Genomic DNA, 72,089 nt, shown 5'->3' on the forward strand with positions numbered 1-72,089 from the left:
TACTGCCTTGCCAAAATCACACTGGTTATAAGAACATATCTCAGAGCAAAAGATGTCAAGGGGAAAAATAGATGCCAGAACCATTAAGGCCCATGCTCTGAATCTGATCAAGAATGGTGGATGGGGCAGTGTAGAGGGGTTTAGTCTGAAAAGTGGAGAGAACTACGAAAGCTCTAGATAATTAAATGCATTATTTGTGGTTTGTGCAAAGAACAAGTTTGGAGGCTGCAAGTCTTTTCTTGTTTCATGCTTTCTTGTATCCAAAAAGGGAAGAAAAACAATTTATGCTCACCATACACATATTAATTTGAACTGTTTTGGTTGTAGCTGGAATATAGTTGGTTTACCATTTCTGGTTTGAAGGCATACAGTTTCGGTCCTTTCCTTTGTTTCACAGTTTGTCACATTACACCTTTGGCTTTTAATAGATATGAAAAAATGTCATAAATACTGGCATTAACACAATGCCATGAACTGCACCAAAAGTTATGACAAGAAACATGATTTTGAAAAATGTCCTGAATATGTAACTTGCTGCAAAGGCCAACACAACAATACCCGATAGAGTTGAAAGAGCCCCCTGCAAAATAGGATATCCAAGAGCGTACACTGCATCAATACTTCGTTCATTGGGATTTTCTTGGGCACTGGAAACAAATGCATATGAAATATGAGCAGTAAAATCCACTGAAAAACCAATACAAATGACCAGATTAATCATAGATATAGAATCTAAGTTGACATCCCAGAAAGCCATAAAACCAGTCACACCCACTAAAACTGATGCAATAGCAAATGTTACCCACAGACAACAGATTGGATTTGGTATTAAGAATAAGGAAACAATTAGCATAGCAAAAGCAGCCACAGCTACATTCTGTATTGTATTGGATATAATAACAAGATATTGATCAAAATAGATGAATGCTGGATGATACACTAGCAAAGGGATTTTACATTCCTTTGCCAGCTTTCTTAATTCAATCAGCATGTTTTTCTCAGCAACTGAAGTATTGATATCAACAGTCTGAATGAAAAAACGTGAAGCTTTAATGTTCTGGTTATTTTCTGAAAATACAATATCTTGTTTAAATAAAGGGATAAATTGAAACAATGTAGATAAATTTCCTATGAATGTAATTTTCTCTTTTATATCTATCCGCATCTGTTTGGAAATGCCAATGTAAGCACGAAGCCAGGATTCTGACAGGTCACTATCTACATATGAGAGATTTTCAAATCTATCCATGCAGGTTTCAATTTCATCCTGAACGGTGGAATCCCAATATTTCACAGATTCAGTGACAGAAATCATGACTCGTGGTCCATACTTTGAGAAAAAATCACTTTGATCGTCATAGAATTTAATAACATATGAATCATCAAAAGCCAGATTTCTGAGATCGATCCCTTCTTTGAGGATTATACAACCATAAATACTACTGGCTAAATATCCTATATACAGGGCCACCACAACTCCCTTAGTCCATCGATTTATAAGGAATGGACCATAATAATTCTTGATAAAGCCAGGAACTGGATGTTCTGGTTCTTTACCAGTTTCTTCATCGTACGCTCCACCTACACAACATATTGCATAGCATTTAGATTCTCCTGGTTTATGATCTACTTCAACCTTTCTGAATGTCAGCCAATGCCTGTTACTGGCTTCTCTTCTCCCATTCAATGCGAGAACAGCTCCAAAAAATGTAATGTTGTAAATGAAGCAGAACAGAACAGTTGTGCCTGTGTAAACACAAAATGACTGCACGGATGGAAAAGATGTCATGATGCCAATATAAAAGGCTAAAACATCAGTCAAAGTGGTGATTGTGACAGATGTGGCTGCTTCAGCATATGCGATCCCCATACGATCTTCAATATCATCATCAACACTGGTTTTCTGCCAGCTTGAGAGCATAATGAACATATCGTCTACACCAATACCTGCAGATTAAAATAATGAGCTACATTAAATCAGTGTTTATCGTATCAGAGCTTAACAACCTTAATTGCAAGCTTTACATAATTTAATTAAATATCTTCCAAACACACACTAACTGATGTTGTTCAGAGAAAATAAATCTTTCTTCTCCAACTTTTTGATGCCACTATCTGTACCCTTCTGTTTTTCTCTGTATATGGTTCGAATATACTTTTCTTATGTTAGTATTTCCTGTATGCAAGTTTTTTTCTGACTGTCCCTCTATCTTTATTACTGTAACTCTCTGCTCTGACTGTATCCCAATCTTTCCATATGGCTTTTTCTCCCAGACACAATCAATTTTATTTTGTAATCTTTGTAAAGCGAAAAGTACACATCAATTTGCCAGCCAACACATACAGGATTGCAGGTGGGTGTCAGATTCAGGAAGAGAGAAGTTGTCTGAGAACTTTTCCATATGTGGGTGAAAGATAAGCTAGCAGGTTAGGGCTGAAACTCTGGCCAGAAGTAAGCAGAGCCTGGAATAGCAACAGGAAGGCAGAGGGAATAGGCAGAAGCTGGCAAAAAAAAAAAAATTGGATCTGCAGGTGGGTTTGATACTGAAATATGTATTCAGGGGATTCAAAGTGCTTCATAGATAGGACAGCTTTATGAAGCTAATACAATGACCCGTTGTGAGTTTGTAGATTACTTTAGAACATCGCTGATAGGAAAGAAATTGCTGTTCCTGAACTCATGTACATTATTCACCCTCTTGATAGAAGTATCAATAAACCCCATTATCTATCTTTGCAAACTGAGATAAGCATCATGGAAATATATCACACATTAATTAAAAAGCAATCTTAACTTTAAAGGATAACGCGGACAATCAGCAACATAAAAGATGAAACAACTTTTTGCAAAAACTCAAGTGGATTTAAGGGCAGTCACTGATGCACTATACGCTGGTATCTCTCTATTCAACAAAATTTCTCATCCACCCACAATACCACCTCATTACTTTACATTAAATTTGGGTGCATCTAGCACGATGAGGGCCTTATTAACGATATATTTCTGATCTACTGTGAAAATCTACTATTCAAGAACACAATGGGCCAAATGGCTTCCTCTGTGCCAAAAATCCTTCATATTTATATGTAACAGGACAGTGTTCCAATTTGCAAGATATTCTAACCAACAGTTCTCCCTCAATAAAAAAAAATAGCTGCCACATTTGTCTACATAGCAGTGATTACATTTCAGAAACTAAATAATTTCCTGTGAGGTACTTGGACCTCTAGGAAGTATTCTCTCTCTGTACATCTCACTCAGACAACTGGTATGACTTGAAATGCCATCTAGCTTGTACTTGCCATGACAATCAACATGTCAGAGGAAAACTAATACTGTCTCTTAGTCAAGCTATTTTGTATCTGTAGTGAAATTATAAGCATCATAGTGCTATATGAACAGCACTATGACAGAGTTGTAATCCATGCGAAAAAATGTCTACTGCAATAACAGTTACATTTCTACACTATTTGCATGAGACTTACAGAAAGACATATGTTATATATAAATAAAGAAATAGTAATACAGACAATATGATAGACACTCATATACATGAAGAGGCATATGGTGCTCAAGCAGCATTCAGTTGTGACACACAGCAGGTAGGCAACAAATAAGAGCATCAGAAAAGACCATCTTGGTCCCTCTGGTCTGCTCCAGAGTTAAAAAAAAAAATACACAGTACTCTCTATAGCTCTTAATTACTTTTCTTATCAATCTAACTCCCTCTTAAAATGACTGACTGTTTTTAGGATTGATTGCTTCCTGGGGAAGCAATGGAATGCTTCCATTCCAAACATTCGACACCTTCTGTGTGAAGTAATTAGATCTGATTTGTCCACTGATCCTGTCTATTCTGAATTTCATACCATGCCCTGTCTTTATCATCGTTGAGGGTCACAGTTTCTCAATGAACAGCAAACTCTAGTTGCCAATGGTATAACAGTGGAAAAACTTGTACCATATCAGTAATAATTTGGACTGACATGTGGAAAAACACATTATTGTTGGAGTATCATCATTGGCTATTGTGGCATATCTATTGTTCAATTATTTATCTGCTTGCTTGTTTTCTTCTCAAACACACTTTAACAGATTGGAAAGCACAATATTTTTGACATGCTTTCTTCACAATCTTCATCCTCAGCACCACTTCATTTCTTCATCATCACTGGATCAAAATGCTGGAACTCCCTACCTAACAGCACTGCGGGAGTACCTACACCACAAGGACTGCAGCGGTTCAAGAATGTGGCTGATCATCACTTTCTCAAGGGTAATAAATGGTGGGATGCCCTCGAAGAGAGTTCAGGTAGGTTGGGGAAGTTGGGGGCCTGGCAGCCAGGCTCCAGCAATTGGGGGGCGGGGGGTTGCGGGTGCAGGTTGTGAAGCACCGGTGGTACCGTTGCTGCGAGGGCGGTCAATGTCACTGGGGGTCCCCTCCATGTGCCCCTAAAGGAAGGTTCCCCCCCAGAGCCCACTGGGAGGCTGCCAGGTTTCACTGGATGGTCTCCCCACGTGGCGAACGGACCTCCTGATGCGGGCAAAATGCCTGTGAAGGTGGGATGTGACCCTTAGCTGACCATTTAACTGGCTCAATTGGTCACCTGGTGGACGGCTGAGCTGCTAACTATGCTGCCGCTGGCAATATGACATGGAGGCGGGAAGACATTGGGCTCCCCACCCGATATCTTCCCCCCGCCATTTTGCCAGCCCTCCTGCCTCCCAGCCCATCGCCAATGGGCCAGGAAAATTCCAGCCTAACTTTGCACATAGAGTGTTATCCATAGAGTAATACATGGTGGGTTACATGAAATAATGCTCACATCAAGTAAAACAGCACATCCTGCAACCTACCGTAAGCAATGAAGATAATTATGGATGAGGAAGGCCATTTGACAGTTTAATTTTTTCCTAAAGTGTCTGCCTGGTAGCATCCAGTTGTTTAAATTCACTAAGAAATTGTCCTTCATTTAAATACTAATGAAGCCAAAATTCAACAAATAAATACAAAGCTGTATTTTTACATTAATTCTGACCTAGGTCTCAACCTGATTTGAAAAATACTAAAATAATACTGACCTAGAATCAGAAAAGGTGCATTAGCAGTATTGATGGCAAATGATATCCCACAATACAGTAGCAATCCAAAGCCTGTTAGAACAGCTAATCCAGCTGAGAGGACTCCGAAACTAGCGACCCAGACCTTATTCCTCACACAGTCAAGCCTGAAAATAAATGACATACCTTCTGTAACCTATTTCAGAGATTTTGTGTTAGTTACACAAACAAAATATGTTGATACATGCAAGTGAAAAACTGACTTTACCTCATGCAGGATACAATAGAAAAGGTTATTGTTAGGAAGTAAGTAACTGAAAAAAGTGGAGCTATTTTTTTGCCATTTTCGTCAAACACTTCCTGTCTTGACATGGAAGTGAAATGTGAAACCTGTAATTCAGGAAGAAGTTGAGAATTTCATCACAAAGCCAAACAGTCAACACTAACAAAGAAAAAAAGCTGTACCTCTAACGTTCTTATGTCTATGTTATACTTGTACTAGTACTTTATTGCACTACAAAATAATTATACGAAAATACTAAAACTAACACCACATCTTCATGTGCTTTCAATTATCTAGAACCCATACTCTGGAAATCCCCCTTGAAACCCTGAGACTCTCCGCCTTTAAGGCCCTCCTTAAAACCCACCTCTTTGACCAAACATTGGTCATGCCTCTTAATAACTCATTTTTGTCTCAGCATCTATATTTGCGTAATTATGCCTCTGTGACCGGAATTTTATGTCCCCCAAAAGTGCAGATTGGTGGCGGGAGTGGGAGGCTGGGGAGGTCCTTCCTGACCTGCTCCCGCCTCTGCTGCCAACTTACGCGACGTGGCAGCGATGAGATTGGCCCGCCCGTCCCAGCCAATCATGACCCTTAAGTGACCAATTAACTGCCGCTTAAGGGCCTTTGCCCGCCGCCATGGGGATTTTATGGGTGGCGGGTGGCTGAGGCCTCAGAAAACCCAGGGCGGCACAGTGGTTAGCACTGCAGCCTCGCAGCTGCAGCAACCCAGGTTCAATTCTGGGTACTGCCTGGGCGGAGTTTGCAAGTTCTCCCTGTGACCGCGTGGGTTTCCGCCGGGTGCTCCGGTTTCCTCCCACAGCCAAAGACTTGCAGGTTGATAGGTAAATTGGCCATTATAAATTGCCCCTAGTGTAGGTAGGTGGTAAGCGAATTGAGGGGATGTGGTAGGAATATGGGATTAATGTAGGATTAGTATAAATGGGTGGTTGATGGTCAGCACAGACTCGGTGGGCCGAAGGGCCTGTTTCAGTGCTGTATCTCTGAATGAATAAAAAACCTGCCTGATAAAATTAGGCGGCCTTCTGGCGGGGGCCCTCCTGATCAGACACCCTGTGCCCCACAGAGGGCCACCCCAATGCACAATACACTCACCCCTTCTTGCCTCGCTGGGGCCCGACCTGTCCCTGGCAAGGCCCTAAAAATGTACCTTTTTTCTGGGGCCATCTGTCATCTTCCTCCTGCAGCTAGGTGTAGTTTCAGCTGTGGCCACCACTCTGAGCAGCTCCGTTCGGCAGAACTTCCTGCCTCAATGAGGTAGAAGTCACGCCCAAGAGCAATTAAGGGCCTGGGGACCGTAAAATCCGGTCTGGATTCCTAGGCCCAGCGGAGGCGGACTTTCCACCAACTTTTCGGCCGGTGAACGGGTCTATTAATGAACGTTGTGTTGTTGCAGCAGTTGTAACAATACTGGTGTAGAATACAGTAATTGGGTATTGTCCCATTTTAGGCACTTTCCTTCAACTGCAGCAACTTACCTCAGCAGTGTGCTTTCCTCCGTACCTACTTTAAAGCATCCTTAATGGCTTCCACAGATATAATAGTATTGCATACCTATTTCACATAGGTCTTGATACTTTCTCATACAGGTGTTTCATCAAGTTGATTGCCACCAGTACTCAGATAGGAGGAGCAGGTCTGCTGGGACATGCTCCAACTGAACTGAATTGGGACAAAAGTCCTTGTGGAAAGGATAAATAGGGCTGTGGATAAGATTTTAAACTAGTAAGATGAATGGAGGATTCTTGTGGAAATAACATTAGCCTGAAAATAAAAGAATTAGGAGATGAGAGTAAAGGTCATCCACAAAAAGCAGGACAAATCCAATCCGGCCAATTACTGCCCTGTCAGTCTGCTCTCAGACTGCAAAGTGATGGAAGGTGTCGTCGACAGTGCTATCAAGAAGCACCTACTCAGCAACAACCTGCTCGCCGATGCAGAGTTTGGGATCCTTCAGGGCCTCTCAACTCCGGATCTCATTACAGCCATGGTCCAAGCATGAACAGAAGATCTACATTCCAGAGGTGAGGTGAGAGTGACTGCCCTTAACATCAAGCAGCCCTCGCAAAATTGAAGTCAATGGGAATCAGAGGGAAAACTCTCCACTATTTGGAGTCATACTCTAACACAAAGAAAGATGGTTGCAGTTGTTGGAGTCCAATAATGGTCCCAGGATATTGCTGTAGGAATTCCTCAGGGTAGTAACCTACAAACATAGAACCGTAAAAAAGTTACGGCACAGAAGGAAGCCATTCAGCCCTTCATGTCTGCATTGGCTGAAAAAACTAGTCGCCCAATCTAATTTCACTTTCCAGCACCTGGTCCATAGCCTTGCAGGTTACAGCACATCAGGTACATGTCCAGGTGCTTTTTAAATGAGTTGAGGGTTTCTGCCTCCACCACCACTCCGGGCAGTGAATTCCAGATACCCACCACCCACTGGGTGAAAAGGTTTTGCCTCATGTCCCCTCTAATCCTTCTACCAATCACCTTAAATCTGTGCTCCCTGGTATTGACCTCACTGCTAGAGGAAACAGGTCATAGAAACAGGCCATTTGGCCCACCGCGTCCATGCTGATCATAATGCCCATCTGTACTAATCCCAGCTGCCTGCATTAATTCCATATCCTTCTAGGCCTTGCTCATTCAAGTACCTGTCCAGATGCCTCTTAAATGTCGCGACTGTTTCTGCCTCCACCACCTCCTCAGGCAGCGCATTCCAGATACACACTATTCTTTGTGAGAAAAATTTACCCCTTTGATCTGTTTAAACCTCCTCCCTCTCACCTTAAAACTATGCCCTCTAGTATTAGTCAGCCCTACTATGGGAAACAGACTCTGGCTATCTACCCTATCTATGCCTCTCATAATTTTATATACCTCTATCATGTCCCCTCTCAGCCTCCTTCGCTCTAGGGAAAACAGACTCAGCCTATCCAATCTCTCTTTATAACTCAAGCCCTCCAAACCAGGCAACATCCTTGTGAATCTTTTCTGCACCCTCTCTAGATTAATCACATCTTTCCTGTAGTGCGGCGACCAGAACTGCACACAGTACTCCAAATGCGGCTTAACCGTTATGTATAACTGTAACATGACGTCCCGACTCTTGTACTCAATGCCTCGGCCGATGAAGGCAAGCATGCCTTACGCCTTCTTCACCACCCTGTCTACCTGTGTTGCCACTTTCAGGGAACTATGTACTTGCACCCCAAGGTCTCTCTGCTCAAGAACACTCCCCAGGGCCCTGTCAATCACTGTATATGTCCGGCCCTGGTTTAACTTCCCAAAATGCATCACTTCACACTTATCTGCGTTAATTTCCATTTGTCACTCCCTTGCCCACTTTCCCAGTTGATCTATATCCTGTTGTAACCTTAGACAACTTTCTTCACTTTCCACTATACCACCAATTTTGGTGTCAACTGCAAACTTACTAATCATGCCCCCTACATTCACATCCAAGTCATTAATATATAGGACAAACAGAGGGCCCAGCACTGATACCTGCAGCACGCCACTGGTCACTGGGGTAGGCAGTGGCGTAGTGACATTATCACTGGACCCAGGGTATTTCTCTGGGGACATCGGTTCGAATTCCACCACAGCAGAAGGTGGAATTTGAATTGAATTAATAAATCTGGAATTAAAAGCTATTCTAATGATGGCCATGAAACCATTGTCGATTTTTGTAAAAACCCATCTGGTTCACTAATGTCCTTTAGGGAAGGAAATCTGCTGTCCTTACCTGGTCTGGCCTATATGTGACTCCAGACCCACAGCAATGTGGTTAACTCTTACATGCCCTCTGAAATGGCCTGGCAAGCCACTCAGTTGTACCTAACGGCTACGAAGTTAATAAAAAGGAATGAAACCGGACGAACCACCCAACATCGACCTAAGCACCGGAAACGACAATGGCAAACCCAGCCCTGTCGACCCTGCAAAGTCCCCCTTACTAACATCTGGGGGCTTGTGCCAAAGCCTGACATAGTCATACTCACGGACTCATACCTTACAGACAATGTTCCAGACACTGCAATCACTATCCCTGGGTATGTCCTGTTCCACCGGCAGGACAGACCCAGCAGAGGTGGTGGCACAGTGGTATACAGTAGGGAGGAAGTTGCCCTGGGAGTCCTCAACATCGTCTCCGGACCCCATGAAGTCTCATGGCATCAGGTCAAACATGGGCAAGGTAACCTCCTACAGATTATCACCTACTGCCCTCCCTCAGCTGATGAGTCAGTACTCCACCATGTTGAACATCACTTGGAGGAAGCACTGAGGGTAGCAAGGGCATAAAATGTACTCTGGGTGGGGGACTTCAATGTCCATCACCAAGAGTGGCTCGGTAGCACCACTACAGACTGAGCTGGCCGAGTCCTAAAGGACATAGCTGCTAGACTGGGTCTGCGGCAGATGGTGGGGGAACCAACACGAGGGAAAAACATACTTGACCTCGTCCTCACCAATCTGCTTGCTGCAGATGCTTCTGTCCATGACTGTATTGGTAGGAGTGACCACCGCACAGTCCTTGTGGAGACTAAGTCCCACCTTCACATTGAGGATACCGTCCATTGTGTTGTGTGGCCCTATCACTGTGCTAAATGGGATAGATTTCGAACAGATCTAGCAATGCAAAACTGGGCATCCATGAGGCACTGTGGGCCATCAGCAGCAGCAGAATTGTACTCAACCACAATCTGTAATCTCATGGCCCGGCATATGTCGCACTCTCTATCAAGCCAGGAGACCAAGTGTGGTTCAATGAAGAGTGCAGGAAGGCATGCCAGGAACAGCACCAGGCATGCCTCAAAATGAGGTGTCAATCTGGTGAAGCTACAACACAGGACTATCTGCATGCCAAACTGCGTAAGCAGCATGCGATAGACAGAGCTAAGCGATCCCATAACCAACGGATCAGATCAAAGCTCTGCAGTCCTGCCACATCCAGCCGTGAACGGTGGTGGACAATTAAACAACCAACTGGAGGACGTGGCTCCACAAATATCCCTATCCTCAATGATGGGGGAGCCCAGCACATCAGTGCGAAAGATAAGGCTGAAGCATTTGCAACAATCAGCCAGAAGTGCCGAGCTAATGATCCATCTCGGCTTCCTCCTGGTGCCCCCAGCATCACAGATGCCAGACCTCAGCCAATTCGATTCACTCCGCGTAATATCAAGAAACGACTGAAGGCACCGGATACTGCAAAAGCTATGGGCCCTGACAATATTCCGGCAAAAGTACTGAAGACCTGTGCTCCAGAACTTGCCGTGCCCCTAGCCAAGCTATTCCAGTACAGCTACAACAGTGGCATCTACCCTGCAAATCTACCCTGACCTCATTACAGCCTTGGTTCAAACATGGACAAAAGGGCTGAACTCAAGAGGTGAGGTGAGAGTGACTGCCCTTGACGTCAAGGCAGCATTTGACCGAGCATGGCATCAAGGAGCCCTAGCAAAACTGAGGTCAATGGGAATCAGGGGGAAAACCCTCCGCTGGCTGGAGTCATACCTAGCGCAAAGGAAGATGGTTGTGGTTGTTGGAGGTCAATCATCTGAGCTCCAGGACATCACTGCAGGAGTTCCTCAGGGTAGTGTCCTAGGCCCAACCATCTTCAACTGCTTCATCAATGACCTTCCTTCAATCATAAGGTCAGAAGTGGGGATGGTTGCGGATGATTGCACAATGTTCAGCACTATTCGTGACTCCTCAGATACTGAAGCAGTCCGTGTAGAAATGCAGCAAGACCTGGACAATATCCAGGCTTGGGCTGATAAGTGGCAAGTAACATTCATGCCACACAAGTGCCAGGCAAAGACCATCTCCAACAGGAGAGAATCTAACCATCTCCCCTTGACATTCAATGGCATTACCATCGCTGAATCCTCCACTATCAACATCCTAGGGGCTACCATTGACCAGATACTGAACTAGAGTAGCCATATAAATACCGTGGCTACAAGAGCAGGTCAGAGGCTAGGAATCCTGAGGCGAGTAACTCACCTCCTGTCTTGCAAAAACTTGTCCACCATCTACAAGGCACAAGTCAGGAGTGTGATGAAATACTCTCCACTTGCCTGGATGGGTGCAGCTCCAACAACACTCAAAAAGCTCGACACCATCCAGGACAAAGCAAACCGCTTGATTGGCACCCCATCGACAAACAAACATTCACTCCCTCCCCCACCAATGCCCAGTGGCAGCAGTCTGTACCATCTACAAGATGCACTGCAGCAATGCACCAAGGCTCCTTAGACAGCACCTTCCAAACCCGCGACCTCCACCACCTGGAAGGGCAAGGGCAACAGATGCATGGGAACACCACTACCTGCAAGTTCCCCTCCAAGTCACACACCATCCTGACTTGCAACTATATCGCCGCTCCTTCACTGTCGCTGGGTCAAAATCCTGGAACTCGCTTCCTAACAGCACTGTGGGTATACCTACCCCAAATGGACTGCAGCGGTTCAAGAAGGCAGCTCACCACCACCTTCTCAAGGGCAATTAGGGATGGGCAATAAATGCTGGCCTGGCCAGCGTCGCCCACATCCCATGAAAGAATTAAAAAAAACTGGCCGCCAATCTGAAAAACAACCCTCCACTACCACCCTCTGCCTGCTATCACCAAGCCAATTTTGTATCCAATTGGCTAGCTCACCCTGGATCCCATGTGTCCGAACCTTCTGGACCAGCCTACCATGCGGGATCTTGCCAAAGGCCTTGCTAGTCCATGTAGACAACGTCCATCGTCCTGCCCTCGTCAATCCTCTAGGTCACCTCCTCGAAAAACTCAATCAAATTTGAGAGACATGATTTCCCACGCACAAAGCCATGCCGACTATCCCTAATCAGACCATGCCTTTCCAAATGCATATAAATTCTGTCTCTCAGAATCCCTTCCAATAACATTCCCACCACTGATGTAAGGCTTACCGGCCTGTGGTTCCCTGGCTTATCCCTGCTGCCCTTTTTAACTAAAGTCACAACATTAGTTATCCTCCAGTCTTCCGGTACCTCACCCGTGGCTAACGATGATACAAAAATCTCTGCCATGGCTCCAGCAATCTCCTCCCTTGCTTCCCATAGCACCCTAGGATATACCTGGTCAGGCCCTGGGGATTTATCCACCTTAATGCGCTTCAAAACCTCCAACACCTCCTCCTTTGTAATGTTGATATGCTCCAGGATATCGGTGTTCCCTCCCTTGAACTGACTAGCTTCCATGACCTTCTCCACTTTAAATACGGACGAGAAATATTCATTTAAGACCGCGCCCATTTCCTGTGGCTCCACACATAGATTGCCAAACTGATCCTTAACGGGACCTACCCCTCGCTACCCTTTTACTCTTAATATACTTATGGAATCTTTTAGGATTCTCCTTTATCTTATCTGCCAGGGAAATCTCATGGCCCCTTTTTGCCCTCCTAATTTCCTTCTTAAGTGTACTCCTACATCCACTATACTCCTCGAGGGACTCGCTTGATCCCAGCTGCCTATACCCGACATATGCCTCCTTCTTTGTCCTGACCTGACCCTCAATATCCCTCGTCAACCAAGGTTCCCTAAACTTGCCAGCCTTGCCCTTCCATCTAACAGGAAATTGCCTGCCCTGAACTCTTCCTATCTCACTTTTAAAAGCCTCCAACTTGCCAGACGTCCCTTTACCTGAAAACAGCCTCTCCCATTCAACTTTTGAGAGTTCCTGTCTGATGCCATCGAAATTAGCCTTCCCCCAATTTAGGACTTCAACCCGAGGACCAGTCCTATCCTTTTCCATAACTATCTTGAAGCTAATAGAGTTTTGGTCACTGGTCCCAAAGTGCTCCCCCACTGACACATCAACCACCTGCCCATTCTCATTTCCCAAGAGGAGGTCGAGTGTAGCCCCTTCTCTATCCTGGAGCATATCCACATACTGCTTCAGAACACTATCCTGGACACACTTAACAAATTCTTCCCCATCTGATCCCTTAGCACTAAGGCAGTCCCAGTCAATATTAGGGAAGTTAAAATCACATACTATTACAACACTACAATTCCTACACCTATCTGTGATTTCCCTACATAGATGCTCCTCCACTTCACTGACTATTGGGGGGCCTATAGTATAATCCCATCAAAGTGATCACTCCTTTCTTATTTCTAAGTTCTACCCATATGGCCTTTCTGGACATTCCCGCCGGGATGTCCTCTCCAAGTACTTCCGTGATGTCCTCCCTAATCAATAGTCCTTCCTATATACTCTATCTAAGCCCCATAGACTTTTGTACACCTCAATTAAGTCACCCCTCAGCCTCTTCTGTTCTAAGGAAAACAACCCTAATCGATCCAATCTTTCCTCATAGCTGCAACGTTCAAGCCCTGGCAACATTCTTGTAAATCTCCTCTGTGCTCTCTCCAGAGCAATTATGTTCTTCCTGTAATGTGGTGACCAGAACTGTATGCAATACTCCAACTGTGGCCTAACCAGTGTTTTATACAGTTCCAGCATTACATGCCTGCTTTTGTATTCAATACCTCGGCCAATAAAGGAAAGCATTCCATATGTCTTCTTCACCAATTTATCTACCTGTCCTGCCACCTTCAGGGACATGTGGACATGCACTTCTTCTACCCCTCTACTCGTTTATTGTGTATTCCCTTGCTTTGTTTGCCCTCCTTACACTTCTCTGGATTGAATTCCATTTGCCACCTTTCTGCCCACTCAACCAAACCATTGATATCATTCTGGAGTCTACAGCTATCCTCTTCACTATCAACTACACGGCCAATATAAGCCCAACCATCTTCAGCTGATTCATCAATGGCCTTTCTTCCATCGTAAGGTCAGAAGTGGGGATGTTCACTGATGATTGCCCTGTGTTCAGTACCATTCGCAACTTCTCAGATACTGAAGCAGTACAGCAAGACATGGACAACATTTCGGGTTGGGTTGATAAGTGGCAAGTAACATATGAGCCACACAAGTGTCAGGCAATGACCATTTCAATCAAGAAAGAATCTAACTATCTCCCCTTGACATTCAATGGCATTACCATCCCTGAATCCCCCAGTATCAACATCCAGGGGTTATCATTGACCAGAAACTGAACTGGACTAACTGTACAAATACTGCGGCTTGAAGAGCAAGTCAGGGGCTGGGAATTCTGTAGCGCGTAACTCACCTTCTGGCTCCCTAAAGCCTGTCCACCATCTACAAGGCAGAAATTAGGAGTGTGATGGAATACTCTCCACTTTCATGGATGTGTGCAGCCCAACAACACTCAAGAAGTAAAAGCAAAATACTGCAGATGCTGGAAACCTGAAATAAAAACAAAGTTTTGGAAAAACTTAGCAGGTCTGGCAGCATCTGTGGAGAGAGAAGCAGAGCTAACGTTTCAGGTCAAGAAGTGCTTGACACTATCCAGAACAAAGCAGCCCACCTGGCTGGCACCCCATTATTAAAAGCTAGCATGCATGCGCAGCAAGCACATTGGAAGGCATATGGTATGTTGGCCTTCATCTCAAAGGGATTTAAGTACAGAAGTAAAAAAAGTCTTGCTGCAATTGTATAGAGTCTTGGTGAGACCACACCTGGAGTATTGTATACAGTTTTGGTGTACTTATCTAAGGAAGGATATACTTGCCATAGAGGGAGTGCAACAGAGGTCCACCAGACTAATCCTTGGGATGGTGGGATTGTCTTATGAGGAGAGATTGAGGAAACTGGGCCTGTATTCTCTAAGTTTCAAAGAATGAGAGGTGATCTCATTGAAACTTACAAACTTCTTACAGTGCATAAAATGGTGGATGTATATAGGATGTTTCCCCTGGCTGGTGAGTCTAGAACCAGGGAACATAATCTCAGAATAAGGAGTAGGCCATTTAACACTGAGATGAGAAAGAATTTCTTCACTGAGAGGGTGATATATCTTTGGAACTCTCCACCCGAGGGCTGTGGAAGCTCAATCACTGAGTATGTTCAAGACAGAAATCACTAGATTTCTGGAGAGATATGACATCAAGGGATATGGGAACAGTGCGGGAAAGTGGCTCCGAGGTAGATCAGCCATGGTCTAGTTGAATGCCGGAGCAAGCTAGAGGGACTGAATGGCCTACTCCTGTTCCTATGTTCCTATTTACTTCCTTGTTATGAATTATTTCCAGATGCTGTGCATATTAAAGTATAAGTAATTTAATTCATTTTTATTATTGTTCATTTTAAGTCGTTTATACTCGTGTTCTATAATTGTAGCTGTTCCCTGACCATTTGTTATCCTTAGTCCTTAACTTGATGTGATTGTTTTTAAAAAATTCATTCTTGGGATGTGAGCATTGCTGGCAAGGTCAGCTTTTATTGCCCATCCCCACTGAGAAGGTGGTAGTGAGCCACCTTCTTGAACCACTGCAGTCCATGTGGTGTAGGCACACCCACAGTGCTGTTATGGAGGGAATTCCAGGATTTTGATCCAGCGACAGTGAAGGAACAACAATAAAGTTCCAAGTCAAGGTAGTGAGTGACTTGGAGGGGAACTTGCAGGCAGTAGTGTTGCTATGTGGCTGTTGCCCTTCGAGGTGGTAGAGGTCACAAGTTTGGAAGGTGCCGTCAAAGGAGGCTTAATGAGTTGCTGCAGTGCATCTTGTACATGGTACACCCTGATGGAGGGAGTGAATATTTAAGCTGGTAGATTCACGAATGAGGACACCCAGGTCCCTATGGACAGCAACACTTCCCAACCTCTCACCATTTAAGAAATGTTCTGTATATCTGTTTTTTCTAGCAAAGTGGATAACTTCACACTGATTCACATTATATTCCATCTGCCATGCTCTTGCCCATTCATTTAGCCAGTCCGAGTCTGCTTATATCCTCCTCACAACTTACATTCCCACCTAGTTTTGTGTCATCAGCAAATTTGGAAATATTACAATTGGCCCCACATTCAAATCATTTGAATAGATTGTGAATAGCTGTGGCCCCAGCACTGATCCTTGCGGTACCCGACTAGTAACAGCCCGCCATCCTGAGAATGACCTGTTTATTCCTACTCTCTGTTTTTTGTCTGTTAACCAATTCTCAATCTATACCAATATATTACCACCAATCCCATATGCTCTAATTTTGTTTACTAACCTCCTGTGTGGGACCTTAATAAAAGCTTTCTGAAAATCCAAATACACCCCATCCACTGGTTCTCCTTTATCTATGCTACAAGTAACATCCTCAAAAAACTCCAACAGGTTTGTCAAACATGATTTCCCTTTCATAAATCCATATTGACTCTGCCCAATTTTGCCATTATTTTCTACGTGTTTAGTTATCACATCCTTTACAATAGATTTTAACATTTTCCCTACTACTGATGTCAAACTAACAGGTCTGTAGTTCTCCATTCTCCCTGTCTTCTTAAATAGTGGGGTTACATTTGCTACATTCCAGTCTACAGGAACCTTTCCAGAATTTATAGAATTTTGAAAGATAACCACCAATGTATCCGCTATTTCTATAGCCTCCTCCTTCAATATACTGGGATGTAGCTCATCTGGTCCAGGGGATTTATCAACCTTCAATCCTGTTATCTTTTCAACTACTACCTCTTTACTAATACTAATTTCTTACAGTTCCTCAGTTTCACAAGTCCCTTGGTTGCATAGTATTTCTGGGAGATTTTCTGCATCTTCCTCCATGAAGACTAACTAATTGTTTCGTTTCTCTGCCACTTCCCTGTTCTCCACTTATAATGGGTCCACATTCGTCCTAACTAATCTTTTCCTTTTCACACACCTAAAGATGCTTTTACAGTCCACCTTTATGTGTCTCGCTAGCTTGCATTTATATTCTCGTTTCCCTTTCTTTATCAGTTTCTTGGTCACTCTTGGCTGGGTTCTAAATTTCTCCCAATCCTCAGGCTTATCACTTTTTCTGCCATCCTTATAAGCCACTTCCTTTGATTTAATGCAATCTTTAACTTCTTTTGTTAGCCACTGTTGATTCACCTTTCCTATTAGGTGCTTGTGTTTAGAGGAATATATATCTGTTGTTGACCATGTAGTACTTCTTTAACTACTAGCTATTGGCTGTCTACTATCAAATCTTTTAGTACATTTTCCCAATCCACCATAGCCAACTTGCCCTCCGACCTTCATAGTTTCCCTTGTTCAGATTTAAGACTCTAGTTTCAGAATGAACTATATCACATTCAAACTTAATGTGAAATTCTGTAATATTATGGCCACAATTTCCCAAAGGCTCCTTTACAGCAAGTTTATTAATTATCCCTTTCTCACTACATTATACTAAATCTAAAATACCCGAATCCCTAGTTTTTCAACATAATGCTCCAGAAACCCATCTTGTACACACTCCAGGAATTCCTCCTCTATAGCATTAGTGCTGATTAGGTTTACCCAGTCTATATATAAATTGAATTCGCCCCTTATTACTGTATTACCCACATTACATGCATCTCTAATTTCTTGATTTATACCGTGCCCAACATTACCACCCGAAAGGTGGCCTATAAACAACTCCCAATATTTGCTGCTCCTTGCTGTTTCTTAGCTCCACCCGAACTGATTCCACATCTTGATCATTCGATCTAAGATCCTCTCTCACTAATGTACTGATCTCATTCCTTATTAAGAGTGCTATCCCACCTCCTTTTCTTTTTTGCCTATCCTTCCTAAATGACAAATATCTTTGGATATTCAGTTCCTAATCTAGGTCACCTTGCAGCCACATCTCCGTAATGGAAATTAAATCAATCCCATGTACCTCAGTTTGTGCCTTCAAATCATTAACCTTGTTACGAATACTGCATGCATTCAGATACAGTGCCTTTAATTCTGCCTTTTTAACATTATTCTGCATTCTAATCTTATTTGATGCTTGCCTTTGCTTTGTTTGTCTTCTAATTTTACTTGCTACTTTTCTATTTCCTGTTCCAGTTTTGCTTCCCTCCAATCTGAGCTCCCTCTCAGGTTCCCATTGCTCTGTCAATCTAATTTAAACCCTCCCCAACAGCAGTAGCAAATCTCCCTGTGAGAATTAGTCCCAGTCCTGCTAAGATGCAAGCCGTCCAACTTGTACTGGTCCCACATGCCCCAGAACCGGTCCTAATGCCTCAGAAATCTAACGCCCTCCTTCCTACACCAGTTCTCCAGCCACGTGTTCAATCGCTCTATTCCTATGCTCACTAGCACGTGGGACTGGGAGTAACCATAAGATTGCTGCTTTGGAGTTCCTGCTTTTTAATCTCCTTCCTAGCTCCTTAAAATCTGATTTCAGGGCCAAATACACCTTCCTACCCACGTCATTGGTACCAACGTGGAACACTACCTCTGGCTGTTCACCCTTCCCCAGAAGAATGTTCTGTAGCCGCTCCGTGACATCTTTGAGTTTGGCATCAGGGAAGCAACATACCATCCTGAAGTCATGTCTACAGCCACAGAAATGCCTTTCTGTTCCCCTAAGTAACAAATCCCCTATCACTACGGCTCTTCCACTCTTTTTCCTCCCCTCCTGTGCAGCTGAGCCACCTGTGGTGCCCTGGACCTGGCTCTTGCTGCACTCCTCTGAGGCACCATCACCCTCACCAGTATCCAAAACGGAAAACCGATTAGTGAGCAAGATCGTCTCCGGGGACTCCTGCACTGCCTCCCTGGTTGTCTTCGACTGCCTGGTTGTCACTCATTCGCTGTCTGCTTGCATGCTCCTAACCTGTGGTGTGACCACTTCCCTAAACATGCTATCCATGTAGTTCTCTGCCTTGTGGATGCACCATGGTGACTGCAGCCACCGCTCGAGTTCCGAAACCTGGAGCTGAAGCTTGTGCAGCTGGTGACACTTTCTGCAGATGTGTTGGTCTAGGACACATGGTGCTTCCACAACTTCCCACATGCCACAGGCTGTACATTCCACTTGGCTGAGCTTCTCTGCCACTCCTTAACTTTACAGACCATATGTAAGTAAATAGCTTACCAGTTACTCACCAACCAGCTCCTTCTGCTACACCAAAGTAAGAACCAAATACTGTACGGTGAAAAAAGTAGAAAAAAGGAGCACCTCCTTCCTCCTTCACCCAACTCCCCAGACTCGTAGCTGCACACTCTGCTTACAATTTTTCCATTTGCAAGCTGCACCTAGATCTCTGTATTTATACTATATCTGAAGCTGAAATTGTAGCAATCAGATTGGACTGGTCAGTTAATTATCTAATCAGCTACTCTGTGCGGGTAACTGAAACATGGCTGTTAAATATTCAAGTTAAAACATATCTGGAAAAGATAGGGAAGGAATAAGGATGGCTCTATTAATTGGAGGTAACACAATGACAGTAGAAAAAAATGGCATTCTAACTTTAAGATAAAAACAAAATCCACATGGATTGACATAAGTAGAAGAAATGAATGATCCCGCTGAAAGGCATATTCTACATATCACCTAAAAGTTGAAGGGAAGTGCAGGAAATAATATGTAAGCCATTCTATGAAATGAGAAAAAGACAAACACCATGGGAGATTTCAACAACACCAGACAAATCATCAAGAATCAGTAGGGAAAGGGAATGGGAATTTTACAATGGGCTGGATTTTACACAACCCCCTGATTTCGGGTTTTGTGGCAGGGGGGCCGGAAAATGCCCCGGGAGAGGTTCGTTACTCACCCCGACACGGGGAGGGCCTGGCCTGATATTGCTGGTGGTGGCGAGGCCTCGTGTGCCTCCCCCACCCCCCGCTGCTCGGCAACGGGACCCCGTTAGTTTGCATATTTAAATAAAGTATAATTAATACATTAATTTTAACTACGCCCCACCCGATTTCCTGCCCCAATCTTCGGCCCGGTGGCCGGCACTCCTGCGTCTTCGGATCCCCGTCTGGGGAAACAAGGTGGAACACTTGTGGGGAGGAGGTAAGTTTCTCAGTGTTCCTGGGGGTGGGGGGGTGGGGGGTGGCGGGGGGAGGTGGAAAACCGGGTCAAAGTAACATCATTGGTGTAGTGGATGGTGGGAAAGGTTTGAGATTAAACTTTATGCATTTGGCAGGGGGGCGGTCAGGTGGACAAGGCAAGTGTTTGGGGGAGGGAAAGGGCAAGTAATTAATTTAAATTGTTATTGGGGGGGGGTGGGAGAGGGGCAGAAGAAATGTCTTCATTTTTATTTCCTTGCGCTTTAAGTATTTAAATTTAACAGTAGGGCTCAAAGCCCTTTAAAAGTGGCATCAGCGCCTACACACAGGCAGCTGCGCCATTGCCGGGACGGACAGCCTGCCCCCTCCAAGTGATTGGAGGGGAGGGGGGGGGGGCGGGTGCGCGGCTTTCCCTGGCTACTTAAATGAGCTGCCGTGCTTAGGATTGGATTTTAGGGGTGGGCTTATAAAATTCAGCTCAATGTGTCAGGACTCCTTTCTACATAGTACATAATAAGTCCAAGAGAGGAATCAATGCTGTATTTAGTAATGGCAAATTAACCAGAGCAGATAAGAGAAGATCAGCATGGTGAACATGTCCCTCTCAAAGAGCAGGTCAAAAGCTGGGTATTCTGCAACAAGTAAATAACCTCCTGACTCCTCAAAACCTTTCCACAATCTACAAGGCTCAAGTCAGGTGTGTGATGAAATACTCTCCACTTGCCTGAATAAGTGCAGCTTCAGCAACAGTCAAAATGCTCAATACCATCCAGGACAAAATAACTTGCTTAATTGTCACCTCATCCACCATCTTAAACATTCAAGATGCACTGCAACAACTTGCCAAGGCTTCTCGGACAGCACCTCCCGCTTAGAAAAACAAAGACAGCAAGCATATGGGAACACCACCACCTGCGAATTCCTCTCCAAGTGACCAACCACCCTGTCTTGGAAATGTAATCATTATTCCATTGTCGCTGGTTCAAAATTCTGGAATTCCCTACTTAACAGCAGTGTGGGACTGCAGAGGTGCAAGAATGCGGCTCACCACTACCTTCTCAAGGGCAATAAATTTTGGCCTCACCATGAACAAATAAGAAAGAGGTAAGGGCAAAAGTGAAACTAAAGAAAAAGTATATAGACAATAACTAAGATGACTAGAGATGAAGTGGCTAGGAAAGATGGGTGGGAGGATGCTCATGTGGAGCATAAACACCAGCACAGACTATTTAGCTACTTTTCCCTTTGTCATGGTCCTGTAGTTTTTTTTCCCCCGGGAATATGCGGTTTGCCTTTAAGGTTTGCAGAGGATTAGTATTTATTTAAGAACCGGCAAGCCTCAGGAGTTATAGAAAGGTGCATTTTCGGTGGCCGTTAGAAACAGCCATTTGGAGCCCCCAATAAATATGTTACGACCGACCGCTCCTGTCAAAGCCCCCAATCAAAATATACGATTCTGATTGCGGTGGGACCAACGCACTGTTAATTCAATCCCTTGCTCCACAGATCGCCTAACATATCATTTAAAACTTTCCAAATTAAAGACCCAGCCAAATTGTACCATCTATTAACCCCCGAATGAGACTAACTAAACCAGGTGTCTTTAAATCAACTAATTAACTCTTTAATTAGAAGAACTAAATTCTTAAACACTATGAAGAAAGAAACAACATTTAAATCAGAAAAAATTAGAGTCCTTGCAAATATACAGTCCAATGTTGCTTGAAGTCCTCACAGAATGTTGCTTTGCTTCTCCAGCAAATTTCAACAATTAATGACTTGCAAACACTTTCAACAGAATCAATCTGACTTTAGGGTTTTTGAAGGATAAAAGATTGCCACAGTCTGACTTCCCTCCCTTTAGTTTAAATTACCAGAGATCTCTATTTTGGCTTGATATTTTAGAATTTTGAGATAATAATTAAACATACTAAAATTTCACTTCCTTCAGTTTAAATGGTTGAGAGCTCTTTCTTCAGGTGCCAACACCAGCTGTGTCTGTATGCCTCTGTGTCAGCATGTTAGAACAAACGGTCTTCAACTAAAAGCCAGTTCAAAATTGAATTGTAACAAATGTATCGCTTGCTACTCACCCCCAGTGGCTGTAGCTATGGTAACGAGAATGCACCCTTTGAATCGCAGTTTCCAAATGGCTGTTTCTAATGGCAACCAAAAATGCACCTTGCTATAACTTCTAACTACCTTGCTGATTCTTAAAGCAACACTGATATTCTGCAAAACTTAAAAGGCAAACCACACATACCAGAAAAAAAAAACTACAGGACCATGACACCTTATGAGATGTAATGGTCTGCCTCAACTACCCTAATGTTCCAATAGCTCTCTACACAAAGAATTTCTTCCAACCTGTATTCTCAGTCTCAATGTTAATTATCAATTAATGGTTCTTCACTAACACTGCAAGCATAGATAATAGATTTTTCCTATTCACCCGATCAAAAGCTTCATAATTTAAAATACTTCCATTAAATCTCCTCTTGAGCTTTCTTGCGCATTCTAGTTTCTCAAGTCTCTCTTTAAAACTATAGTTCAGCATCCCTGAAATCCCAGTGAATCCATGCTGTACACTCACAATAGCTTTAACATTCTTTCCTACTGGGTAACAATATGACTAATCATTGCTTTATACAGGTTGCCATGAAAACCCCACCTGCCAAGAATGAGGCATATTAATTTTGTCATATGAAACATTAATTTTCAACTGTTGTTGAACTGAAAAGATGACTTGTTTAAAGAGATCACAGCAGTGGCTGGAAAAATTGCATTCTAAGAGACAGTTGCCTGGAGAAGATAATGGAACTGCTCCCTGATCCAATTAACCCAAATGGATTTTGATCACCAGACAGTGACTGTGTAAAAGGCCAGCATTCCATCACCCCCCCTCCCCACCCCGCACCACTGAATGCGTCTGCTAAGATGGAGAATCCATAAAAACGCGACTGCCAGCATCAGTTTTCGTGCTCAAGTCTGAGTGGGACTTAAATCCACAACCTTCTGACTCAGAGGCAAAAATGCTACCAACTGAGCTACAACTGACTCATTGTTAAATGTTTTAATGCCGTCCGTAAATAAATATAAAAACCTTATATACCGAGTAAATTCAAAAACTTAAGATCAGATTAATTATGAAAATGCAGGAAATTAATTCATGAATTTTAGGGAGTAATTCAGTTTTATTGAAAAAAGAATTTTTGTTTTGTTCAATTTGCATATCCTGTGAAATACAGTGCAAGCACTGCTGGAAAATAATACGATTGTTTAAAAAGAGTCCTGGAAATTCACGCCTGTTCCAGCATTCTCAACAATGCTCATTGGTAACACTCTCTCTTTGGAGTCAGTTTTTGTGAGTTTAAGCCTCACTCCAGAGACTTGGGCACATAATTTAGGCTGACATTTCAGTGCAATAGTGAGGGACTGTTGGAGGTTCCATCTTTCAGATGAGACTTTAAACTAAGGCTCCGTTGCCCTCTCAGATGGAGGTAAAAGATCTCCTGTCACTATTTGAAGAAGAGCAGGTGTGTTCTCCTGGAGTCCTGGCTAAAATTATTGCTCAACCAATAAAACCAAAAACAGATTCTCTGGGCATGTATTTAAATCACTGTTTGATGCACCATATGGTATACAAATTGGCTGCCATGTTATCTTCCATGACAACAATTACTTCACTCCCCAAGTGCTTGATTGGCATCCCATCCACTACCTTAAACATTCACTCCTTCCACCTCCAGCACACAGTAGCAGTATTCTGTACCATATACAAGATGCACGGCAGCAATGCGCCAAGGCCCCTTCAACAGCACCTTCCAACCCCATGACCTCCACCAGCTAGAAGGACAAAAGCATCAGGGGCGTAAGAACACCATCACCTACAAGTTCCCCTCAGAGTCACACACTGTCCTGACTTGGAAATATATCACCGTTCCTTCAGTGTCACTGGGTCAAAATCATGGAACTCCCTCTCTAAACACACTGTAGGTATACTACACAACAAGGACTGCAGCGGTTCAAGAAGGCGGCTCACCACCACCTTTTTAAAAAAAATTTGTTCACGAGATGTGGCTGTAGCTGGTTAGGCTAGCATTTATTGTCCATCCCTAATTGCCCTTAAGGTGGTGGTGATGATCTGCTTTCTTGAACCGCTGCAGTCCTTGGGGTGTAGGTACACCATCAGTGATGTTAGGAAGGGAGTTCCAGGATTTTGACCCAGCGACCGTGAAGAAACGGCGATATAATTCCAAGTCAGGATGGTGTGTGGCTTGTAGGGTAACTTGGAAGCAGTGGTGTTCCTATGCATCTGCTGCCTTTATCCTTCGAGGTAGTAGAGGTCACAGGTTTAGAAGGTGCTGTTAAAGGAGCCTCGGTGACTTGCTGCAGTGCATCTTGCAGATGGTACACACTGCTGCCACTGTGCATTGATGGTGTAGAGAGTATATGATGAGGTGGTGGATGGGGATGCCAATCAAGGGCAATTAGGGATGGGCAATATATGCTGGTCTTGCCAGTAATGCCCATGTTCCATGAGCAAATAAGAAAGCTTCATTGGCTGGGAAGCACTTCATGACATGCTGAGGTCATGACAGGCACTGTACAAATGCAAATTCTTTCTTTCTCGGTTTTTCTTCTTTCCCACCGTGAGGCCAACAGAACAGCCAGGAACAAGGCCTGGACCCAGGCATGCACTGGAGTTTCCTCACTAGCCCATTAAATGCAGAACCTCTGCCTGTCAACACTGCTGTTATTGTAAAGGGGCAGGGCCAGAGGCAGACACTCCCAAGGCTGAAACTCTTGGAGTCCTGATCTTCTGGTACAAGTGTGGCGGAATGAAGTCACTGAGAAAGATACTGCCCAGTTGCCAATTATGACGAGTCACCTTTGTCCTTAACGTGCGAGCAGCTCCTTGGCAGGTATTTCTAAACAACATTAGTTTCTTGAATTCACTTCATTCAGCTGTACTAAACACTGTAAGACAGAACTCTGATCATATAGGTATGTGGTTATTCTTCTTCTTTGGCCTACTTGTCTCGAAAGACAATAGGTAAGCACCTGGAGGTGGTCAGTGGTTTGTGAAGCAGCGCCTGGAGTGGCTATAAAGGCCAATTCTAGAGTGACAGACTCTTCCACAGGTGCTACAGATAAAATTGGTTGTCAGGGCTGTTACGCAGTTGGCTTTCTCCTTGCGCTTCTGACTTTTTTCCTGCCAACTGCTAAGTCTCTCCAACTCGCCACGCTTTAGCCCCGCCTTTATGGTTGCCCGCCAGCTCTAGCGATCGCTGGCAACTGACTCCCACGACTTGTGATTAATGTCACAGGACTTCATGTCGCGTTTGCAGACGTCTTTAAAGCGGAGACAAGAACAGCTGGTGGGTCTGATACCAGTGACGAGCTCGCTGTACAATGTGTCCTTGGGGATCCTGCCATCTTCCATGCAGCTCACATGGCCAAGCCATCTCAGGCGCCGCTAGCTTAGTAGGGTGTATATGCTGGGGATGTTGGCCGCCTCGAGGACTTCTGTGTTGGAGATACGGTCCTGCCACCTGATGCCAAGGATTCTCCGGAGGCAGCGAAGGTGGAATGAATTGAGACGTTGCTCTTGGCTGACGTACGTTGTCCAGGCCTCGCTGCTGTAGAGCAAGGTACTGAGGACACAGGCTTTATACACTTGGACTTTTGTGTTCTGTGTGCCATTTTCCCACACTCTCTTGGCCAGTCTGTGCTTATTAGGACAGTATTAAACAGACTGCGCTGAAGTTTGCTAATATACTGCTATCGATTTCCCTTTGTAATGTAGTGTTAGTAACCTATAAACCTTGCTGTTACCACTGGCCTATTGATCCAGGGCTGACCTTAAAGCAATGGTCAGTTTAGTCACTTCAGTAAACTGAATCAAAAAAGACATGCAAGTACATTTTTTTTTCTTTCATGGGATGTGGGCATCATTGGCAAGGCCAGCATTTGTTGCCCATCACGGATTGCCCTTGACAACTGAGCGTCTTGCCAGGCCATTTCAGTTAAGAGTCAACCACATTGATGTGGGTCTGGAGTCACACGTAGGTCAGATCAAGTAAGGACGGCAGATTTCCTTCCCTAAAGCACATTAGTGAACCAGAATGGTTTTTAGGACAATCGATAATAGTTTCATGGCACCATTGCTGAGACTAGCTTTCAATTCTAGATTTTTAAAATTAATTAATTGAAGAACTGTCTCTATCTGCTTGTGTGTTTATCGCGTATGCATGCTAGTAGTTTTAACCAAGTTAGCGTTTTAACGTTAATAAATTTACACCTTTCTTGTTTCTATCTAGGAAAACCTGTGAGTGATTTCTTTGCCACTACGATCGGGGAGCAGTGAACAAAAATTCACTGAGGGGAGGCTAAAACACATTTTAAAAAATTAAACCCGGTTACGGTCAAACCAGGAAAAGGCTGAGAGGGAACCTCTAGACCCCTTTTTCACTGAATTGTAACAGAAACTTGGGGGGCTAGTGCCTGGATTCAACCCACAAACAAATGAGAAATTGGCAGTGGGAATCAAATTGATCCCAATCAAAAAGAGAAAAGATTTCAAAAAAGGTTTTCTTGTGGTTGTGTTTTCTAGAATACTAACATTCCTGCGGCTGAAGCCAATAGCTCCCCAAGCCAGGGTGAAGTAACTTGGAATAAAAACAAGAAATGCTGGAACCACTCAGCAGGTCTGGCAGCATCTGTGGAAAGAGAAGCAGAGTTAACGTTTCGGGTCAGTGACCCTTCTTCGGAACTCTGTCGGAAGAACAGCAGAACTTCAAAAAGGTAACCTATGTGTAGGAGCGGAAGATGTAGGTATGGTTCTTAATAAATACTTTGCATCTGTCTTCACAAAAGAGGGGGGCGATGCAGATATTGTAGTTAAGGAGGAAAAATGTGAAGTATTAGATGTGATAAACATAGGGAAAGAGGAAGTATTAATGGGATTAGCATCCTTGAAAGTTGATGAATCACCGGGGCCTGATTAAATGTATCCTAGGCTGTTAAAAGAAGCAAGGGAGGAAATAGCAGAGGGTTTGACCATAATTTTCCAGTCCTCACTGTATATAGGTCTGGTGCCGGAGGAGTGGAGAATTGCTAACATTGTACCTCTGGTAAAAAGGGAGTGAAGGCTAGACCGAATAATTACAGGCCAATCAGTCTGACCTCAGTAGTGGGCAAATTATTGGAATCTATTCTGAGAGACAGGATATACCGTCACTTAGAAAGGCACAGGTTAATCAAAGATAGTCAGCATGGATTTGTTAAGGAAAGATCTTGTTTGACCAAATTGATTGAATGTTTTGAAGTAGTAACAAGGAAGATAGTTGAGGGTAGTGCAGTTTGTGTGGTCTACATGAATTTTATCAAGGCTTTTGACAATGTCCCACATGGCAGACCGATTAAAAAAATAAAATCCCATGGGATCCAGGGAAATGCAGCAAGGTGGATACAAAATTGGCTCAGTGGCAGGAGACAAAGGGTAATTGCTAGCGGTGTTTTTGTGACTGGAGGGCTGTTTCCAGTGGCATTCTGCAGGGCTCAGTACTAGGTCCCCTGCTTTTTGTGGTGCCTATTAATGATTTTGATGTAAATGTAGGGGACATGATCAAGAAGTTTGCGGATGACACAAAGATTGGCTGTGTGGTAGATAGTGAGGAGGATAGTTGTAGGCTTCAGGAAGATATTGATGGTCTGGTCAGATGGATAGAAAAGTGGAAAATGGAATTCAACCTGGGGAAGTGTGAGGTGATGCATTTGGGGAGGTCAAACAAGGCAAAGGAATACATGATTAATGGGAAAATACTGAGAAGTGTAGAGGAAGTGAGGGACCTTGGAGTGAATGTCCACAGATCCCTGAAGGTAGCAGGACAGGTCGATAAGGTGGTTAAGAAGGCATATGGAATCCTCTCTTTTATTAGCCGAGGTATAGAACATAAGAGCAGGGAGGTTATGCTGGAACGGTATAACTCATTGGTTAGGCCACAACTTGAGCATTGTGTGCAGTTCTGGTCACCTCATTACAGAAAAGATGTAATTGCACTAGAGAGGGTACAGAGGAGATTTACGAGCATGTTGCCAGGACTGGAAAAATACAGCTATGAGGTAAGATTGAAGAGGCTGGGGTTGTTCTCCTTGGAATAGAGAAGGCTGAGGGGAGATCTGATTGAAATGTACAAAATTTTGAGGGGCCTGGATAGAGTGGAGGTGGAGGGCCTATTCACCTTAGCAGAGAGGTCAGTGATGAGAGCGCATAGATTTAAAATGATTGGTAGAAAAATTAGAGGGGAGATGAGGAAAAACGTTTTGACCCAGAGGGTGGTGGTGGTCTGGAGCTCACTGCCTGAAAGGGTAGCTGAGGCAGATAACCTCAACTGATTCAAAATGAGTCTGGACCTCAAGTGCCTTAAGATGCAGGGCTATGGTCCAAATGCTGGGAAGTGGGATTAGAATAGCTGGATCATTTTTTGGCCGGCACAGACACCATGGGCCAAGTGGCCTCTTTCTGTGCCTTAAACATTCTATGATTCTTACAGTACAGAAGGGGGCGGCTTAAAAGAGGTGTACAATTTAGTCCCACACCCCAGCATTTTCCCATAACCCTGCAAATTAGTCCTCTTCAAGTATATTTCCAATTGCCTTCAGAAAATCCTGTGGAATCCCAATCCTTTCAAATAATGTGTTAAAAGATCTTAGCCTCTGTGTGGAAATAATTCATTTTCCCTCTAGTGTTTGGCCAATTATTTTAAATCTATGATGTCTGGTTGCTGACCCATTTATCAGAGGAATTAATTGTTCCCTAGCTGCTCTAGCAAAACCCCTCATAACTTTGAATACTTCTTTTAGGTATCCCCTTAACCTTATCTGCTTTGAGAACAATCCTAGCTTCTCCAACTTGTCCACAAAAGACCATCATTCCTGGTGAACCCTCCTCTGTACCCTCTCAAAGGCCTTGACATCCTCCCTAAAATGTGATGCTCAGAACTGTCCACTATTCCAGCTAAGGCCGAACAAGTGATTTATAAAGGTTTAGAATGGATTTGTATTCAATGCCCCTATTTACAAAGCCAAGCATCCTACATACTTTGTTAACTGCCTTATCAACTTGCCCTGTCACTTAAAGGATTTGTGAATATGTAGCCCAGGTCCCTCTGCTTTTGTACCCCCTTCAAAATAATGCCATTTAGGTCATACTTCTCTCCATGTTGTTCCTCCCAAAGGGCATCCCTTCACATTTATCTGTGTTAGATTGCATCTGCTATGTGTCTGTCCATTTTACTGGCCTGTATGCCTTCCTGAAGTACTGCTCACTATTTCCTACATTACCAACTTTTGTATCACATTGAAATTGTACTTCTTGTATATAAATCACCTGGATTTGGGTATAAGAAAACCAATGGTCCTAATATAGACCCCTGCAGACCCCACTGCATACTTCTCTCAAGTCAGAAAAAATCCAATCACCACTACTCTCTTGCCCCATCCCTTAGCTAATTACCTACCCAAGTTACTACTGTTAATACCATGTGCTTCTATTTTCCATATATGTATCAAGATGAGGTAAAAGAATGAAGGCCATGAATGAAGAAAGCAGAATGAATGGAGGATTGCTGGCATTAGGCACGTGTGGTTGAGATGGAGAGGCAAGAGCATCACTTGGAGTAGGGACGTATTAAGTAAACATACTCATATACTAATTAGACATGGGTAGGATGTGCTGCTGTAATAGTGTCACATTAGGAATAGTTAATTAACTGTATAAAGATACAAACATGCCAGAGCCCCTCAGGAACTTCCATCTCGTCTAGCTTAGTCTAGTGTGAGTACTCAAGATGTCGCTTATGTCACCTGTTGTATCCATCGTACATTTTATTTTTGATACCAGTCCCAGAAACATTACATGGAATGGACTGGATCAATGACTTGATGAATAAAAGATATTAATCAGATGCATCAGTATATCCCGGTCCTTGAAATTGTATTTTTTTTTTTTTATTCGTTCATGAGATGTGGCCCTTGCTGGATAGGACAGCATTTATTGCCCATTCCTAATTGCTCGTAAGAAGGTGATGGTGAGCTGCCATCTTAAACTGCTGCAGTCCATTAGGGTATGGATAAATAATAAATTATCAACATCAGCCATCACCCATGGGCCCAGTGACATTGCTTTGGGATCCTCCAGCCCCACTGGCATCTCACCTTGCCAGGTTAAGGGTCAGTCTGTCCTGCAGGGCAAAATTCTACACTGCGCAGGAGATCACCAGAATCTTTGCCGCTTTGCTAGGCAAATCCCATAAATGTATCCTCCAAATGGCTCAAGAACTGGAAATATCATTTAAGCACTCTGATCATCTTTCCATCATTTGCCGCGTGGACACATGTGCACAGTTTTATCTTTCCTGTGCTGCATTTTTTTTCAATACAGCAAGGTGTCATCTGCCACAGCTTCAGTGGCTATATCCAGTCCCCTACAATCCATCCACCTCCTTGACCCTCCTGCTGAACAAATCAGGATGTTGGTGTGACAAAAAACAAAGGCATCATAAGTGCTTGCCCAATGCTCTGGATGAACATGCAAGATGCACAGTTGGGCACTTCAAACTATCAGAACATTTAAGGAATGGTAACCTTTCCCATTTATGAATGTGACAGGTTTATGAAGTGCAGCTTTCAGTAGCATGTGTGTCCCAATGTTGGCCTCCGCACTTTAGGGAAGCCAGGAATCCTATGGAAGCTGCATTAGGACATGTCTTACGAAGTCGCATGTACAGTAGGACATCCATGACCTGCAGGCCATCAGGCAGCCTTGGGTAATGTTAAGTCACCTGTCTGAAAGGAACCATGTGCATAGAAACTGAAGGCTGTCATCAACTTCATTGCCACAGACAAGGCCCTATGGGACCATGGCTTCATTTACCATCTCATGAATTGCTAATTGCTTTGTTACGGACATGCAGCCCAAGCATGGAGGGGTCCTCAGACATGGTCTCAAAGGACAGCCGAGTAACAGCTGGTCAGTCTCTGGCAAACCTTGAGCCTTCAAACTGGGCTCAAATCTTAACAGCCTTTTTGCTGTATCAGTGATCTGGGAGAAGCTGTATTTTCAGAAACAACTCACTGGTCCCTCTTTCTTTCTCTTCAGGCTGTGCAGCAGCTGGTAGTCCTGGTTTTGTCCTTTCAACTTCCAGACTTAAGAAAGCCTCTCAAATATATGCAGATCAAAAAGTCAATAGTCATTTGCCTTTTCCAGTTCTCAGCATCCATAAGTTTGACCATAGCAAAATCACATACAGTGATACAGCACTGAAACAGGGACTTTGGCCCACTGAGTTTGTGCCGACCAACAACCATCCATTTATACCAATCCTATATTCCCTACCACATCCCCACCTTTCTCCTGCCACCTACACACACTAGGGGCCATTTACAGTGGACAATTTACCTATCAATCCACAAGTCTTTGGCTGTAGGAGAAAACTGGAGCACCCGGCGGAAACCCATGTGGTCACAGGGAGAACTTGCAAACTTGTCCTTTAGGTGTTACAACCTCACATCCTGCTTTAAAAAGGGTCTTTGATCTTTTTAAAAAAAAATTCATTCATGGAATGTGGGCAGCACTGGCCAGGCCAGCAATTATTGCCCATCCCTAATTGCCCTCGAGAAGGTAGTGGTGACCTGCCTTCTTGAACCGCTGCAGTCCATGTGGGGTAGGTACACCCAGAGTGCAGTTAGGAAGGGAGTTCCAGGATTTTGACCCAGTGACAGTGAAGGAACGGCGAAAGAGTTCCAAGACAGGATGGCGGTGACTTGGGATCACCACCACCTGTAAGTTCCTCTCCATGCATTTGCTGCCTTTGGCCTTCTAGTTGGTAGAGGTCGCAGGTTTGGAAGGTGCTGTCTAAGGAGCCTTGGTGCGTTGCTTCAGTGCATCTTGTAGGTAGTACACACGACAGCCACTGTGCGTTGGTGGTGGAGGGAGTGAATGTTTGTAGATGGTGTGCCAATCAAGCGGGATGTTTTGTTCTGGATGGTGTCGAGCTTCTTGAGTGTTGCTGGAGCTGCACCCATCCAGGCAAGTGGAGAGTATTCCATCACACTCCTGACTTGTGCCTTGTAGATGGTGAACAGGTTTTGGGGAATCAGGAGGTGAGCTACTGGCCGCAGGATTCCTAACCTCTGACCTGCTCTTGTAGCCACGGTATTTATATGGCTACTCCAGTTCAGTATCTGGTCAATGGTAGCCCCTAGGATGTTGATAGTGGAGGATTCAGCGATGGTAATGCCATTGAATGTCGAGGGGAGATGGTTAGATTCTCTCCTGTTGGAGATGGTCTTTGCCTGGCACTTGTGTGGCACGAATGTTACTTGCCACTTATCAGCCCAAGCCTGGATATTGTCCAGGTCTTGCTGCATTTCTACACGGACTGCTTCAGTATCTGAGGAGGCACGAACGGTGCTGAACATTGTGCAATCATCAGCAAACATCCCCACTTCTGACCTTATGATTGAAGGAAGGTCATTGATGAAGCAGCTGAAGATGGTTGGGCCTAGGACACTACCCTGAGGAACTCCTGCAGTGATGTCCTGGAGCTCAGATGATTGACCTCCAACAGCCACAACCATCTTGCTTTGCGCTAGGTATGACTCCAACCAGGAGGGTTTTCCCCCCAGATTCCCATTGACCTCAGTTTTGCTAGGGCTCCTTGATGCCATACTTGGTCAAATGCTGCCTTGATGTCAAGGGCAGTCACTCTCACCTCACCTCTTGAGTTCAGCTCTTTTATCCATGTTTGAACCAAGGCTGGAATGAAGTCAGGAGCTGAGTGGCCCTGGCAGAACCCAAACTGAACAGGTTATTGCGAAGCAAGTGCCGCTTGATGGCACTGTTGATGACACCTTCCATCACTCTACTGATGATTGAGAGTAGGTTGATGGGGTGGCATTTGCCCGGGTTGGACTTGTCCTGTTTTTTGTGTATAGGACATACCCGGGCAATTTACCACATTGCTGGATAGATGCCAGTGTTGTAGCTGTACTGGAACAGCTTGGCTAAGGGCGTGGCAAGTTCTGGAGCACAGATCTTCAGTACTATTGCCGGAATATTGTCAGGGCCCATAGCTTTTGCAATATCCAGTGCTTCAGTCGTTTCTTAATATCACGCGGAGTGAATCCAATTGGCTCAAGTTTGGCATCTATGATGCTGGGGACTTCAGGAGGAGGCCGAGATGGATCAACTCGGCACTTCTGGCTGAAGATTGTTGCAAATGCTTCAGCGTTATCTTCCGCACTGATGTGCTGGGCTCCCCCATTATTGAGGATGGGGATATTTGTGGAGCCACCTCCTCCAGTTAGTTGTTTAATTGTCCACCACCATTCACAGCTGGATGTGGCAGGACTGCAGAGCATAGATCTGATCCATTCGTTATGGGATCGCTTAGCTCTGTCTATTGCATGCTGCATATGCAGTTTGGCATGCAGATAGTCCTGTGTTGTAGCTTCTCCAGGTTGACACGTCATTTTGAGGTATGCCTGGTGCTGCTTCTGGCATGCCCTCCTGCACTCTTCATTGAACCAGGGTTGGTCTCCTGGCTTGATGGTAATGGTAGAGTGAGGGATATGCCGGGCCATGATATTTCAGATTGTGGTCGAGTACAATTCTGCTACTGCTGATGGCCCACAGCACTTCATGGATGCCCAGTTTTGCATTGCTAGATCTGTTCGAAATCTATCCCATTTAGTACAGTGGTAGTGCCACACAACACGAAGGGGGGGGGGTATCCTCAATGTGAAGGCGGGACTTCGTCTTCACAACGACTGTGCGGTGGTCACTCCTACCAATACTGTCATGGACAGATGCGTCTGTGGCAGACAGATTGGTGAGGACGAGGTCCTCACGAAGTATGTTTTCCCCCCCTTGTTGGTTCACTCACCACCTGCCGCATACCCAGTCTAGCATCTATGTCCTTTAGGACTCGGCCAGCTCGGACCGTAGTCATGCTACCGAGCCACTCTTGGTGATGGACATTGAAGTCCCCCACCCAGAGTACATTTTGTGCCCTTGCCACCCTCATTGCTTCCTCCAAGTTGTGTTCAACATGGAGGAGTACTGACTCATCAGCTGAGGGAGGGCGGTAGGTGGTAATCAGCAGGAGGTTTCCTTGTCCATGTTTGACCTGATGGCATGAGACTTCATGGGGTCCGGAGTCGATGTTGAGGACTCCCAGGGCAACTCCCTCCCTACTGTATACCACTGTGCCACCAACTCTGCTGGATCTGTCCTGCCGGTGGGACAGGACATACCCAGGGATAGAGATGGCAGTGTCTGGGACATTGCCTGTTAGGTATAATTCCGTGAGTATCACAATGTCAGGCTGTTGCTTGACTAGTCTGTGGGACAGCTCTCCCAACTTTGGCACAAGCTCCCAGATGTTAGTAAGGAGGACTTTGCAGGGTCGACACGGCTGGGTTTGCCATTGTCGTTTCCAGTGCCTAGGTCGATGCCGGGTGGTTCGCCCGGTTTCATTCCTTTTTATTGACTTTGTAGCAGTTAGATACAACTGAGTGGCTTGCTAGGCCATTTCAGAGGGCATGTCAGAGTCAACCACATTGCTGTAGGTCTGGAGTCACATGTAGGCCAGACCAGGTAAGGACAGCAGATTTCCTTCCCTAAAGGACATTAGTGATCTGGGTTCATGGTTATCATGATAACCAAGACCCCTGGCTGGTCTCTGGTAGAATTGGTGTGAGGTCACATGTCTCCTCTGAATGTCCATTTTACACTGCATTAAAGATCACCGTTTGTAAAGCATAACCATACTACAAAGTCCAGCGTTTATAACCCAAGACAAATAAAAAAAACTCTAGGAACAATTTACTAACAGCAGAAATGAGACACCACAGCTGCACTTGGCCTCCAAGTTGAGTGCCAAGTTAAGATCATAATTCATGTAATTACCAAAATCCTCTACCACATTGATTTCCAGCTGTGAACTGCTGTGGATTAAATTGAAATAATGCTGTAAATCCAGCAATTTTGCAAATGCCATTAAGTACATTGGGAAGCCTTGCAGCGAGTACAGACTTTTATTGGCTTTGCTGTGCCCAGTGGTGGAGCAGTCCAAATATTCCAGCACTTTTTGGAGGAACTGAACTGATGGCGTATCTCTTTTACTCTGGATTTTTAATGAATTAATAATGGTATAGGATGTTAATGTGTCATTCTAATGGCACGACTTTCCAGCAATTTTAGTGCATTATGTTTTCAAATATTTATATAATAGTTTTTTGACATAAATATTTCAGACATTTGTCACCCATTATGTTAAGAGAATATAACATATGTCCTACACACCATCACAGATGAAGTGGATAACCTCAGTGGGCGAAACAGACACTCTCCCTACCTCTGTAACCTCCTCCAGCCTTACAACCCTCTCAGATCTCTGAACTCCTTCAACTCCTGCCTCATGTGCAGCCCCGATTTTCATTACTCCACTACTGGCAGTCGTGCCCTCAGCTGCTTAGTCCCCAAGCTCTGGAATTCCTTCTCTAAATCTCTCTGCCTCTCTTTCCTCCATTAGGATGCTCCCTTAAAACTACATCTTTGACCAAGCTTTTGGTTACTTGTCCTATTATCTCATGTGACTCAGTGTCAAACTTTAATTGATGACACTTGAGTAAAGTGCCTTGGGAGATTTTACTATGTTGAAGGTACTATATAAGTGCAAGTTGTTGTTAAATGTTTCTCATTGCTGAATGTTTTTATGCTCCTCGGCTGTTTTTTCTAAAAGTTGTATGTTACGACCAGGTGAGAAAGAGGTCTAGGGCTCCCTTTCAGCCTTCACCTGGTCTTACTGTAACAGGGTTTAATTTTAAACACAAGAAATGCTCAGCAGGTCTGGCAGCATCTGTGGAAAGACAAGCAGAGTTAACATTTCAGGTCAGTGACCTTTCATCAGACCAGACAAATATTAGAAATGTAAAAGGTTTTAAGCAAGTAAAGCCAGGGTGGGGCAAGAGATAACAAAAAGAGGTGTTGCTAGGACAAGATCACAGAATAACTGACCAGAAGGTCATAGAATAAAGGCAAACGGTATGTTAAGAGGTGTGGTAAAAGACAAAGCATTAGCACAATGAGGGTGTCAATTGACTGTAAAATGAACAGCCCTGGCTCCAAGCAGAAACATTAAAAAAAGTGAAGGAACAGTGGAAACAAACTAAAATAAATAAAAAAGAATTAAAAATAAAGAGGGGGGGCGGGGGGGTGCGTCATGCTTTGAAATTATTGAACTCAATGTTCAATCCGGCTGGCTGTAGAGCGTCTAATTGGTAAATGAGGTGCTGTTCCTCGAGCTTGCGTTGATGTTCACTGGAACACTGCAGCAATCCCATGACAGAGATGTAAGCATGAGAGCCGGGGTGGGGTGGTGTTGAAATGGCGAGCAACCGGAAGCTCGGGGTCATGCTTATGTACTGAGCGGAGGTGTTCCGCAAAGCGGTCACCCTATCTGCGTTTGCTCTGCCCAATGTACAGGAGACCACATTGTGAGCAGCAAATACAGTATACTAAATTGAAAGAAGTACAAGTAAATCGCTGCTTCACCTGAAAGGGGTGTCTAGGGCCTTGGATCATGAGCAGAGAGAAGGTAATGGGCAGGTATTACACCTCCTGCGATTGCAGGGGAAGGTGCTGTGGGAAGGGGACGAGGTGGTGGGGGTAATGGAGGAGTGGACCAGGGTGTCGCGGAGGGAACGATCCCTTCGGAATGCTGACAGGGTAGGATGCGTTTGGTAGTAGCATCACGCTAGATGTGGCGGAAATGGCGGAGGATGATCCTTTGGATGTGGAGTGGAAAGTGAGGACTGGGGGGGGGGGGTCCACAGTTCTGGGAGGGAGGGGAAGGGGTGAGGGTGGAGGTGCGGGAAATGGGCCGGACACAGTTGAGGGCCCTGTCAACCACAGTGGAGGAGAATCCTCCGTTGAGGAAAAAGGAAGACATATCAGAAGCATGATCGTGGAAGGTAGCATCATCAGAAAAGATGCGTCGGAGATGGAGAAACTGGGAGAATGGAATGGAGTACTTACAGGAGGCAGGGTGTGAAGTGTAGTCGACGTAGCTGTGGGAGTCGGTGGGCTTATAATGAATATTAGTAGACAGCCTATCCCCAGAGAGGGAGACAGAGAAGTCGAGGAAGAGAAGGGAAGTGTCAGAGATGGACCATGTAAAAGAGAGAGAAGGATGGAAATTAGAAGCAAAGTTGATAAAGTTTTCCGGGCGGGAGCAGGAAATGGCACCGATACAGTCATCAATATACCAGAAAAAGAGTTGGGGGAGGGGGCCCGAGTAGGACTGGAACAAGGAATGTTCGACATATCCCACAAAAAGACAGGCATAACTGGGACCCATGTGAGTACCCATAGCAACACCTTTTACTTGAAGGAAGTGAGTGGAGTTGAAGGAGAAGTTGTTCAATGTGAGAACAAGTTCAGTCAGGCGGAGGAGGTGGTGGTGGATGGGGACTGGTTGGGCCTCTGCTCAGGGAAGAAGCGGAGATTCCTCAAACTGTCCTGGTGAGGGATGGAGGTGTAGAGATTGGCCGCCTATAGTGAAGATGAGGTGGTTGGGGCCAGGAAATTGGAAATTGTCAAAATGACGTAGGGCATCAGAACAGTCACGGATGTAGGTGGGAAGAGACTGGATCAGGGGAGAAAGGATGGCGTCATGATAGAAATAAATAAGTTCAGTGGGGCAGGAACAGGCTGAAACAATGGGTCCATCAGGACAGTCCTGTTTGTGGATTTTGGGAATGTGGTAGAAGCGGGCTGTCCGGGGTTGCGGGACTATGAGGTTGGAAGCTGCAGAGGGAAGATCTCCAGAGGCGATGAGGCCAGCGACAGTCCTGTGGACTGTCGGTTGATGTTCGGTGGTGGGGTCATGGTCCAGGGGGAAGTAGAAAGAAGTGTCTGAGAATTGGCACTGAGCCTCTGCAAGGTAGAGGTTGGTACGCCAGACAACAACACCACCCTTGTCTGCAGGTTTCATGACAACGTCGGGGTTAGACCTGAGAGAATGGTGTGCGGCAAGTTCAGAGTGAGAGGTGGACGGAGAAATTGAGATGGCCGATTTCTCGCAGAGTTTGTTTATTATTATTGAGTTCAATAATTTCAGAGCGATGGGACCCCCCCCCCTTTTTATTTTTAGTTATTTCTTTCTTTATTTGTTTATTTTATTTCAGTTGGTTTCATCATTTTTTTTCCCATTACCCCACTGTTTCTTTTCATGTTTATGCTTTGGGCCAGGGCTGTCAATTAACACCCTCTCTGCACTAACACTTTGTCTTTCAGCACACTATTAACATACCATTTGCCTTTGCTTCACGACCTCCTGGTCAGTTATTCTCTGAGACCCTGTTCTATCAACACCTTCTCCTCAGTTATCTTGTACCCCACCCCGGCTTTATTTGCTTAAAACCTATTACATTTCTAACCTTTCCCAGATCTGATGAAAGGTCACTGACCTGAAATGTTAACTCCGCTTCTCTCTCCACAGATGCTGCCAGACCTGCAGAGTATTTCCAGCATTTCTTGATTTTATTGGCAAGAATTGTGCTTAACCATAGGAGCAGTGACTTCTCAGGAGAGCAAGTACAGGGAGCAGAGAGCATGAGTTCCTGTGTTAAACAAGTACAGAGTTCAGGTAGGCGGGAATAATCCAACATCAATTTGGATAGATGGACCGACGGGGGACGGAAGGAATTTATACAGATATAAACATATTGTAAAAAAAATCCTGTCAGACCCACATTTTCTCACTAAATGTAGTCTTTAACCAGTTGTCATCCACCTCTGAGCCTTTTGCCAAACATGGTTTTTGTCATAGAGTGCTGGTGGTTTTGGGTCGAGTCTCCAGCGTCAGCAACATCTAGCTGGGTGCATCGATCAGCCTTATTTAATTTTATGTGCTGACTCCTGCAGGTTTCTACTGCAGCTGAGTCTTGATTTTTATTTATCTTGAGATTGTTATCTCATTTTGTTACTTCGTCCTTCCAGTAAGTTGCTTTGTGCCGACTGCCTTAAGACGTTATGCTATGATACTAAATGCTGTCCAATAGTCAAGTGTTGGTAAAAACTTCTGACTTTTCATTCCAAAACCATAGGCCACCCCCTCCCAAAGAATGAATCTCTAATTAGCTGAGTGTATCCATCATTAGTACTATTTATTTAGAAAACACCCTACAGCAAAGGAAGATGGTTGTGGTTTTTGGAGGTCAATCATCTCAGCTCCAGGGCATCACTGTAGGAGTTCCTCAGGGTAGTGTCCTAGGCCCAACCATCTTCTGCTGCTTCAACAATGACCTTCCTTCAATCATAAGGTCAGAAATGGGGATGTTCACTGACGATTGTACAATTTTCAGCATCATTTGCAACTCCTCAGATACTGAAGCAGTTAGTGTAGAAATGCAGCAAGACCTGGACAATATCCAGGCTTGGGCTGAACAGTGGCAAGTAATATTCACGCCACACAAGTGGCAGGCAATGACCATTTCCAACAAGAGTCCCCTTGACATTCAATGGCATTACCAACGCTGAATCCCCCATTATCAACATCCTGGGATTACCATTGACCATAAATGGAACTGGAGTAGCCATATAAATACTGTGGCTACAATTGCAGGTCAGAGGCTAGGAATCCTGTGGCGAGTAACTCATATCCTGACTCCCCAAATTGGTCTACCATCTACAAGGCACAAGTCAGGAGTGTGATGGAATACTCTCCACTTGCCTGGATGGATGCAGCCCCAACAACACTCAAGAAGCTCGACACCATCCAGGACAAAGCAGCTCGCTTGATTGTTTGTGCATGGGGTGCCATTCACTCCCTCCACCACCAACATACAGTGGCAGTAATGTACCATCTACAAGATGCACTGCAGGAATGCACCAAGGCTCCTTAGAAAGCATTTTCCAAACCCACGACCTCTACCACCCCTAGAAGGACAAGGGCAGCAGATGCATGGGAACACCACCACCTGCAAGTTCCCTTCCAAGCCACACACCATCCTGACTTGTAACTATATCACCATTCCTTCAAACACTGGGTCAAACCCCTGGAACTCCCTTCCAGCAGCACTGTAGGTGTACCTACCCCAGATGGACTGTAGCAGTTCAAGAAGGCAACTTACCACCACCTTCTCAAGGGCAATAAATGTTGGCCAGTGACAACTGGCTGCGACACCTACATCCCAGAAACAAATAAAAAAATGGTTATATCTCAGGCCACTGTCTTATTTACAAACCATAAAGCAGATTATTGACATATATAAAACTATAAGTACCATGTATACATTTTCTAAACAATTGATGCTGACAGATTCAGACCCAGAAAGCTTTGCCCAAACTGTGCTAAATGCACAAGTATTGAGACCACTGAAAAAGCCTATCTCCAGCAGGATTGAATAATATGTTACATTCTAGTTATAAGGATGCTGAAAGCCAGTTTACGGAGTCTTCCTCATTCTTTGGTTGCAACCATTTTGACTACTTCCAAACCTGTGGAGAATGTGTACAGTTGGTTTATTATTTTGTCTATTTCTTAGCACAGTTTAGGCAAGTTAAAAATGAACTGGAATATTTTTAATCGGTAAACACAGCAAATATGCAGATAAGACACACAAATATGAAGTTATTTGGGAATTTCGACAGACAAAACATGAAATATTTTTGTTTTAAAATTTACCTTAACCCAGTTCAAATCTGAGTTGCTCTTCAGAAATTCTTGGGTATACATGGCAATCAACTGTTCAGTAGGTACTTTATCTTGTTCCTTGTCTTCTCTTAAATAGTAAGTAAGCTTTATCGCACGTGCCTCTTTAATATAATCCGCATCTAACGTTACTCCTCCCACACTTGTACCAATAAAACTTCCATTAAGCGTAGGGTAAGTCAACGTAATGTTTTCTACGAGATTAGCATTGTGATTTATGAGGTGTAAAATAGGATTTGGGAAGCATGAATCGCCTACTTTTGCACAAAGATTTGAGTAATTATAATTAACATTATTATAATAAACCATTAAATCTTTGATCTTTTTATCAAGTGATAAAATTTCTACAAATGCTCTTTCGGTAAGGATATTACCATCTTTTGAAACTGCAATGAAAGAAACATACTTCCCCTCTGTGTAAAGCCTCGCCACCGAGAACTGCGAATAATCAGTTGGAAAATGTTCCTGAATAAACGCTCTTTCATTTTTCCCCCGACCGTTTAAAGGGGTAAATTGCTCTTGTATATTATTTGCCTTATTTTTCGCAAAAAACATGAACCCTGAACCCAATCCAATAGAAACAATGACAGGAATAATCAAAAACCACCACGGGGACCGACCCACACAAATTCCAAGCTTCTCGAAAGCATCACAGAGAGGTTTCTCAAGACAATCTGTTCGACAACGAGCCATGCTAAAACTGAGGCCGCTTAATAACAAAAAACACTCTTGAGAACAACAGTTCGACCATTTCCCCTTTAAACAATTCTACAAGCCGAGCCAACATGAATATCTATCCATCATCGTGTGACTTCTCCTTTCTTTATAAAATGACCCATTGGTTGAAGTTCACCGTTTTCCTCCGACGTCACGAGGCTTGCGGTTGGCCAGTAGTGCTCGTGGGATTTTTAAAAGTCGGGCGGGAAAGCCTTAGCGCGTGCGAGTTAGGGTCGTGATTGCTGGTGGCCTGTTCCTGGTGAGTGGGTAGGGACACGAAGCATTGCTTTTCTGTCAAGGTGTTGGGTGAGAATGCGCTGTCGGTGTACAGTTATAGGTAAAGGTGTTGAATATTGGAGCAAATGGATTCTGTTTTAAATTTGACGTTCCCTTTATATACTTTTTATTCGTTTCATGGGCTGTGGGCGTCGCTGGCTAAGTCTGCATTTATTGCCCATCTCTAATTGCCCTTGAGAAGGTGGTGGTGATCCACTTTCTTGAATCGCTGCTGTCCATCTGCAGCCACAGTGCTGTTAGGGAAGGAGTTCCAGGTTTTGCCCCAGCAACGTGAAGAAATGGTGATATAATTCCAAGTCAGGATAACGTGTGACTTGGAGGGGAACTTGCATCTGCTGCCCTTGTCCTTCTAAGTGGAAGAGGTCATGGGTTTGGAAGGTGCTGTCTAAGGAGCCTTGGTGAGTTGCTGCAGTGCACCGTGTAGATGGTACTCACGGCTGCCACTGTGTGTTGGTGGTGGAGGGAGTGAATGTTTAATGTGGTGGATGGGTTTCCAATCAAGTGGGCTATTTGTCCCGGATATTGTTGAGCTTCTTGAGTGTTGTTAGAGCTGCAAATGTCTAGGCAAGTGGAGAGGATTCCATTATGCTTTTGACTTCTGCCCTGTAGATGGTGGGAAGGCAGGAGGTAAGAGCCTCACTGTAGAATTTCTAACTTCTGGCCTGCTCTTCTAGCCACAGTATTAATGTGACAGGCCCAGTTAAGCTTCTGGCCAATGTCACCCATCACCCCACCTCACCCCAGGATGTTGATGGTGGGGCATTCAGTGATGGTAATACTGTTGAACATCAAGATGAGCTGGTTAGGTTCTCTCTTATAGAGTCTTACAGTCATTACGGCACAGAAGGAGGCCATTCAGCCCATCGGGTTCATGCTGACTCTATAGAGCAATTCAATCAGTTGAATTTTGTTGATGATCATTGCCATTTATCAGCCCAAGCCTGAATGTTGTCCAGTTCTCGCTGCATATGGGCATGGACTGCTTCATTATCTGAGTTGTGAATGGAACTGAAAACTATGCAATTACCAGTGAACATCCCCATTTCTGATCTTATGATGGTCATTGATGAAGCAGTGGAAAATGGTTGGGCCTAGGACACTGCCCTAAAGAATTCCTGCATCAATGTCCTGGGCTGAGATGATTGGCCTCCAACATCCACAACCATCTTCCCTTTTGTGCTAAGTATGACTCCAACCAGTGAAGAGTTTCTCCCCTGATTCTCATTGACTTCAAATTTACCAAGGCTGATTGATGCCACATTGGTCAATGCTGCCTTGATATAAATTGCAGTCACTGTCACCTCACCTCTTGAATTCAGCTCTTTTGATCATGCTTGGACCAAGTCTGTAATGAGGTCTGGAGCTGAGTGGTTCTGGCAGAGCCGAAACTGGACATTGGTAATCAGATTGTTGATCAATAAGTGCTGCTTGTTAGCACTGTCAACACTTTCCATCACTTTGCTAATGATTGCAAGTGGACCTATGGGGTGGTAATTGGCCTGATTGGATTTGTCCTGCTTTTTGTGGACAGGACATACCTGGAAAATTTCCCACTGGAACAGCTTGGCTAGGGACGCGGCTAGTTCTGGAGCACAAGTGTTCAGCATTAGAGCCAGGATGTTGTCAGGATCCATAGCCTTAGCTGCATCCAGTGCATTCAGCCTTTTTAGATTAGATTAGAGATACAGCACTGAAACAGGCCCTTCGGCCCACCGAGTCTGTGCCGACCATCAACCACCCATTTATACTAATCCTACACTAATCCCATATTCCTACCAAACATCCCCACCTGTTCCTATATTTCCCTACCACCTACCTATACTAGTGACAATTTATAATGGCCAATTTACCTATCAACCTGCAAGTCTTTTGGCTTGTGGGAGAAAACCGGAGCACCCGGAGAAAACCCACGCAGACACAGGGAGAACTTGCAAACTCCACACAGGCAGTACCCGGAATTGAACCCGGGTCCCTGGAGCTGTGAGGCTGCAGTGCTAACCACTGCGCCACTGTTTCTTGATATCATGTTGAGTGCATTGAATTGACTGAAGTCTGGCATCTGTGATGCTGGGGTACCCAGGAGGAGGCCAAGATGGATCATCCACTCAGCACTTCTGGCTGAAGATGGTTACAAATGCTTCAGCCTTCTCATTTCCATTGATGTGCTGGGCTCTACTGTCATCCTGGGGATATTCGTGGTACCTCCTCCTCCCATTAGTTGTTTAATCGTCCACCACCGTGGCTGGATGTGGCAGGGCTGCAGAGATTTGATCTGATCTGTTGGTTATGAAATTGCTTAGCTCTGTCTATCGCATGCTGTTTTCACTGTTTACAATGCATGTAATCCTGTGTTGTCGCCTCACCAGATTTGCACCTCATTTTTAGGTATGCATGGTGCTGCTGCTGGCATGCTCTCCTCCATTCCTCATTGAACCCCTGGCTTTGTCTTAATAAAATGTGGGATATACCGAGCCATCAGGTTACAGATTGTGGTGGAATACAGTTCTGCTGGTGGTGCAAAATGCCTCATGGATGCCCAGTTTTGATCTGCTCTAATTCTATCCCATTTAGCATGGTGGTAATGCTACACAATGCAATGGAGGGTGTCCTCAGTGTGAAGATGGGATTTCGTCTTCACAATGTTACGTCCGAGGCAGGAGGAATGTACTGTTAATTCAATCCCATTCCTCCACAGGTCACAACATATCCATAAATTTTCCTAAACCGAAAAACTCCACTTTTACCCCAGAATAAAGCACACCAACTTGGTTTCTTTAATAAACAACAAAATTATCTGTTTATTATACCCCAAGTCTTAACCAGTAATAAAGTAAACATACACGCAAATTGAGATATTAAAACTCCTTGTTTTTATCCTAGCCCTCACACATACACTCACATACACAACAAGTTAACCGGAGGGAGAAAAAGGGATTTTTGTTTAAAGCTGTAACAAAGTAATGAAAGGAATAAAAAGAACACTTAGGCTTAAAAGAAGGTATGGAAGGAATTCCTTTGTTTTGGCGAGGTGTCCCAAAGGTGAAAAGGTGGCTGCCGCTAGGAAGCTTCCTAGAACAGTTCTTTCCAGGTGATGTTGATTAACAGTCTGGGTCGGCTTTCAAAAGATGCAGCTACAGTGGGCTTCACATAGGTCTTACATCAGGTGTTCAGCAACAATGGTTTCAATTCTCACACATTCGATGCAAAGTTCTTTTAAAGATGCAAGATTTCTGCAAGCACTCAGGATTTCTTCAAATACAGGGGACAGCAGTACAACCTAATGCAGGGATTCTTCAGAGAGAGAGATATCAGCTGTCTTCTCCAGGCAGCAAACTTCTTTCTGTTCTTGACCAAACACCTATTAGCCTTTTAACAGTTTAAAATGAAATAAAAACCTTTCCAGAGGCAAGTCGTTTGACAACCATAAATCCTGACTTGTCAATAAGCCAATAGCTCTTAAGGTCAAAACATGACCCCCTGCTGGGTTCTTTGCAAACAGGTGCTTTCCAGTTAAGATTCGTTTACCTGTCAACCTTCTGTTGACCTTCCTTTTAAGATAAAAACACAAAGTTCAGCTTCTCAAGATTACGTCATCCTTGGAATCCTTTTCCAGTTTTAAAAATATAGATTCTCAGGTTTTAACAAAAAATGGAAACCCTCATAACAATAAGTACGATGCGATGGTCACTCCCACCCATACTGTTATGGTGGATGCATCTGTGACAGGGAGATTAGTGAGGATGAGGTCAGGTAGGTTTAATATGGTAGGTGCTGTTTAATATGGAAGAGTACTAATTCATCAGCTGAGGGAGGGCAGTAGGTAGTGATCAGCGTGAGGTTTTCTTGCCCATATTTGACCTAATGCCATGAGACTTCGTGGAGTCCAGAGTTGGTGTTGAGGATCCCGGGGTCGCTCTCTTCCAACTATATATCGTTGTGCTGTTACCTCCGGTAGAGCAGCACATGCCTAGGAATGGTGATGGAAGAGTTGGGTCATTGGCTGAAAGTTATGGTTCTGTGCATATGACTATGTTAGGCTATTGCTCGACTAGTCTGTGGGACAGTGCTCTCAATTTTGGAACAAGTCCCCAGAAGTTAGTGAGAGGACCTTATAGGGTTGATTGGGCTGGGTATGCCTTTGTCATAACCAGTGTCTAGGTTGATGCCGAGTGGTCTATCTGGTTTTATTCTTACTAGTGTTTTCTGTAGTGGTTTTGATACATCTGCGTGGCTTGCTAGACGATTTCAGAGAGCAGTTAAGAGTCGACCATATTGCTGTGGGTCTGGAGTTGCATGTAGGCCAGACTGGGTAAGGATAGTAGATTTCCTTCCTTAAAGGGCAGTGGTGAACCTGATGGGATTTTAAGACAATCTGCTTTCATGGTCGCCATTACTGTGACTAACTTTATATTCCAGATTTCTTCAATTAATTGAATTTAAATTCCCTTTTTGCCATGGTGGGATTTGAACTCATATCTCTGGAGCATTAGTCTAGACCTCTGGATTACTACTCCTGTAACATAACCACTATGCTACCATTTTACTTCATTTACCACTCCATTAGCATTATGCAACTGTGTAAGTTGGGGCCTATGGAATAAAATTGACCTCGGTAGCATGACAATGAAGTTGACTGAGTAACAGGAAACAGAGAGCAGTGGTGAATGGTTGTTTTTCTGACTGGAGGAAGGTGTACCATGGTGGTCACCAGGGGTTGCGACGAGGACCCCTGCTTTTCTTGATATATATACTTGGGGATACAGGGAACTATTTGAAAATTTGCAGATGAGACAAAGCTTGTGTGAAAAAACCAATGTAATTGCTAATGCTTTGTCTAGAATTTAACCTTGCTTTGAGTTATCTGAGTACGAAGATGGTACAGGGCATAACTGCATTAGTTATAGGTAAAAAGTGAATGAGAATGAGGGTGTAAATGTGATTTCATATTTTTTTCCATTTTCTGCTTTTTTGTTTACACTTTGTAATGAAAGGCATTTAAAAACGGTATTTCATTCATCCAAGAATGGAGGTGTTGTGAAGATGCTTCCATTTTAAAAATATTTTTTGAGGACTTTTGTGTAAAAGTCTGTGGAAACAACTGAGGAAATGCTGGACTTGGGTTTTTTTCTTTTAAAAAAAAAAGGTCATTGGAAGGACTTGGGACTTTGTTTAAAAACAAACACTTACCGGAAGTCACATGCCTTAAGCTAAGTAAACAGCAGGAGCCTTGCTGACTATGGGAGTTATTTACAGAGAAGTGAGATGTCAACATTTGTGGTGGTCAGGAGTTTTGGGCTTTGAGTTGGGGTGTGGACTGTTTTGAAAGTCAGTTGGGGTGTAAGCCAGCTAAGAGGGAGAAGCCAGCAGCTCATCCTTTTCCACCTCTTTGAGAAATCCTGAGAATGCAGTTTGATAGCTGAAACCCGTGATGCAGTGATTCTCCAGAAGCACCTGCCAGACTAATCCTCGACGTTGCCTGAAAACAACTGCTCCAAAAGATCCCAGTCACAGCTGTCTCCGTGTACTTGGATGCCTGACCAAAGGAACAGCTGGGAACATTCCATATTGATACGGTCAGGTGAGAAAGGGGTCTAGAGGTTCCCTCTCAGCCTTTGCCTGGTTTGACCGTAACAGGGTTTAATTTTTAAAACACCGTGTTTTTAGCTCCCCCTCTGAATCCTTGTTCATTGCTCTCCAATTGTAAGGCAAAGAAATCAACCAGACAGGTTTTCTTAGATTTAAACAAGAAAAGTGTAAGTTTCTTAACCTTAAAACTCTAGTTCGGTTAAAACTACTACAAATACACGACGTGAGCATGCTAGCATGCATACGCGATAAACACACACATAGAGACAGAAATGGAGAAAGAATAAAGGGGAAGAGTTTGAAGCAATAGCTGGAGTTCATTTACTGTTTTGAGTCCGAAATAGAGTCTTTGATTGCAGTTCAATCTTGACGTTTCGTTGGGGCCCGGTGCACGCTTTCAAAATTGTTTTGATGTAGGAGTCTTCTCTCTTGTGGTTTAAGTGGCTTTGGTGGATCTGGAAATTAATGTGAGAGAGAGAGAGACCTTCCTTCGCTTTTGTCTTCAAACTGTCCTGTGAGCACAATTCAAACGTCCAAATTAGTCATCTGACTAAGTTTTTTTCAACAAACTCTCCTGCATTTTTTGTGGATTCTCCATCTTAGCAGACACCCTCAGAGTAGGAGTGGGGGCGGGGGAGCGGTGAATGGTATGCTGGCTTGTTACCCATTCAGTGTCTGGTGATCAAAATCCATTTGGGTTAATTGGATCAGGGAGCGGTTCCATTGGCTGGAATTTTACGCCACCCCAGCAGGTCGGATGGTGGGGTGGGGGCGGTGTAAAATTGAGAGGCAGGCTCCAGGAGGCCTAACCGCCCCGATTCCACCACCGGCCAAGTTTACAGAGGTCCAGCGGGGGGGGGAGGCAGGGGGTGAGAAGCGGCCCGCCTGCCCGAGGCCAATCAAGACCCTTAAGTGGCCATATTTTACCCGTGGGAAGTGGGTGTGCCGGGGACGTGAAAGGCCGCCCAGCTATAGCTGCCGGCCTTTCTGCACCCCGGGGGGCTTGGCAACCAGGCACAGGGTGCCCGATTGAGGGCCATCCCCGCCTCCAAACCCAACCCTGGGATCCAAGACGCCCCCCCTCCCCCCAAACGACCACCCTAGCCTCACCAGGGCTCGACCGATTCCCCCGGTGAGGCAACCCAAACTTACCTTCAGTCCCAGCTCCTTGGTATCCTCCTCGGTCGGCTGGGCTGCAGTCCCAGCAGTGGTCACCGCTCCCGGTGACGCTGCTGAGACTAAGAGCTGCTGGCCCGCTGATTGGCCGGCAGTTCACTGAGGTGGGACCTCCTCCCTCAAGTGGGTGGAAGTCCCGCCTCGGACCAATTAAAGCCTGGGGATCCGTAAAATAAGGGACGGATCCCCAGGCTGGGTGGAAGTGGGTTCGGCACCGATATTTACGTTGGAATCTGGCCCCATCCGCCCACTGTAAAATTCCGGCCATTGTCTCTCCAGGCAACTGTCTCTTAGTATGCAACTGTTCCTAACCACTGCTGTTATCTCTTTAAACTATCATCTTTTCAGTCCAGCAACAGTTTAAAATTAATGCTTCATATGATGCAATTAATATGCCTCATTCCTGGCAGGTGGGGTCTCATGACAATATCCTATCCTTTTTCTTCAAGAATTAACAAGTATTTGGCCACAGTATTTTTTTGTCTTTCTGGTCAAGTGAATCTCTGCAGAGAAAACGTCTTTATTTTTACTTTAACTGGTTGGTGTGTGCGTGTGTGTTGGGTTTATTTTAGAAGGGTATATATTTATACCTTCATATTTGAAATGTGTGTCAAAGATTTGCATCTTTATTGAATACGTCTTGTTTTATAATAAATTATTAACTGTTTATTAAAGAAAGCTGGTTGGTGGATTTTATTCTGGCACTAAAATAGATAAAGTATATAATTGGCCGTATCGGTAACTCGGTAAAACATTTAAATTTATGTTGTGACTGTGGGGAAGTGAAACTAGAGAAAGACAGTGCACTCCTCCAGCCTCGGTCATAACATATAATTGGGGGCTTGGTGCAGGATAACCCAAAGCCGACACAGTGCAATTGTAATGTTATAACCAGGTGAGCACTGTCTAGGGGTCTTTTGCTATCTTCGCCTGGTCTTATTGTAACCGGGTTTAATTTTTAAACACACTGTGTTTTGAGCTCCCTCTTAGTGAATTCTTGTTCACAACTTTCCAATTATAAGGCAAAGAGATGGGCACAAACAAGCTGTCTTTGGTTTAAAGCAGAAAAAGAAAATTTATTAAACCTTAAACTTACTTTCTAATACAGTTCACGCCCATGACGCGCTCACACTAGCATGCACATGCGATATAAACATGCAAATAGGGATAAAAAAGACAGAGGAAAAGATAAGTAGAACAGTTTGAGGCAATGACTTGTTATGGTTTCTCGAGCTCGCTGTAGTCCTTGATTGGAGATATGGTCTGATGTTTCGTTGGGGCCCAATAATCTTCTAAAACCTTGTTCACATAGGCAACCTTTTTCTCTTTGAGTTTACGTGTCTTCAATGGTTTCAGTTCCCTGAGGGATGAACAGGTAAGCAGACAGGCAGGCAGAGGCGATCTTCTCAGTCCATGAGCACACGCTGTTCTGCCTGGCAATTCCTTTGTTGGGAGCTTAAAATTCAAAAAGCTCCCAGGGTGCTCAGCAGGTTAGTCATGTGACTAGCTCCTTATATGGAACAGTTTCTTCACCATCCACTAGAACTGGTTTGACCACTTCTGTGTATTGGAAAACAGGGAGTGGCTCCCCTTTGTTTCCACATTGTCTTGTACTATGGAAATGTTCTTCCAGTCAGAGATTGCAATTTTTAAAGTTTTAATGTTCATGTGGCAAAATTAATGTGTGCCTCAGTCTAGGCAGGTGGGGTTTGCCTGACAGTAAGAAGGGTAATAATAATTTTTAAAAATTTATTCATGGGATGTGGGCGTCACTGGCTGGGCCAGCATTTTTATTGCCCATCCCTAATTGCCCTTGAGAGGTTGAAAAGAGGTAAAGGAAAATGCCACATTTCTTGTGTATTAGAGTAAAGCTTACACTACTGGAATGTCTACTTTTGATTCAAGTGCATTTGTGCAGCATTCTGGAATAGATTATGATTCTTTAAAGGCATTGTCCACTAATGAGCTGTCAAGTGTGGTGGAACACTTGATGTTAGAGATTAGACCAAAAACTAGGCGGGCTGAAATTCAGGGACCAGTGGCCAGACAGCTCCAGGTTGAAGTGAAAAAGCCAGAGGGACGAGTAGAATCAGAAGAAGACAAGGTAACACTGGCACAGATTCAGTTAGACATGAAGAGGTCAGAACTAGAATTTCAGGACAGAGAAAGGGAGTGAGAAAAAGAAAGGAAAAAGAAAAAAGAGAGAGCGCCTTTCAAAGGGTGTAAGCAGAGGAGCAGGAAAAAGTGTATTTCAAAGGGAGCAAGCAGAGTGGTAGGAGAAAGAAAAGGAAAGCGAAAGAGAAAAAAGTGAGCAAGAAAGTATATTCCAATTAAAAAAGACAGAACTAAAAGAAAAGGGTGGCCTTGACCCCGATGAAAATTGTGGTGAGGAAAGACCTGACTCCAATCCAGGACCCAGTGGAGATCTATTTAAATTTGTGCAAGGCCCCCCGAAGTTTGAGGAAAAGGACGTAGAGGCATTTTTCATTTCTTTTGAAAAGATAGCTAAACGGATGAGGTGCCGAAAGAAAACTGGACACTGCTCATGCAAAACAGCTTGATTGGTAGAGCTCATGAAGTTTATGCCATCCTTTCTGAGGAGATTATGAGATGGCAAAAAAGGCTATTCTCGCTGCTTATGAGTTAGTCCCTGAAGCTTACAGGCAAAAATTTTGGAACCTCCGGAAACAGCCTGGGCAGACTTATATAGAATTTGAGAGGGTAAAGCAAATTAACTTTGATCGTTGGATGCAGGCACTAAAGGTAGAGGCCACGTATGAAAACCTTAGGGAAATAATTCTCCTGGAAGAATTTAAAAATTCACTCCCTCCGTTAGCAAGAACTCACATAGAGAATCAGAAGTGCAGCTGAGATCACTGATGATTACGAGCTTGTTTACAAGCCGAAACCTTTTTCCGTCACCCCATCAAACCTAAGAAGGATAGAAGATGGGAGGCTGGAAGAAGGCAAGTAGCCAGGGACAAGAAGGGATAGTTGAGAATACTTCAGCGTCTCCTCCTCAGGCCAGAAAGGAAAGTGCTGAGGGTAGAGTTGAGGTCTGAAAGTCTTAGTGTTTCCATTGCTACAAGGTGGGACACCTTTGTGCAGAATGCTGGAAGTTGCAGGGTAAACCCATGGGACTTATTGGGGTAAACAAGGCCAATGCAGTGAAAGGGATACTGACCGAGAGTATGACAGATCAGGGTGTAGCTCTGACTACAGCTGTAAGGTCAAGTACAAAAACTGCTGTGAGTGCGGGGGACGTGAACAAGGTACCTGAGAGATATAGGGAATTCTTGTCAAAAGGAAAAGTAATTCCTTATCCCTAAAGTGAGACAGATAAACCTATTGTTATACTTAGGGATTCGGGAGCAACCCAAACTCTTTTGCTGGGGAAAGTCATAATATTTTCACTAGAGAATGCATTGAGTGCCAAGGTTTTAGTGAATGGCATCGATGGGGAGGATATACCCGCAGCTTTGTATCGGGTGCAACTGAAGTGTGACCTAATGTCTAGAACGGTAACTGTAGGAGTTGTCTATAATTTGCCTGTAGATGGAGCTGACCTATTCTTAGGCAATGATTTGGCCGGAGCGAAGGTAGTAGCTTCTCCAGTGGTCACAGAAAGACCAAGTGAAGTCAAGGAGACATAGCAGTTGCAGGAAAAGGTTCCAGGAGTTTTTCCTTCATGTGTAGTGACCTGAGCAATGGCTAAACAAGTTCCATTGTCGGTGGTCAAATTGGCACCACCGACAGATAGCTGAATATCTGAAACTTTCTTTGGGAATTTGGATAATCTGAAGGAAATGTTCTGTAAGTCTTCTCTGATCACAACTCAGCAAGCTGATCCAGAGTTACGTAAAGTGGCACAATCGGCTCTAACTGAAGCTGAGACAAAGGGAATTCCGGAAGGCTACTATATTTAAAAATGTGATTCTGATGAGGAAGTGGAGACATCCTTTCAGACCTGCGGATAAAGAATGGACGGTGGTTCACCAGATAGTGGTACTGCCCAAATATCGCCGGGAAATGTTAAGGATAGTCCATGAAATTCCTATGGCGAGACATGTGAGGATCCAGAAGACCCAATCACGTATAGGTCGCCATTTTTATTGGCCAGGTACTTTACAAGGACGTAGATAGTGAGATACTGTTCCCATTGACAGAAGGTTCATGAACCAGAGGGCACAGATTTAATGTGATTGGAAAATGAATCAAAGGCGACATGAGGAAGAACTTTTTTATACGACGAGTGGTTAGGATCTGGAATGCACTGCCTGAAAGGATGGTGGAGGTAGATTCAGTTGTGTGTTTTGAAAGGGAATTGGATAGCAACTGAAGAGAAAAAATTTGCAGGGCTACTGGGAGTCCGTGGAGGAGTGGGAGTAGCTAAATTGCTCTTGCAGAGAGTCGGTAGGTACTTGACTGCCAAATGGCCTTCATCTGTGTGGTAACAATTCTATGTTTGACATTGAGATTCTCATCTAGGGACTCGGTTAGGTTTCGGAAAAGGGATAATTGCAAAATAATGACTTGGTCATTTGTATTACTTTACTTGATTGCACCTATAGAGATATATTGAATAGACAGCAATAGGATATGATACAGTAGCATGCATCAAGATGTTCTCAAACTGAAGTGAACTGATGCTGTATCTGTTCTATGTTGAAATAATTAGGGGCGGCGCAGTGGTTAGCACTACAGCCTCGCAGCCTCACAGCTCCAGCGACTCAGGTCCGGTTCTGGGTACTGCCTGTGCGGAGTTTGCAAGGTTTCCGCCGGGTGCTCCGGTTTCCTCCCACAGCTAAAGAATTACAGGTTGATAGGTAAATTGGCCATTGTAAATTGCCCCTAGTGTAGGTAGGTGGTAGGAAAATTGAGGGAAGGTGGGGATGTTAGGGAATATGGGATTAATGTAGGATTAGTATAAATGGGTGGTTGATGGTCGGCACAGACTTGGTGGGCCAAAGGGCCTGTTTCAGTGCTGTATCACTCTATGACTAATTACTTTATGATGTACTGTTATGTAATAATAAAATTGATATTATTTCCAAACTGGTTCTACGCTATTTTTAAGATACTGAATAACCCTATCTTGACATTTCAAATGCACTGGTGCAAAATTTGGCAGATGGAGTTTAACATGGATAGGTGTGAGGTTATCCACTTTGGTCAGAAGAATAGAAAGGCAAATTATTATCTAAATGGAGAGAAACTTCAGAATGCTTCGTGCAGAGGGATTTGGGTGTCCTCGTGCATGAATCACAGAAAACTAGAATGCAGGTACAGCAGGTAATAAGGAAGGCAAATGGAATTGTGGCATTTATTGCGAAAGAAATGGAATATAAAAATAGGGAAGTGTTGCTGCAACTGTACAAGGCATTAGTGAGACTGCACCTGGAGCACTGCGTACAGTTTTGGTCCCCTTACTTGAGGAGGGATACAGTTGCATTGGAGGCAGTTCAGAGGAGGTTTACTAGATTCATTCCAGGGATGAGGGGTTTGTCTTATGAAGAGAGATTGAGCAGTTTAGGCCTTTACTCTCTAGAGTTTAGAAGAATGAGAGGAGATATAATTGGAGGTATACAAGATGATTAAGGGGATTGACAAAGTAGACATAGAGAGGATGTTTCCTATGGTGGGGAAATCTAGAACGAGAGGTCATAGTTTTAGGATAAGGGATAGCAGATTTAAAATCGAGATGAGGGGAAATTACTTCTCTCAAAGGGTTGTGACTCTATGGAATTCACTACCCCAGAGTGCGGTGGATGCTGGGACATTGAGTAAATTTTAAGGAGGAGATAAATAGATTTTTAATTAGTAATGGGTTGAAGGGTTATGGAGAATGGGCAGGAAAGTGGAGTTGAGGCCGAGATGAGATCAGCCATGATTGTATTGAATGGGCAGGTTCGAGGGGCTGAATTGCCTACTCCTGCTCCTAGTTCTTATGACCTTATTACATTTACTGGCTGAAATTTAAGACCACTTCCAGTTTATGTTAGATTGGTTAAAAATTATATTTCTATTTGCATATAGAGTAATTTATAGTCTTAATTGAAATTGGGGCTTTAATGTTACCTTAACACTTTTGCCAACCTAACTAACAAACTTATTAGCAAGCTTATCCAGCATCAATGCATCATTTCTTCACTGAAATTGACTGCAACTTCAGCAGTCTGTACATGTGCAGACAAATGTGAAATTCCAGATGTTGCTGTCAGTGATTCAGTGCTCATCCAGAAGATATGCTGTTGAGGTCCGCCCAGAGAGCGATCCTTTAGCAAACAGTGAATTGACAAAAACTTCCACTTCTGTGCTGTTAGTCTCGTTGTAAAAGCCTTTGAAAAAGTTACACCTTGTTGAATGAGGTGTAATTGGGTTTTTAACCGTGTGCTAATTTCATACTTACTGCAAAACACCAACACTAGCCCTGAAAAGCTAGTTTTATGTTTGTGGAATGTCAAATTTCTCTATAATAAAAATTTCCATATATAAATAATTTTTTAAAAGCTTGTTTTTCTCTATTTTAGTTCCCATCTTAATTCAACGATAATCATTTATTTCACTATCTGAAAATTTACTGTCTGCGAGAATACTTCAATGTAATTGGCTGCTTACCCTGTTTGCTGGTATCATTGCTGCTGCATGCCTGGAAATCCCCTTGACTTGGCACCAGATTTAAATTGCCAGCGGGAAAGGGGAAGTCTGTGCCACAGAGATTGCTTGATCTTTGTGAGCAGCTTTCTTCAATGTTAGTGGCAATGCCATTGCTTCACTGCTGAATGCAAAATCCAGGCCATAGAATTTATGGCACAGAAACAGGAGACTGAATGTTATGGGCCCCCAGAAATGGGTTCAGAGGTGGAGTTGTGGGGGGGAGGGGGGTGCCATAGAATTGCGACTGGAGGTTGAGGGGGAGGGTGGTGGTGCGAAGGGTCCATCGCCTTATCATCGCACTGGAATTTACTCCCACCCAGAGGCCAATTGAAGCCCTTAAGTGGCCTAATACTGACCACTTAAGGGCTTCTTTCTGCCGCCGCTGGGATTTAACCAGCTGTGGGGGAGGGAGAGGTTGGGGGTGTGGTGGGGGGGGGGGGGGCTCCGCCATGTGGGGAGGTTGCCCAGTAGAACATGGTGACCTCCCTGAGGGCTTGGGATGGGGGCCCTCCTCTGTGGGCAATCTGTGGCCCACGGACAACCCCCGCTTGGAAAAAACTCCACTTAAGTTAACATCCCTCCCCCCTGCACCACACCCACCCTCTACCTCCCTACCCCGGCAACCCTGCTCATTCATCTTTGGTCCGGGACTCCAGCACTGGGCCTGGGTCCAAGGCCTCTTGCAGACCTGGCAGTGACCACCGCTCCCAGCGGCACTGCTGATACTACTGAGCTGTCTGTCCTTTAATTGGCTGGCAGCTTATGTTGATGGAAACCCGTTTTTAAAGGGACAGGGATCCAGGTGCCAGAATGTTAATTGCCTGAGCGCTATGCAGTCGCATTGGTGGGGCTGCAAATGGCTGTGGCAGGGAACCACTCCACCCCCCCCCCCCCCCCACCTCTTCCCCCGTCTTTTGGGCCCGGTGCCAGGAGGCCTGCTGGCGCCACAAAAGTCAACACAGGCTATTAGGTCCAACTGGCCTATGTCGGTATTTATGCTCCACACAAAACTCCTCCCACCATACTTCATCTAACTCTATACTTCGATCTTTTTCTCCCTCCTGTACTTACTTAGCTTCCTGTTAAATGCATCTATGCTATTTGCCTCAACCACTCCCATGTGGCAGCAAGTTCAACATTCCAAATAGTCTCTGGTCAAAGAAATTTCTCCTGAATTTGATTTTGAATTTATTAGTGACTACCTTATCTTTATGAGTACTAGTTTTGGACTCCCCTGGAAGTGGAAACATCTTCTCTACATCTATCCTATCAAATCCCTTCATAGTTCTAAAGACCTATATTAGATTACTCTGCAGCCTTCTCTTTACTAGAAAAGCGAGCCCCAGCCTGTTCAATCTTTCCGGATAGTAATAACCTCTCAATTCTGCTATTCTTGTAAAACTTATTTGCACCTCTCCAGTGCCTCTATGTGTACAGTACTTGGTTGTACAAAGATTCTATATAATGTTATGGCCAGGTGAGGAGGTGGGTCTCAGGCTCTCCTTTCACCCCTTCTCTTGTTTGAGCACAGCAGTGTTTATCCTTTTTTAACACAGTGGTTGAGCTTACCACCTCAGTGAGTGCTTGCTCCTGTTGCTTCAATGTAATTGCAAAAGAACCAATCAGACAGGTTTTCTTGAGTTTAAACAAGAAAGACGTAAGTTTATTACACTTAATATTTTAGCCCGGTTTAAAATACTAAGAATATGCTACACATTCACAAACACATTCACACACAAATAGATTACAGAGGGAAACAGATTTGGTGGTTGGACTAAAGTCTGGAATAAATGGAATTTAAATACAGTATGTGAGTCCGATAGTCCTCAGTTGAAATTGTAATCCTGAAGTCCACGCTGGGCCACGTGCACGGTGGTTGGCTTGCTTTGCTCAGGGCTCCTGAAGGCAGAAGAGGGGGTTGATTCTCGTCCTCTGGTTGCTGGCTGTGACGGTCTGTAGGCTTGGGGGGGGGGTTCCCAGTTGCAGCTGGATCTTCTCTTGATTTTTTTCAGCTGGGGGGGTGGGGGACTGGGGGAGAGAGAAAGAGAGAGCCTGCTTCGACGGTGGCTTTTCAGTTACTACTCTGCTGTCTGTCTGACAAAGCTTACAGTTTCTTCAGAAACAAAAACAAGAAATGCTGGAATCACTCAGCAGGTCTGGCAGCATCTGTGGAAAGAGAAGCAGAGTTAACGTTTCGGGTCAGTGACCCTTCTTCGGAACTGACAAATATTAGAAAAGTCACAGATTATAAACAAGTGAGGTGGGGGTGGGGCAAGAGATAACAAAGGAGAAGGTGCAGATTGGACCAGGCCACATAGCTGACCAAAAGGTCACGGAGCAAAGGCAAACAATATGTTAATAGTGTGTTGAAAGACAAAGCATTAGTACAGATTAGGTGTGAATACACTGAATATTGAACAGCAGCAAGTGCAAACTTGAAGAAAAACAACCTGAAAAAAACAGTGGGTAAGCAAACTGAACAAACTAAGATGAAATGAAATAAATGCAAAAAAAGATCGTAAAAAATGTAAAAAGGAATGTAAAAAAAAAGGAAGAAAAAATAACTAAAAATGAAAGTAAAATGGGGGGCTGTCATGCTCTGAAATTATTGAACTCAATGTTCAGTCCGGCAGGCTGTAGTGTGCCTAATCGGTAGATGAGATGCTGTTCCTCGAGCTTGCGTTGATGTTCACTGGAGCAATCCCAGGACAGAGATGTGAGCATGAGAGCAGGGTGGAGTGTTGAAATGGCAAGCAACCGGAAGCTCAGTGTCCTGCTTGCGGACTGAGCGGAGATGTTCCGCAAAGCGGTTACCCAGTCTGCGCTTGGTCTCCCCAATGTAGAGGAGACCACACTGTGAGCAGCGAATACAGTATACTACATTGAAAGAAGTACAAGTAAATCGCTGCTTCACCTGAAAGGAGTGTTTGGGGCCTGGGATAGTGAGGAGAGAGGAGGTAAATGGGCAGGTATTACACCTCCCCAGTTTCTTCAGAGCTGTGCAGGCAGTCACATGACTTATCAAACCCCTTTGTTTTTAATTAGGTTTTTTCTGAAATCTTCTCTTGAGATTCAAGGTGCTACATGCCTCAAGATGTCCACTCACACATGGAGGGGTTGGCTCTTCCAAAGTCAATGGATGTAGATTGCCTTGATGACCATGTTGATAAAGCCATTCTAGGTAATTCAATCACTGAGAGCAAGCCATTGTTCTAGCTAGGCTTGGTTAGACTTTTTGTCTCCAGTTTAATCTTCAGGTGTTTCAAATGTAAATTGCAGTAGCCATCTTGGCTGCCAGTATTTTAAAAGTTAACTTGTGGGATTTTTTCATTGAAAGTCTAATGTAAGGTTCCAACCGATGAAATTAATAATTCCCCTTTGGCATATAGGGTTTTTCATGACAATAAGTTTAGCATACCATCTCTGTGTTTCAATTCTGTTCCTATAGAAATGAACCCCAGTGCTTTGTTTGCATTACAAGCCTTGTTTACCTACAATGCTATTTTCATGATTTGTGAATCTGTACCCCTAGATCTCTTTGCTCCTCTACCCCTATTTAGGCTATTTTACAAGGAGTATGTGGCCTCCTTATTTCTTTTATCAAAATACACCATCTCACACTTATCTATATTTAAATTAATTAACTATTTACCTGTCTTTTCTGTACGTTTATTAACATCTTTTATTTATCACAGTCAACAACATTTATATAATGCCTTTAACATAATAAAACATCCCAAGGTGCTTCACTGCTTCCAAATTGATTATGTAAGTGGTGAATAACAATGGTCCTAGCACTGATCCATCTGGAACACCACTTCCCACCTTCCGCCAACCTGACTAATTACCTTTAACTTCCACTGTTTTCTGTATTGTAGCTGACTTGTTATCCATTCTGCGACTTGCTCCCTAAGTCTACTATGCAGAACTTTATTCAAGGCGTTTTGAAAATCCAAGTACATTACAGCTACTGCATAATCCTTATCTATTTTTTCTGTTACTTCTTCGAAGTGTTCAATGAGGTTGGTTAAGCATGACCTTCCCTTTTGAAACCCATGCTGACTATTCTTTCTTCTACATTTGGTTTTTAGATGTTTTTCTATAACCCCTTTGAGTAAAGATTCCAATTTCTTCCTTACTACTGACATTGAGTTAACTGGTCTATAGGCCGGGATTTTACCCTAGACGGACGGGAGCCTGAAAAGTCGGTGGTGAACCCACTTCCGCCTTGCCTGGGGATCCAACCTGTATTTTGCGGGTTGCCAGGCTTCAATTGTTCCGAGGAGGGACTTCCACCCACTTGAGGTAGGAAGTCCTGCCTAATGGAGCTGCCAGTCAATCAGTGGGCTGGCAGCTCCTAGACCCAGCAGCGCCACTGGGAGTGGTGGCCACTGCTGGGACTACAGCCCAGATAGAAGTTAGGATGCCGTGGAGCCTGGACGGCAGGTAAGTTTTGGTTGCCTCGCTGGGGGTAGTCCGTCAGCCCCCGGCAAGGCAAGAGTGGTCAGTTGGGGAGACGGGGGGGGGGGGTGTTGATGGGTGCTGGGGGTGGTTGGGGTAGTGGGGGCAGTCCTCCACTGGGCACAGGGTGCCCCATCATGAGGACACCCCCGGGACATTTGAGAGCCACCTAGTTTTGTCAGATGGCTTCTTTTGGGTCCAGGCCGCCCACTTGCCATGCTTAAAATCAGCGTGGAGGCGGGCAAAGGCCCTTAAGTGCCCGTTAAGTGGTTACTTAAGGGCCTTGATTGGCCTGGGGCAGGCGGGCCATTTCTCGCCGCCACCACCCTGCATAAAGTGGAGGCGGAAGCGGGTCAGGAAGGTCTCCTGGAGCCTCCAGTTCCATTTTACCCCGGCCACCATCCCGCTCGTCGGGGTGGCGTAAAATTCAGCCCATAGTTTCTTGGACTTTTTCTATCTCCCTTTTTAAATAGGGGAATGACATTAGCTCTTTGCTAGTCCTCTGGCACTATTTCTTTTGCAATTCAGATTTTTATATATATATATATATATATATTAGTACTACTGTTATCTCTTTCCTTACTTTTAGTATGCGTGAATGCAATCCATCTGGACCAGGGGTTTTATCCTCGCTAAGTTTGACTGGTTTATCAATTATCTCCCCCTTTCTATCTTCAATGTGTTTATCTGTTTTGATTTTTTTTCTTTTGTCATGTCCACCCTGCAAGTCTCCTTGATAAATATTGAGGCAAAGTAATTATTCAATACCTCTGCCATTTCACTGTTATTAGCTGTGAGTTTATCTTTTGTGTACCTAAGTGGCCATATCTCTATCCAAATTTTCATTAAATGTCTGTGACTAATTTACTACTTTTTATATTCCTTGATTTCATTTTGTAGTTCCTCTTTGCTTTACTAATAGTGCTTTTTACATTTTTCTTAGCCTCTTCATATTCCTTTTTGTCATCTTCTTTGTTATCTAAATATTTATTGTATGTCTTTTTAGTTTCAGTTTTTCCCTTATCTCTTTATTCCACCACGGTGTTTAATTATTGGCTGGTTTATTCTTTTTTTAACGGAATTTATTTCTCTCTTGATCATGTTTTTAAATATTTCCTGCTGTTGTTTCATCTCTTTGTCAGTGGCCGAGATTTTGCCGTCAGCAGTAAAGGAATGGCACTTGCTGTTCATGGTGGCTGCTGCCCACACACATTTGGCGAGCCTTTGGGTGGTAACGTTCGATAAATAGGGAGTCATTTCTGCGTGGCATCCTCTCCAGTAGGTCTGGACAGCATTTGTAACTGCGCATGCAAAAGCCTGATCACCTGATCACATGGGATGGTGAAGATAAGCCAGGCCCACAAATTCAGCCAGGACTGACAGGAAGATATGACAGGTCCACAAATTCAGGCAGGGCATTCTAAGAGAGATGAGGAGAGTCTTAAATGACCTCTTAAAGTTGGATTAGTTCCAGATAAATTTTTAAAAACTATAAAAAGGTGAAGTAAAATGGACAGTTTGTAAAAAGCAGAACAAAGTAAAATTAACAGTTTTTAAAAAGGTGTGCAAAGTGATGAAATGTTTTTAAAAGCCATGGATTTACAGAAAATAAATGACAGAGCAAACGATAAATGAGGAAGTGGCATAACGTTGGTGATGAAGACCTCTGCATGCTGTTCAATGAGGTGGAGGTAAGTCATCCACGGCTTCTGGGGAATGAGAAGTGTAGAGCCCCATGGAAAGTTAGCATGTTGACATGGAAGGGGGTGGTACAATTCTGAGTGCTACCTGCACCACACCATGGACAGCATAACAGTGTTGCAAAACTTTAAACAATTTAACACTATTTGCTAGGGTTTGTACAGATTATTAGAAAGTTTTAAATTAAAATTTCAAAAAGCTCTTACTCTTACTGATGCAATGAATAGTGAAGAGCTTGTTTATAGGTGGCGTGGTCAGGGTTCAATCTAAAGTCAACTGGTTGTAAAATTAATTTGCCATTGGAGACAGGCCTCATGAAGTGCTTTTAAAGATAGTTTATCTGTACTCCAGAGATTTGAGATGTGAAATTGCAATTAGTGAATTAGACCTGTCCGCAACACCCAACTAGTCTCTTTCACACCAACAATGAAGCACCAACTAATTTTTGTTTTTCATATCTGTGTAAAGTAGGATGGCTTATAATGCCAGTGAGTGGTTGAGGACCGGTGGATGTTTGGCCCTTCTAAAGGAGATTTGCAAACACAAAGAAAATGCTAGTCAGCTGGTGGACATCAGTATCGCTTCAGTGACTGTTTCAAACCAGACCTTGGAGTGAGGAAGGGCAACTGACATATTCTTGCTTTGGCCATCTGCATGGTTAAAACCTGTTTGTTGGCTGGAGCATGTGAAAAAGAGGTAAAACTATGAATGTGCTCATGCAGCATCTGAGCTTCTGTGGTGTGCTAGATGAGCACATTGCAACATTTTTTTGTTTTTCCTTCTCATTGGTGCACAGCTGTTTTTGGATGCACAGGCTGCATGTAGCAGTTAAGCAGGGTCTGCAGATGGCAGTGAGTTGATGGCTGAAGAGAGTGTTGATACAAGGCCTGCAGAGGACATTGAAGCAGGGGTTGCAGAGAACGTTGACATAGCAAGTGAGCCAGAAGAGGAGGAATAATGAAAAGGAGGGTATGCATCCTGGGTAGAAGGGCAGGTGAAGTGTCCTCATCACTTCTGTCCCCATTTGGCACCTTCAGGCTGCTCAAGTGGAGGGGAGATGCTTGTCTATGACAAACCTCAGCACATTCCCTCTCTAACCCCTGGCCCCTCTGACTCTGTGTGAGACACACATGAAATCTCAAGCTGCTGCTGTGGAGCCTCTGGGAGGAAATGTGATTTCTGAATCCAACCTGTTGGAGGCTGAGGGACCTCTGAGAGTTGTGTTTGATATGTCCCAGTCCCCATGTTGATAGCAATTTGGAACAAGACTTGATGAGTCGCGAATGAGGTGAACCATTGCTAATGAGCATGACAAGTACCCTGACTCTTTTGCCTCCTTGAGACCAGGAGATCAAGACCATTGGCAAGAATATTTGTAATCAATTGGCCCACAATAACCAAACGACTGCAGAATTCTGAGGTGCAGAGGGATCTAGTTGTTCTAGTGCACAAAACGTTAGTATGCATGTACAGCAAGTAATAAAGAAGGCTCATGGAATGCTATCCTTTATTATGAGAGGAATTGAAAATAAAAGTAAGGATGCTATGCTTCAGTTATACAGGGCATTGGCGAGACCACATCTCGAATACTTTGTGCAGTTTTGGTCTCCTTATTTAAGGAAAGATGTAAATGCATTGGAGGTGGTAAAGCCTGGCTACCCGACCCGAACCCGATTAGACCTGACTACATGTGTTGGGTTTGGGTTGGGTCGGGTCTATATTCCGAGTCCAGCTTCGGGCTTGGGTCAGGCTGCCTCCGGGAACTCATGGGATCGGGCTCGCCCATGATTCCCCACAACTCCATCTGCAGGAATAGCCTGCTGCCGGAACGGATGAACAGGATCGCAAGTATTACCATTTGGACAAGGTAGGGCACAATAACATGTTTGATATCATTAAATTTATTACAATATTCGTTTCGGGTTGGGTTTGGTCGGGCGCCAAAAAAATTCAAGGTCTTGGGCCCGGGTCGGGTTCAGGTTGGCTGCGGTCGCGTTGGGCCTGGGTCGAGTTTCAATTTTATACCCGAACAGGCCTTTAGAAGGGGGTTCAGAGGAGGTTTACTAGATTGATACCTGGAATGAGCGAGTTGTCTTATGAGGAAAGGTTGGTCAGTCTGGGCTTGTTTTCACTGGAGTGTAGAAGAGTGAGGGGAGACTGGATCCTGAACGGTCTTGACAAGGTGGATGTGGAAAGGATGTTTCCTTTTGTGGGCAAGTCAAGAACTAGGGGGTACTGTTTTAAAATTAGGGGTTGCCCTTGTAGGACAGAAATGAGGAGAAATTTTTTCTCTCAGAGGGTTGTATGACTTTGGAATTCACTGCCTCAGAAGGTGGTGGAGGTGGCGTCATTGAATATTTTTACGGTAGAGGTAGATAGATTCTAGTTGGGCAAGGGAATCAAACATTATCGGGGGTAGATGGGTAGTGGACATCGGACAGAAACAGATCAGCCATGATCTTATTGAATGGCAGAGCAGGCACAAGGGGCCGAAAGGCCTACTTCTGCTCCTATTTTGTATGGTTGTATGGTATGGTTGTAAACCATTTGCAATCAGCTGGCTCATATTGGGGAGAATGTAAGTAACATTTGTCGAACTTTTATAGATTTCAGAAAACAGATGGTCAATCCATGATGGAATATATCATGGACTTTGACAGATTGTATAAGTGATTGGGGAAATTTGTAGAGTGCCGCAGGGATTGTTACTTGGAGCAACATGTTGCAGAACCTACCAGGGAACAGGCTATTTTAGATTTGGTATTGTGTAATGAGGTAGGATTAATAAGAGATCTCATAGTTAAGGATCCTTTAGGGGGATGCGATCATAACATGGTAGAATTTCAAATTCAGTTTGAGGGTGAGCAACTCAGGTCTCAAACCAGTGTCTTCAAATTAAACAAGGGCAATTACAGAGGTATGAAGAAAGAGTTGTCTAAAGTGGGCTGGGAAGATAGTATACAGGGTAAGTCTGTAGATGAGCAGTGGCAGACTTTTAAGCAGATATTTCATAACACTCAGCAAACATTTATTCCAGTCAGAAGGGAGGACTCGAAGAGAACGATGAAACACCCATGGATAACAAAGGAAGTTAAGAAGAGTATCAAATCAAAAGCAAAGGTGTACAATGCGGCGAAAACAAGTGATAGGGCAGAGGATTGGGAAGTTTTTAGAAACCAGCAGTGGATGACGAAAAAACTAATAAAGAGGGAGAAAATTGATAATGAGAGTAAATTGGCAAGAAATATAAAAACAAACAGTAAGAGCAGATGGTGTTCAATGTGGGAAAGTGTGAGGTAATCCACTTTGGTAGGAAGAATAAAAAGGCAGATTATTATTTAGATGGAGAAAGGCTACAAAATACTGCAGTACAGAGGGATCTGGGTGTTCTTGTGCGTGAAACACAAAGATTAGCATGCAGGTGCAGCAAATAATTAGGAAGACAAATGGAATTTTGGCCTTTATTACAGAGGGTTAGAGTTTAAAAATGGGGAAGTCTTGTTACAACTGTACAGGGTGCTGGTGAGGCCACACCTTGGAGTACTGCGTACAGTTTTGGTCCCTGTATTTAAAGAAGGATATACTAGCATTGGAGGCAGTTCAGAAAAGGTTCACTAGACTGATTCCTGGGATGAAGGGGTTGTCTTATCAAGAACGGCTAATCAGGTTAGGCCTTTATTCATTGGAATTTAGAAGAATGAGAGGTGATCTTGTATAAACATACAAGATTTTAAGGGGACTGGACAGGGTAGATGTTGAGAAGATGTTTCCATTAGTGGGGGAATCTCGAACTAGGGGACATAATTATAGAATAAGGGGGCACACATTTAAAACTGAGATGCGAAGGAATTTCTTCTCTCAGAGGGTGGTGAATCTCTGGAATTCTCTGCCTCAGAGAGTTGTGGAGGCTAGGTCACTAAATGTATTTAAGGAGGAGGTAGATAGATTTTTGAAATCTCGGGGAGTCGAGGGTTAGGCAGAACAGGCCCAAAGGAGAAGTTGAGGACTGGGACAGATCAGCCATGATCTTATTGAAAGGCTTGAGGGGCTGAATGGCCTACTCCTGCTCCTATTTCTTATGTTCTTATGTTCCTCGATCAATAGTAGTGTTTAAATTGCTGGATTGTGCTAAGGTTTCTCATATGGACAGGCTCCTGGTTCTAACTGGTGTTCAGTTCTTAGAGAAGGAGACCCTGTTGGAACAGATGTTTACTATCTTGAGAAAATTCTTGAAACGGTCATTTCCTCCAGCCTTCATGGAACAAATGGGACATTCCACGGTGAAACAAAGAATAGTGGACTCAAAGATTGCCAGAATTCAAAATGGTCCTGATATTGCACACAAGTGTAAATACAATGTAAGGATTAATAACAGGTAGAATAAGGATGAAAGCAGCTTTAGAAGATCTGGCTATTATAGCTGAAGACAGAAGTGGAACAGCAATAATAGGTAAATAAATTCCAGACATGCTCAAGGAGCAGTTAATAGATGCTTCAGGTGTGACTCAAAGTATCATAATGCAGTGCCTTATCCAAAGTGGAGAGGCAGGGTCCTTGAAAAGACACAAGATGAAGAGAATTCTGATGAAAAGGATGAAAATAAAGATGAATCCAAACAAATTATATTAGTCACAAGGAATTTTAGTCCTGCGATGAATGTGTTCGTTGCAGACTTCTTTAACTGTGCAGTGCTAGATAGTGTCTGCACTTTGACAATATGTGGAACAGATTTTTTACGATGTTAGCTTGATTCACTAAGTGGTGAGGATCGATGCAAGGTTAAGGAACATGAAAGTACTACTTGCAGGAATGAGGAATTTCAGTTATGTGGATAGATTGGAGAAGTTGGGACTGTTTTCCTTGGAGAAGAGGTTGCGAGGAGATTTGATAGAGGCATTCAAAATCATGAGGGGTCTGGACAGAGTAGATAGAGAGAAAATGTGCCCATTGGTGGAAGGATCGAGAACCAGAGGGCACAGATTTATGATAAAGGGCAGGAGAAGCAATGGCAATATGGGGAAAAACTTTTTTTATGCAGGGAGTGGTTAGGATTTGGAATGCACTGCCTGAGAGTGTGATGGAGGCAGGTTTAATTGAGGCATTCAAGAGGGAATTGGATTATATCTGAAAAGGAAGAATGTGCAGGGCTACAGCGAGAAGGTGGGGGTGTGCCACTAAGTGAATTGTTCCTTCAGAGAGCCAGCACAGATATGAGAGGTTGATAGCCTCTTTTTGTGCTGCGACCATTCAATGATTGTATAAGGCTGAGGTCTTGAGAAAATTCAGAGAGCACTGAGGCGTCATAGAGTTATACAGCACAGAAACAGGCCCTTCAGCCCATCGTATCTGTGCCGACCATCAAGCACCTATCTGTTCTAATCCCATTTTCCAGCACTTGGCCCATAGCCTTGTATGCTGTGACGTTTCAAGTGCTCATCTAAATACTTCTTAAATATTGTGAGGGTTCCTGCCTCTACCACCCCTTCAGGCAGTGTGTTCCAGATTCCAACCACCCTCTGGGTGAAATTTCTTTTCCTCACATCCCCTCTAAACCTCCTGCCCCTTACCTTAAATCTATGCCCCCTGGTAATTGACCTCTCTGCTAAGGGAAAATTTTTCTTTCTATCTATCCTATCAATTTCTCTCATAATTTTGTATACCTCAAAATTATACCCCTCAGCGTTCTCTACTCTAAGGAAAACAACTCTAGCCTCTCCATTCTCTCTTCATAGCTGAAATGCTTCAGACCAGGCACCATCTTGGTGAATCTCCTCTGCACCCTCTCCAGTGCAATCACCTCCTTCCTATAGTGTGGTGCCCCCAGAACTGTACACAGTACTCCAACTGTGGCCTAACTAGTGTTTTATACAGCTCCATCATAACCTCCCTGCTCTTATATTCTATGCCTCGGCTAATAAAGGCAAGTATCCCATATGCTTTCCTAACCACCTTATCTACGTGTGCTGCTGCCTTCAGTGATCTATGGACAAGTACACCAAGGTCCCTCTGACCCTCTGTAGTTTCTAAGGTCCTACCATCCATTGTATATTCCCTTGCCTTGTTAGTCCTCCCAAAATGCATCACCTCACACTTCTCAGGATTAAATTCCATTTGCCACTGCTCTGCCCGCCTTACCGCCCAGCTATATCATCCTGTAATCTAAGGCTTTCCTCCTCACTATTTATGACACCACCAATTTTCGTGTCATCTGCAAACTTACTGATCATACCTCCTATATTCATGTCTAAGTCATTATTGTACACTACAAACAGTAAGGGTCCCAGCATCGATCCCTGCAGTACACCGCTAGTCACAGGCTTCCACTCACAAAAGCAACCCTCGACCATCACCCTCTGTTTCCTGCCACTAAGCCAATTTTGGATCCAATTTGCCAAATTGCCCTGGATCCCATGGGCCTTTACCTTCTTAATCAATCCCCCATGCGGAACCTTATCAAAAGCCTTACTGAAGTCCATGTAGACTACATCAATTGCTTTACCCTCATCTCCACAACTGGTCATCTCCTTGAAAAATTCAATTAAGTTTGTTAGACATGATCTCCCCCTGACAAAGCCATGCTGACGTCATATCCTTGATTAATCCCTGCCTCTCCAAGTGGAGATTAATCCTGTCCCTCAGAATTTTTTCCAATAGTTTCCCTACCACTGATGTTAGACTCACTGGCCTGTAATTACCTGGTTTATCCCTGCTACCCTTCTTGAATAGTGGTACCACATTCTCTGTCCTCCAGTCCTCTGGTACCTCTCCTGTGACCAGAGAGAATTTGAAAATTTGTGTCAGAGCTCCTGCTATCTCCTCCCTTGCCTCACATAATAGCCTGGGATATATCTCATCAGGGCCTGGGGATTTATCCACTTTTAAGCCCGCTAAAACAGCTAATACGTCCTCCCTTTCAATGCTAATTTGTTCAAATATATCACAATTCCCCTCCCTGATCTCTATACCTACATCGTCCTTCTCCGTAGTGAACACAGATGAAAAGTAATCATTTAAAACCTCACCTATGTCCTCCGGCTCCACACACACATTACCACTTTGGTCCCTAATGGGCCCTACCCTTTCCCTGGTTATCCTCTTGCCCTTAATATATTTATAAAACGCCATTAGGATTTACCTTTATCTTGTCTGCCAGTGTTTTTTCATGTCCCCGCTTCGCTCTCCTCATTACTTTTTTAAGTACCCCCCTACACTTTCTATACTCCTCTAGGGCCTCCTCTGGTTTCAGCGCTCTGAATCTGCCATAAGCCTCCTTTTTTCCCCTTATCAAATCCTCTATATCCCTTGACATCCAGGGTTCTCTGGACTTGTTGGTCCAACATTTCACCTTTACGGGAACATGTTGGCCCTGAACCCTCGCTATTTCCTTTTTGAATGGTTTCTACCGGTCTGATATAGACTTTCCTTCAAGTAACTGCTCCCAGTCCACTTTGGCCAGATCCTGTTTTATCATATTGAAATCGGTCTTCCCCCAATTCAGTACTTTTATTTCTGGCCCCTCTTTGTCCTTTTCTATAACTGCCTCAAGTCTTACAGAATTATGGTCACTATCACTGAAATGCTCCCCCACTGACACTTCTACTACTTGTCCGGCTTCATTACCTAGGATTTGGTCCAGTACCTCCCCTTCTGTTGTAGGACTTTCTATGTGCTGGCTCAAAAAGCTCTCCTGGATTCACTTTATGAATTCCACCCCCTTTAAGCCTTTTGCACTAAGACTATCCCAGTTGATATTGGGGAAGTTGAAATCCCCTACTATTATTACCCTATTATTTTTACACCTCTCTGAGATTTGCCTACATATCTTCTCCTGTATCTCTCCCTGACTGTTTGGAGGCCTGTAGTACACTCCCAGTCAAGTGATTGCCCCCTTTATGTTTTTAAGTTCTACCCATATGGCCTCATTTGAGGAACCTTCTAAGATGTCATCCCTCCTTACAGCAGTAATTGACTCCTTGATCAACAGTGCAATGCCACCTCCTTTTTTACACCCTTCCCTGTCATGCCTGAAGATTCTATACCCTGGAATATTGAGCTGCCAGTCCTGCCCCTCCCTCAACCATGTCTTTGTGATGACAATAATATCATATTCCCATGTGTTAATCAACACCCTCAATTCATCTGCCTATGTAAGACAATCCGAGATGGAATTTAATTCAGGAAATTTGCTGTATTATAAAAGGGAGGGTCATTGGGAATGGAAAGGCCTTAGTATTGTAATAGGTCATGATGGTAAGACAATACTAATCAAACATGATAATCAACTGTTAAGGCACATTCATCATGATTAATCAGAATTAATTATGAACCTGTGGACTCTGAGCAGCTGATAGAAGTAAATGAGGCATGTTGTACCTAAGTGCACATGTGTTTTGTGATTGAGATCTTGAGGGACAGAATATGGTAGATAAGGGCTGCATGGTGGTAATGTGAGTGATCATGACACACTGGACAGAGCTATCACATCCAAAGGCCAAATGTCCATAATGGGTATTCGGGTGACATATATCCCAGCAGGGTCTAGTGATGGAGGGATGTGACAGTTGTAGGACATGCACAGGATGTGAATCCAGGATGGTGCATTGCCTCCCTGGTGCCAGGGTCAAGGATGTCACTGAAAGGCTGCAGAGCACCCTAAAGGAAGAGGGTGAACAGCCAGCAGTTGTGGTCCGGATTAGTACCAATGACATAGATAGGAACAGGGATACAATCCTGCAGAAAGAATTTAGGGAGCTGGGTAAGAAATAAGCAAGAAGGACCTCCAAAGTAGTAATCTCTGGATTACTCTCAGTACCATGCGCAAGTGAGTATAGAAATAGGAGGATAGTGCAGATCAATGTGTGCCTGGAAAGATGGTGCAGGACGGAGGGCTTTAGATTCCTGGGACACTGGGATCAGTTCTGGAGAAGGTGGGAACTATACAGGCTGAATGGGTTGCACCTGAACAGAGCTGGGACAAATTTCCTTGTGGAGACCCTTGTAGAGGGTTTAACCTAACTTGGCAGGACTGTGGGAACCAGGAGATAATACAAAAGAGGAACACCAAGGTGCACAGAGAGTTGAAAAGACAGATAGCACTAGATTAGGAAATAGCAAAATATTAGCGGGGTCAGAGTGAGAGTGTTAGTACTAAAGAAGGGAGTAGTTCCACATTAGATGGGAATGGACTGAGAAGGATGACAAGGAATGCAAGACAGGATTACAATGCATGTGTGTAAACGCACAAAATGTGATGAATAAGGTTGATGAGCTACAACACAAATATAGGAATATGATGTAGTGGCAATAATGGAACCGTGGCTTAAAAATGGCGAGAACTGAATGCTTAATATACAAGGGTCTAAAATGTTCAGAAAAGATAAAGAAGGCAAAAAGTGAGGTGGGGTGGCAGTCCTGGTGAGGGAAGACATTGCAGTGCTGGAAAGGAAGGATGTCCTTGAAGGGGCAAGGACAGAATCTATTTGGGTAGAGTGGAGGAGCATAAATGGTATGGTGATGTTACTAGGGGTATTCTATAGACCTGCAAATAGTGAGAAAGAGATAGAGGAGCAAATCGGCAGGGAAATAACATGTGCAAGTACTATAGAGTGGTGATATTGCAGGGGGGTGGGGGGGGACTTTACCCAAATATCAATTGAGATAATTTTAGAGCTAAGGGGAAGGAGGGGGAGGAATTTTTGAAATATGTTCAGAACTTCCTTGATCAGTATGATCTCAGCCCAACTAGAAAAGAGGCATTGTTGGAACTGCTGCTGGGAAATGAGATAGGCCAAGTGGACCAAGTGTCTGTGCGGATCATTGAGTAAGAATGATCATTGTATCATAAGGTTTGGACTAGTAATGCAGAAAAGCAAGGAACAAAATACGGTAGAATGTCTAAAATAAAAGCAAGATACTGTGGCTATTGAAAATCTGAAATAAAAACACAAAGTGCTGGAAATACTCAGCAGGTCTTGCAGCATCTGTGGAGAGAGGAACGCAGTTAACATTTCAGATCTGTTGTTATGAAGGTGCTTGTACTTTAAAAATTTTTTTTTGAGGATTCGTGTGTTAAAATTGTGGAGTTGGATTCATTGGAGAACTGAAGTAATTCCTTAGATGTTGGACTTTGTTTTTTAAAGGAGGTCGCCGGAAGGACATTTGAGGTCTTGTTTGAAAACAACCTTTACTGGAAGTCACATGTCTTAAGCTCAATAAACAACAGAAACCTTGGTGACTTGAGGTAAGTGTTTACAGAGAGGTGACATGTTACAATTTATGACAGTCAGGAGGTTCTGACTTGCTATTGGGTTTTGCTTCTGAGATATTGTTTTAGTTCAGTTAGGGTGTGGACTGTGTTTGAAAGCAGTTGGAGATCAACCTGCCAAGAGAGAAACACCCAGCTTGCCTCCTTCCTCTTGTCTCTGTGAAATGCCGTGTTTTT

The 72,089-nt window shown here is 44.0% G+C and overlaps 1 protein-coding gene across 1 annotated transcript; it reads right to left on the reverse strand.

The window, feature by feature from the left end:
• Positions 1-421: 421 nt before the first annotated feature.
• LOC137380954 (patched domain-containing protein 3-like) lies at positions 422-41,752 on the reverse strand. Its single transcript, XM_068053369.1, has 4 exons — positions 41,027-41,752; positions 5,331-5,452; positions 5,084-5,229; positions 422-1,947 (listed from the first exon to the last, which is right to left on the reverse strand). The coding sequence occupies exons 1-4, from the start codon at positions 41,744-41,746 to the stop codon at positions 422-424; spliced, it is 2,514 nt and encodes an 837-aa protein (XP_067909470.1). The 5' UTR covers positions 41,747-41,752.
• Positions 41,753-72,089: the final 30,337 nt, after the last annotated feature.

This window comes from Heterodontus francisci, chromosome 2 (assembly GCF_036365525.1).
Source record: "Heterodontus francisci isolate sHetFra1 chromosome 2, sHetFra1.hap1, whole genome shotgun sequence".
In the NCBI taxonomy this organism is placed as follows: domain Eukaryota; kingdom Metazoa; phylum Chordata; class Chondrichthyes; order Heterodontiformes; family Heterodontidae; genus Heterodontus; species Heterodontus francisci.

Excerpts from the sequence above, each read along its gene's own strand:
- LOC137380954 (XM_068053369.1), bottom strand. The coding sequence starts at position 41,746 with ATGGCTCGTTGTCGAACAGATTGTCTTGAGAAACCTCTCTGTGATGCT. Across the intron at positions 5,230-5,330 it reads TCTATTGTATCCTGCATGAG|GCTTGACTGTGTGAGGAATA; the intron begins GTAAAGTCAGTT and ends ATTTATTTTCAG. Across the intron at positions 1,948-5,083 it reads TGCACCTTTTCTGATTCTAG|GTATTGGTGTAGACGATATG; the intron begins GTCAGTATTATT and ends TTTAATCTGCAG.